General features: G+C 41.5%; 1 protein-coding gene across 1 annotated transcript; it reads right to left on the bottom strand.

Annotated features, from left to right (window-relative positions):
- Positions 1–224: 224 nt before the first annotated feature.
- On the bottom strand, positions 225–53,204 carry LOC124288031 (protein white-like). Its single transcript, XM_046724588.1, has 17 exons — positions 53,022–53,204; positions 50,139–50,210; positions 48,795–48,893; positions 47,898–48,064; positions 46,982–47,053; positions 46,533–46,635; positions 45,581–45,685; positions 26,562–26,593; positions 26,305–26,410; positions 23,974–24,105; positions 22,988–23,080; positions 18,360–18,417; positions 17,440–17,517; positions 15,111–15,216; positions 2,578–2,678; positions 2,023–2,123; positions 225–1,151 (listed from the first exon to the last, which is right to left on the bottom strand). The coding sequence occupies exons 1-17, from the start codon at positions 53,184–53,186 to the stop codon at positions 1,047–1,049; spliced, it is 1,695 nt and encodes a 564-aa protein (XP_046580544.1). The 5' UTR covers positions 53,187–53,204; the 3' UTR covers positions 225–1,046.
- Positions 53,205–54,092: the final 888 nt, after the last annotated feature.

Consider the following 54,092-nt stretch of genomic DNA (forward strand, 5'->3'; position numbering starts at 1 on the left):
ATGTGACCACTTCACGAGAGTCCTAATCATCTCGTTCAGTGAGTTTAGTTTTTCGCCGCTTTTAGAAATATTCCAGCAATATGACGGCGTGGGGCACCAGAAATGTCACTTGACGAAAATACAAAATATCTTGAATTATTTTGAAGACATAAACAGTTTGTGCTGATTGTTTTCAAATGTATCCAATGTATTAATTGGATTGATAAACATTTTGTTCACGTTAAACACAGGTTGTGCTGTGCCAAGGTCACATATCAGCTTTTGCAATGAATGATTAGTTTAATATGCCAGACCGGGCTGAAAATCGGCAAAACTGAGAGATACCCGACGGGGAGCTGGACAATCATCCGCAGGCATCGGCTATGTTTTTGACATCGGAAAGACTGTATGGAAAGACCCGTCGACACATCGCAGACAAATCGGAAGTTATATTCGTACGGCGACCGGTGGTCCACACTCCCATCGGTAACGGACCTGTGGCACATCTTCCGGCAACCCACCAGTGACCGTGCAGGCACCTGCCAGACCGCCAAGGTATCGGACGATTTTTTTCAGGTATATGTGACCAGGGCATAAATCATGTTTCTAAATCTCGCCACATAAAATGCGATAATCATCTTGCTAATCTAACAATACTACTTAGAAATGGAGTAGGCCGTTTTAAAGGGGTTATATCAGGGTGTGCTAGAAACATGATCGCACATGCGGATCCAGGGGGGTCGTGAAAACGGGTGAAAATGAAGTCTGCATCCCCGGCCCCCTCCCTTTCTCAAAAAGCTGTATCCACCCTGTGATCAGCACAACCTGCTTTCACATCGTTAAACATTCCTACTACATTGCTAAGTGCATTATATTAACGAGATAAAAGTCCATTTGTAGGTGTCTCAAAATAAAGGTGTTACAACTGGATGACATTGACACATGTATTATATCCCACACGTATGTGTCATAGTTTGAGATACACATCTTCTTTCGGGGCGGTCTCGAGGCCCTGCCATCATTCCTTCAATCTGGCGCCGAGTGTCTGGATTTTGGTTTGTGTTGCGCTACGACCTAGACCTCCTGGCCTTAAGCAGGAGGATGAGGAACGATACCAGTCGGTAGAAGACGAGGAGGGTGACAAGGAGAATCACGTCAAGCATGAGGTTGTCCTGCAATGACAAACCAGGTTTCATGTATAGGTATTGTATCCTAATTGTATATGGTGTCGTAACGTGCATATAGGTGTCATAACATTATGATACTTATGATGATATGGGAATTTGGAGAGAGGGAGATATTGTATATATAGGTGTCATTATGTATTATACACACTGGTGTCATGTATTACATGTGTATATATAGGTGCCATTATGTATTGTATATGTAGGTGTCATATATTGTTTATACAGGTGCGATTACACACACATACAAATATACACATACACACACATTGTACACACGTTATGTATTGTACTAGTATATAGGTGTCATTATGTATTGTACATGTAGGTGTCATGTATTGCATATATAGGTGCAATTATGTATTGTATATACATAGGTGTTATTATGTATTGTATACATATGTGTCATTATGTATTGTATATATTGGTGCCACTATGTATTGTATATATAGGTGCCATTATGTATTGTATATATAGGTGCCACTATGTATTGTATACATATATAGAGAGAGAGGTGTCATTATGTATTGTATATTTATATACGTGTCATTATGTATTATGTGTGTGTATATAATATATATATATATATATATATATATATATATATATATATAGGTGTCATTATGTATTGTATATAGGTGTCATTATGTATTAGTTTTCATCATGTAGTGTATATATAGATGTCATTATATGCCGTGTGTGTGTGTGTGTGTGTGTGTGTGTGTGTGTGTGTGTGTGTGTGTGTGTGTGTTGTATATATAGTGTGTGTGTGTGTGTGTATATATAGTGTGTGTGGTATGGTGTTGTATGGTGGTGTATATACGTTATAACATACAGGGGCAGTATGAACATGGCTCACCTCACTGAAGCTGAGGTAGTCTATAACATCCTTGCCATCTCTGAAACAACGTGCCTTGGGCTCCGTCGTGTTCCCCGACGTTCTGTTACCAGCCGGACACTCTGTAACAGAGGGTGGAGAATAGTTCCCTGGTCAGCTCGTTACCTGTTGGTTAACCTTAGTAACCTCAGTTCAACCTTAGTAACGGTTGTCTTGTACTGTACGGCAGCTAGGAAGATAAATGAATTCATCAGAGCTATAATCCCACTTGGTATACCCTAACTGGATGTGACGAATAGAATGCCCCACCCTTCAGAGCGAGATAAAAAGGGGATCGGATGGTTAGGCTTTGATCGCATACTGTTATACCCCGACTCTGTGAAAAGGGCGTCACCGGTAAACTCGCTGTTTCGCGCGCACCTTGTATCATCATTTGATTGTGATTCATAAAATCGTGTTTGTGAGCCGTAATCGCGCAATGGACTATGTTTTTCCCACAGATTTCCTAGGATTATGAAAACTGATTATCCCATGTTTATAATACTACTACTGTGAAGAGATCTGGCAAGCACCTACCTAGATACTGTATATTCCGCCATTGCACAACCGCCGTGATTTCAAAGGCATATTGGTACCAGGACAGGTACTTCAGCCACAGGAAGTACACAGGAGTCGATCTGAAATAACGGTTGTTTATCTTAAAGGAAGGCATCGATCGACAACGAAAGACTGACAGAACTACAGAAACACGTGACTTGATATGTCACAATGGAATTCCATACCAGTGTTAAAACTAACACCAAGACTGAAGGTATGGGAAGACTACCCAGTGATGATGGTATTGTTCTACAATGGCCGTTTTGCCAATAAGCAGCGGTTGGAGTACGCGCTCGATATCTACCTTTTGAAACTGGGCCCTTATTCTCGAAACGTTCGTAGCCCTAAGAATTCTTAACATTGATGGTAGCCAATGTGTTAAGAATGGGCTTAAGAAGTTTGTAGAGCTACGAACGTTTCGAGAATAGCTAGCCTGCTTTCTAAGATGCTTCGGTGAAAGATCAAAGGCGCCGACAATACTTTATTTAAGAAATACAGTTCGCTCTACCATCATGTATAGTGTAATAAAACACACTTTCGCCCTGAACTATTATAGTTAAAGTACGAGGACGCTTGCGTTTACGAGTCTTGGTTCGAATCTCTTGCTTCATTCTGTGGTACTTGGCGATTTCTGAGAGCACCAAACGAAACTCTTCCTCTGAGATTTTAGAGTCAGTGAGCACGGTGGAAATATGATCGTCTATCGTGTTTAGCTTCGCTTCGGCTAGAATTCTAATTTCGTCGTGTTTCAATGCTTTACGTTGCAGTCTGCGAGATACGAAGTTAAGTGTCAATCCCATCAACACTACCACTCCGGCTGTTATTTCGATGCCTAGCACCATGGGTGCGGCCACGATGGTGAACACACCTATCGTGCACAGGATCAGATCCATGAACGACGCGTGGATAAGAGTTTCAGCAGACTGTTGTACGATCAATCTAAATACGATGGGAAAAAACACGCGAGCCGACCTGCTGGAATCTCACCGGGAGGATTGCCGAGGCGTGGGAGAGACGGCCGTCCGAATCGACATGCCCGACGAAAACGACAACATCTTAAAATTCGTCAACCACAATCATCAAATGCCCGTGCCTTACGTCATCTACTTCGAAGCCCTCATCAAAACCGTCGACACCGTCGCTCCGTCCCCGGATAAAAGTTTCACACACAAAATGCAAGAGCATGAAGCCTGCGGGTTTGGGTACATGGTCGTTTGATGCGACGGACAAACGAACGCTCCCATGGTCTACTGAGGTCCCAACGCGGCCGAACGATTTCTCACGTGTTTGAGAACACAGGAAACAGTTGTACACCATCGTCCCCATGCGCATGACGTAGGACAACCGGCGAACTCATAGGAAGGCTAAGAATTGCCACGTGTGCGACGAACCCCTGAACGGGGATGTCGTGAGAGATCACTGCCACATCACCGATAAGTACAGAGGCGCCGCTCACAACGCGTGCAACTTGAAGCTAAAAATCAATCCCAAAACCATCAACATCCCCGTCGTGTTTCACAATCTTCGTGGTTACGATTCTCACCTGATCATGCAGGCCATCGCGAAGGTCGACGGCAACCTGACGGGCATTCCCAACAACATGGAAAAATACGTCTCGTTCTCCTTAGACAGTCTGAGATTTATCGACAGCCTTCAGTTCCTGCTGTCGTCTCTAGACAGTCAAGTGAACGCCAACGACCCGAACGACTTCGACATCACCAATCGATACACCAACGCCGATACTCGACCTCTGCTGCTGAGAAAGGGCGTCTACCCATACGAGTACATGGACGACTTGTCCAAGTTGGACGAGACGCGACTGCCTCCCATGGACCGCTTTTACAGCAACTTGACCGATTCGGCTATCACCCAGGACGATTACGAACACGTCTTCAATGTGTGGAACAAGCTGGATTGTAAACATTTAGGCGATTACCATGACCTGTACTTGAAAACGGACGTGCTGCTGCTGGCCGACGTGTTCAAGATATTCAGAAAAATGTGCTCGAGACAGTACGGACTGGACCCCGCATGGTATTTCTCAACCCCGGTCTCTCTTGGGACGCCTTGTTGAAAAAAACGGCGTTGAACTGAAACTACTGATGGATTACGACATGCACCTGTTCGTGGAAAAAGGTCTGTGAGGCGGGATTTCCATGACATCCAAACAGTACGCCAAAGCCAACAACAAGTACGTTCCCGGTCACAACCCGAGCAAACCGACCAAACACATCCTCGATCTCGACGCCAACAACCTATACGGCTGGGCCATGAGTCAGTATCTCCCCACCGGGGGATTCGAATGGGTCTCCCCAACCGATATCGCCGTGAATAGCATCGCACCGGATTCGAACAAAGGCTACATATTCGAAGTGGACTTGGAGTACCCCCGAGAATTACACGAATCGCACAACAGCTATCCCTTAGCTCCCGCAACGATTGACGGTGAACCCGGACTGGATGTCCGAATATCAACGAAACTTGCTGGAAAACAATAAGCCGGCTAACGTCGAAAAACTCGTACTTGATGAACAAGACAAAATACATCGTTCACTATCGCAGCTGTACTTGTCGCTGGAATGAAACTCATGAAAATACAGAGGGCGCTCCAGTTCGATCAAAGTCCTTGGATGGAACCCTACATCAGAACGAACACGGACTTAAGAAAGCTGGCCACCAGCGACTTCGAGAAAAACTTGTACAAGCTAATGAACAACTCGGTGTTCGGCAAGACGATGGAGAATTTGAGAAAACGTGTTAACGTGACGACTTGGCAGCGCTGCACATGAGCAAAAGCCACATCAAATTCAACCGAACCATTTACGTGCATCCTCGACTTATCCAAACACTTGATGTACGACTTTTACTACAACGAGTTAAAAAAGCAGTACGGCGACAAGTGCGAAGTGCTGTACACGGACACGGATTCCCTGCTGATGGAAATTCGCACTGAGGACGTGTACGAGGACATGAAGAAAAACATGCACCTGTACAACACCAGCGACTACCCTAAAGATCACCCTATGCACGACACCGCCAATAAAAAAGTGCTCGACAAGATGAAGGACGAATGCGTGGGCACGTCGATCACCGAGTACGTTGGCTTGATCTTGAAAACCCAAGATGTATTCCATTAAGAAAGCAGACGACGAAATCAGAAAGGCAAAAGGCGTGAAAAAAACATGTGGTGAAAAAACACATCAAACACGCCAGTTTCAAGGAAGCCCTGTTCAAGAATAAAACGTTCAAACACCACATGAACATGCTGAGAAGCGACGGACACAGGATATATGGACTGACAATCAACAAGACGTCGCTGTCTCCCATGGACACGAAACGATGGATCACCATCAACGGAGTCACCACTTACGCGTACGGACACACGCGTATTGAATAGTAAATCGCAAGCAATACATACATCATGGAGAAAATGTATTACAGCCCGCGCGGGTACTGGAAAGGCAAGGACGCCATCCCGAAACTCGCCAAAGCAGCTCGAGTCTCGGAAGAGAAAGCCAAAGCTTGGCTCAAAAAAAAAGCCATCTGGCAAGTCTACCTGCCGGCGCCAAGGTACATCCCGAGAAGAAAATTCGACATTTTGACGCCGAATCGCGTCCACCAAGCCGACCTCCTGTTTCTACCTCACGACAGGGTGAGGCGTAAAACTTACAAGTATGCCCTGGCAATCGTCGACGTCGCCAGTCCCTACAAGGAAGCCGAACCGTTGATGACCAAAGATTCGAACGAAGTCGCCAAAACCTTAGAACGCATATACAAACGCAGTCGCTTGACCTGGCCTGCCGTATTGCAAATCGATCCAGGATGCGAGTTCATGGGAGCCGTGTCACAACTGCTGGCCAAGCACAAAGTTCAGATGAGACGAGGCGTGGACGGAGCTCACCGAAGCCAAGCCATAGTCCAAAGATTCAATCACACCTTAGCCGAACGCCTGTTCTCACATCAGTACTCGCGGGATTTAATGGATCCCAAAAACAGAAACACGGAATGGGTCGTACGCTTGTCGCGAGTGGTGGATGCCATCAACAACGAAGTCACCAGACTCGTGGGCAAGAGACCCGTTGAAGCCATCAATATGAAATCTGTCACTACCGAATCAGCAGCAGCACGTCGCGATAAAACAGAGAAAACATTACCGGACCGAGTCAGCGTTAGGTACTTGTACCAGCCGGGAGAATACGAGGGAGACAGCAGAAAACGCGCCACTGATCCGATATGGTCCATGAAAAAGTACAACGTAGACCTTGTCAACATCAAAGATGGTGAACCGTACTTGTATTACTTGAAAGACGGGCTGCCGAGAGCATGTGTCAGAGAAGAGTTGATGATCGTACCTCACGACACGTTATTACCCCCTTATTAAAATTTGTATACTCCATAGCTGACTTTGATTAACCCCATCCATAAAGTCATCGCTCAATATCACGGCTGCATTTTAAAAAATGTGAGATAAAACTAGTATTAAAAAAAGTTTAAATGAAAAAATAGTAAAATGCCCCTGTGGCCACAACCCACGGAGGGAGAAATATTGTTTGTTTGTTGTTGTTGGTGTGCTGGTGTTCTCCCATGGAGTTGTGTCGACTACGCCCTCATCGAGAGCTCCTGATTGTACCAAAGTGTTTCAATGGTGAACGGCAGGCTTCGAACCTCAGTACAGAGCTGCGCAACTCTGCACCTTGATCGTACCCCACCAGTCATCCGACTGAGCCACAGAGGACTTGAAAACCAAGTGCTCGGTTTAACGGGTCTATCCTGATATTGCATCATCTTCTTAAGCTGGGCTCCGTCTATAGTAGCACAAAGAGAGTCTAGAACCAGTTTTTTATAAGCTGAGCTCCATATATACTAGCACAAATCAGTCAGTCAGCTTCTGCTTCTCGCTTCGAAAACGTTGGGAGTCTTTTTGCCTTGAATAAAGGTCTCATAAATAACAAACACGATGCATATAGAGGAGTCAATGGACGCTGAAAAACATTTGAGAAGCCACAATTTATTTTCAAAATCGGATTGCATCACCCTGAACTATTATAACGTTAAAGCACTCGGACGCAAGCGTCCTCGTGCTTTAACTATAATAGTTCAGGGCGAAAGTGTGCTTTATTACACAATACATGGTGGTAGAGCGAACTGTATTTCTTAAGCAATAATACAAAGAACGGGTATACAGATTGTATGATCGTGTGTCTGTCTGTGGGTAATTGGGCGTGGTCTAACAGCTTTCTTCCCATGTAATGCCCAATGCTTCCCCAATAAACATAATATTTCTGGTGTCCCCCGCTGTGATATTGCTAGAATATTGCTAAAAGCGGCATGAAACAAAACTCACTCACTCTATTTCACAAGTACTTTCCCTGCATATGGCTTTTAACTTATACACGAGTCTATCTCTTTAATACCCTACTGTACTCATTTATTATAATCTGATACAGATATGTCCACTGATATAACTGATATTTATTTTACCCTTTTAATATCAGCTCTACCTTTTCATCTCGCTTTTTAATTAGTGATTCTGAGTTGTTTTCCCTGTACAAAAGCAAGTGATCGAATTGATCCAAAAGATCTATTTGCACAATCGGTTGAAATGTTGTGAAAATATTGTGAAATATTGCTACAACATACACTCTTATTGTACACACTAAGACTAATTTGGATCGGGTGGTGTTGCTTATGCGTCACTGGTTCAGAAATAAGCACAATTTTGAGGCTGGCGTTTTTGAAGCACCCCACTCTCAGTCCCCAGTAGATTTCGAAAACATGTCTATCAAATACAGAGACAATTTGCACCGTTTGCGTAAATTTGAAGTGCAGTATGTGCCGGCTTTTAAAAAACTGTGACAGTGTCAGGAAATATTGTCATAGGGCTGGGTCAGCATTATATACCAAGGGAGATAATCCACTAACACCTTTCGTTATGGACATATAACTTCTTTGTTATTCTCATTGATTCTTATGAGCGACGTTCCGGTGTAGCTACTAACACCGTTATCAAGCAACGTAATGTTTCCACCAGTGATGTTAGCTGCGTGAAGCAAATGCAAACCGAGGAACGGGATGCAACGGAGTAGTTTATTGTAGGAGGCTGTACGAGGCGATGACAACTGACATGCATCGTGACGTCGCTTACATTGTGACGTAATGCAAAAATTGTTCGATTACGAGGGGGCAGACTAGAATGGCGCAGTGACGCCAATACATTGTGATGTAATGCAGAAAGTGCATATTATCGTCTGAAAAGTATTGTCGGCGCCTTTGATCTTTCACCGAAGCATCTAAGAAATATCCGGAGTTCGGTCTTGACTGCCGTTGAGTGCGGACGTCTTTTGCTTGTCAGCAAATTGAATAGTAACAAGGCATACTTGATTGTTTATGGTTGTTCCTTTTTGGTTGTGTTCTGCTTTTCTCATCTGTTGGAGTGTATTGAAACTTTTACTTTTATTATTTTTCGTGGGTTAGTCAGTCAGTTGTTGGGGATTTTCCTCGGCAATGTCTGACAACAGAATGGACTGTGAGGATGGTTTTAAAGTGGTGTCTTCAGGGAGGAAGCGAATCGGTCGCATACCGGATGGTTCTTCTAAGAAAGCTTGTGTTGTTAAGCAACCACCTACTACCTTCATGCGTGGTCAGATCTCACCTTTGTTTATGATGAGCCAGTTCAGATGAAGTCAACCACTGTCATCATTAAGGCAGATGTTGATGATGATAATTCTCCAACCCTTTGTCAACTGATGACGCAGCGGGCTTTGGCTAGAGCTCTGGCTAAGGTTACAACTGAGATAGATAGTGTTAAGCGGATGGCCAGGGGTGATGTTTGTGTAACAACTAAATCCGTTGAGGCAGCCCATAAGCTTATGCAAATCACGGAACTTGCTGAACATTATGTTACACCGTATGAGCCTGAGTCACTAATGAGATCTCGAGGAGTTATTTATGGTGTCGACCTTGATGTTGAGATGAGTGAAATTGAGGAAGAAATAAAACCTGCTTTGCCTCTACTATACTCTGCGGTGCGTCTGTCTCGTGGACCTGATAAAATCCTACTAAATCTGTTTTGCTCACGTTTGTTGGTCAGTCTTTACCAGATCATGTTGTCCTTTTCTTTCAGAGATTTCCAATCCGGATCTATGTTCCCCTGCACTGCGCTGCTTTTAAAATGTCAGTCCTTTGGCCCACGTCTCTGCTAAGTGTAGGAGCACTCACCACCATGTTGCGCTAAATGTGGAGGGAAGCACAACATGAGGAATGCAATGAGAGTTCTCTTAAATGTAAAAACTGTGGTGGAGCTCACTCTGCTGCATACAGAGGTTGTCTTAAATATCAAGAAGCGGTCCAAATCCAGAAAGTTAGAGTTGAGGGGAAACTTTCTTATTCTCAGGTTGTTCGAAAGGTGCGCGGAGAATCAGATGTTGTTAAGGTTCCAATGGTTCAAAAACCACCTTCCGTTGCTCAACCACAGTCTCCGGTTGTTCCCATTCCTGCTGTGGTATCTCGTCCTGTCATGGTGACAGCAAGTACGCAGACTGACACCCAAGAGGTTGAATGTCAGACTGACTCTCTTACTGATCTTATGCATGAACCTTCTTGTACACCTCTGTTCAACAATGTCTCTCCAGTTGATTTTCTCAATTTTGTTATTTGCCTGGTTGCCAACCTTGGAACGAATCGTGCCTTCAAGTCTGATGGTCTACAGACGATAGCATCAGCTGCACATTTCTGCTGGGGTTAAAGTTGTCCTCTGAGGATCTGACGAGCATGGTTAAGGGTCAACAATGGAAGTCATAATCCTTATTATGGCTCTCTTAATCCTTCAGTGGAATGCTAGGTCTATTAATGCTAATGGTCCAGGGTTTAAAGTTTTTGTCAACAATCTTGATCCCATTCCAGATGTTATATGTCTTCAGGAGACGTTTTTGAATCCTTATCAGCGATTCCGTTGGGAAGGATATGTCTGTCTACGTAAAGACCGTCCGATCGGGTCAAGAGGTGGTTGTGCTATACTCATAAAGGATTCGTTATCATTTAGTGAACTTAGGTTGCCACAGTCCAAAACAGAAGCGAATGCAGTTACTATTCATTTGAAGGATATGAGATCGGTCTCGATTTTTAATATCTACAATAAAGCTCATGCTTCCAGCGATGATTACATTTCTCTTTTTGAATGTGTCAGATAATCTTAAAGTATTATGTGGTGATTTTAGTCATCATCCGTTGTGGAGGAGCTGTTAAGTTGGATGTTGGAGGTAAGGCCATTGAGACACTCCTTGATGAACAGAATCTTTTCCTTCTGAATGATGGCTCTATGACCCGGTATGACTTGGCTTCTGCTTCATTTTCAGCCCTGGATTTGACCATTGTCAGTCCACAACTAGCTCCACACTGTGATTGGGAAGTCTATTTTCGGGATTCTTTTGGCAGTGATCATTATCCTGTGTTTACCAGCTTTCAACTTGACCCGATAATGGAATTAAGAGTAACACCTCAGCGATGGACTTTCTCTAAAGCTGACTGGTCTGCATTTACTGCTTTGTGCTCTGACACTGTCACGCCAGCTATAAATTCGCTTGACCTTGAACACTTTCATACCTGCTTTGTTTCTAACATTATTAATGCTGCTACTAGAACCATGGGCAGAAGTTCAGGTAAACGTCCTCTTAAACCGCCAGTATGTTGGTGGACGGATGCGTGTCAATCAGCACACGATGCTAGGAGGGCAAAAACTGGTTGAAAAATCAGCTTTACCATCTGATTTGATGGAGTTTCGGCGTGCTTCCACTTTCCTCAAACGAACTGTTACTGAAGCTAAACGTTGGTCTTGGTCTAAGTACACAAGTTCAATAAACAAAAATACACCTCTTTCTCAGGTATGGAGAAAAGTGAAAATTCTTTCTGGTAGTTCCTGTTCTAACCGTGCTATTCCATCTATTGGTAAAGACACACCAGCAACAACAAATATTGACAAGAGTAATGCACTGGCAAAGTCCTTTCAAAATTATCTAGTACAGATAACTTTAATTCAGACTTCGGCTCATTAAAAGTCACTTGAATCAGAGTATTCTGATATCTTACACTGTCCCACACATCATATCGCAGACTACAACTCTTTATTTAGTTTGCAGGAATTAAGAATGCCATCTCTGGACGAAAAATACCTCTCCAGGTGACGATTTATTGTGTGATGATATGTTCAAACATCTGCCAATTATCAGCCTTGACACTATGCTTTTACTTTTTAATCACATTTGGTTTGAAAGCAAACTTCCCATTTCTTGGAAAAAGGCAATTGTAGTTCCTATTCCAAAGCCTGGTAAAGATCCTACTCAAGCCACATCCTACAGGCCTATTGCTCTTACCTCCAACATGTGCAAAATAATGGAGAGAATGGTAAATAACCGTCTGGTTTACTTCATGGAGAAGAACAATCTCTTTTCAGGTGTCCAGTCAGACTTTCGAAAAAACAGATCTTGTGCTGATCATTTAGTGCGACTTGAAACCGAAATTAAAAAGGCACTAGGTAGCACTGAATATCTACTGGCTGTTTTCATGGACATTGAGAAAGCCTATGACATGTTATGGACGGACGGTTTAGTAATAAAACTGTATAAGCTTGGAGTTAGTGGCCGCATGCTTGACTGGATAAAAGATTTCTTGAGGGATAGAACTATACAAGTTCGCATTGGAACTTCTCTGTCGGATGTATACATGTTAGAGAATGGAACACCTCAAGGTAGTGTCATCAGCCCAACCTTATTTAATGTTATGATTAATGACCTGTTTGGGAATATCAGTGAAATGGTCGAAACATCACAGTTTGCAGATGATGGAGCGTTGTGGAAAAGGTCCAGTAATTTTGACACTGTCTTTAACGGCATTCAACAATCTCTTCATCTTGTACAGACTTGGTGTGTCCATTGGGGTTTTAAGATTTCAGCTTCTAAATCGTCTGCAATCATTTTTACTCGGAAGCATTCTCTTCCCACAGAGGTTACTTGTCATATCTTCCTACGTAACCTCTGTTCTAATACGGCCATATTTCCGGGTTCTCGTAAAATCACCTAGCGGCAAAAGATCGCAACACGAATTATCTCCCTTCTTTCTATCCAATCAGAACACGTGTTACATCGACTTAGATTCAACTTGACTAACACAAGCAAATGTGAGGCCACAAATATCCCCCATCTGGCGGGGACTTGTGTTGATGTTACACACAAGACGTTTAACGGCTAGCTTGTCCGTTGTCAACGAGGGCGATGGAGACGCCACTGATCCACCATAACATGACTGAGTTCTGTCTAGAAGAAACGTTTGCGCATCGCGCAGGGGAATAGGTTTAGTTTTCTCGAAGTATACGGAAATTACCGAGGCCTTACGAATGATCACTTTTGAAACAACGTCGCTGATTGCACAACTAAATCTGATTACCTCCAATCACGAGTCTTGAACGCTCACACCATGAAAGGGCCGTATTAGAACAGAGGTTACGTAGGAAGATATGACAGGAGTAACCTCTGTGGGAAGAGAATGACTCGGAAGAAGATTCCACATAATTCAAAATTGGTTTTGTGCGGTTCTCCTTTGGAGTTTGTGGATAAAGTCAAGTTTTTGGGACTCTGGTTTGATAAGAGGCTTACTTGGAAACCTCATATAGACTATTTGATTCAGAAATGCACTAAAGTCCTGAACCTTCTGAGAAGTATTTCCAGTACCAAATGGGGTGCAGACAGGACGTGTTTGTTACTGTTGTATCGTGCCCTCATTAGATCACGACTTGATTTCGGCTGTCAAGCCTATGGATCTGCATGTGCTACACAAAAGGCAAGACTAGCTGTTGTTCAGTCAAAAGCCCTACGAATATGCCTTGGAGCATTTAGAACTACCCCTGTTGAGGCTCTCCATGTTGAATCTGGTGAACTGCCTTAAGATCTCAGACGTGAACTGTTAGAAGTTCGGTACATGCTTAAATTGAAATCTTTTGGAATGAAACACCCTACTTCAGCTGTATTGGGAGATTGTGTTGAGTATTTCCTAGATCCTTGGAAAGACGGTATGGGGCCTTATGGGATGCGTTCTCAGAGAACTGCTTTCCATCATAATGTCCGTGATGTTGCCATAGCTGATGTTAGTGTTCTGCCAAAGAAGCCACCATGGTTGCTTGACCTTCCATCAGTTTATCTTGACGTTCTGGAACAAGCAAATAAATCTGATCCGGCGCCTCTTGTTAAAGCTCTTGCCGAGGAACATATCCGAAGTTTACAGTGGATCAATGCAATGCAGATTTACACTGATGGATCTAAGTGCTCAGTGTCCGGTCGTGTTGGTGCAGGTATCTTCATAGCCACTGATAAAAGAGAAATATCTCTACGATTAGCTGATCACTTATCTGTATTCTCTGCTGAACTTGCAGCAATCATTGAAGCTTTGCGGTGGATTCATTTTTTGAGACCTGTATCAGCGGTCATTTTCAGTGATTCTGTCAGTTCTTTACAAGCAATCCAGACAGGTGCCTCCTCAGCAAGACAAGACTTGATCAATATTATCCTTGATCTTTCTAATGAATTAAGTAAAGACCTGTTAGATGTTGAGTTTTCATGGATACCAGCTCATGTTGGAATCTTTGGAAATGAAAAAGCTGATCATTTGGCAAAAGCTGCATTAGATTTTGATGTCTCAGAACAGGATGAGACAATATTGCCCTCTCCTGCAGAATTATGCACAGTCAGTAAGACCCATGCGCAAGCGAAATGGCAACAGAGATGGACCTCATCCTTAAAAGGACGCCATCTTTATGGCATTGAGCCTTATATAGCTAAAGCAAAATTATATAGAAACAATCGTAGGGAAGAGGTTCTTTTATCCAGACTTCGTCTTGGGCATTGTGGTCTTGGTGCATATCTAAACATTATTAATAATGATATTCCTGCAAATTGCACAGTGTGTAATCAGCTAGATGATGTTGCTCATTTTTTTACTGCATTGTCAAAAATATGTAACTCATCATAAGGCGATGGTGGGATCTTTGACAGCGCTTAATATTGACCTCTCCTTGACTGGATTGTTGTGTAATATCACTCGCAATGATGTTAAGAATGTCATTCTTGCTTACATTAAAGCTTGTGGCAGCTTTACTACTTTGTAAACATGTATAAACGAAGCAAACCTTTATGATGGGCAAGGTGTAAATGGGCCCAGTTGCCCGAACACCTATCAAACTTTCAATTATCCTCCTCCTAAGAAATATCCGCTCGCCTCGTTGTTTAAAACACCAACTTCTAAATGCCACTCAAAGAAGTTAGCATGCTCCAGTTCCATAGCGGTAAACAATTTAAACTAATATTACAGGTAATATTTTATAGCTTGTTGTCTTGTTTTGTTTTCTTGTTTGGTTTGGGGTTTTCCATAAAAAATAGTCGAACAAAATATATAGTAAACAATGTTAAAATTCATAACAAAACAATGAAACAATAAAACAATTGTTTTCATGCGCCTACAAATCTTACGCGTTGTTTAGAAACATCCCACCGAACAACACCATCGGCATGAGGGAAGGGGCAACAATCGCTAGTGCTATCTCCGCCGACGGGGACGCCGTGGATATCATGTACCCTGCAACAGACAAGCCAAGGGCGATCTGAGAATTGTCAGGAAGTCCAATCAATCGATCAATCTTTATTTACTCAAAATGAGCAAAACACAAAATAAATATATTACAGATAATACATGCGTCTTTATTTATGAATTTAGACAGGCATTTCAGTTCTTTTGTGCATTTAGGTGTCAAAAGTTTACAAAGGTTATATGCATTTGAGTATTGATAATATAGTTTTGGAATATACAATAATCTGGTTGGGAGAAGAGCTTCACATCTAAAGATGTAATGAACCTTATCTCCCTTTCAGGGGTGGAAATAACTTTAAAATTGCTAGTGGACTCCGGTACAGTGGCATATGTAAAATCACTTGCCCTGATAATTTTTCCACTATACCGGCCGTTTTCTTGTTGATTTTTGAAATAAACAACATAATTAACATTGGAATATCAACTGGACACTGGTACAGTGTGATATACAAATTTGCTTGCCCGACAGAAAAAAACACTGGACTCGGGCGTCGGGCAATGGGTTATTTCTACCCCTGCCTTTACATTCTGGTTGCATAGTTTACATAAACGATCTTCCCTCGCAGCGCCCTGCCACCGGCCAGTCTCTATGGGTAAGTTATGATTTGAAGTGCGGAATCTTAGAATAGGGATAGAGACAGAATTAGGTAATAGTAAGTTTTGTTCAAATTGTATTGATTGTTTAAAATGTTTATATAGAATGCCCTTAGAGCTAGATTCAATGTTTTCAATGTTCAAGGTTAATTGGAAAAGCAACGATTACACTTTGCGATATACACAGGAGAGACATACACTGATATACTGATGAAGCCTGAAGAGATACAAACAAGATTTGGAATGGGGAATATTCCTCAGTTATCTCCCTTTACCGCTTCGCCAATAGCTCCAAGCAGGCAAGGGCACGCAACTCCAGGAATGTTCCCCCATTGTGAGTAGGAAGGTGTTGTGTTTCAAAACAAGAAATGGTGTATACTGGTGACGTATTTGATACGGTTAACATAGTGTTTTTGATGCAGTGTTTTGGCGCCTGTTTTCAGCCTAGCAACGATTCGATAACGTTTTTAATTCTATTTGCAAGCGTATACATTCTTTTACATGGCAATTTGCATTACAATTTTTCATTAATGATTGCATTTTTTGCATCTTATTTCTATTTAAATCAAACACTGTGCCATTCATAATGCGTTAGATTCGCTAGTGATTCGCATCGTGGATGCCAAGGCTTTAGACTTCTCCCAACTAGCTAATAATGGCGTTGCCAGATGAATGTCCAGTTAGGTAGTCATAGCATAAATGATACATCCCTTCTACTTTATATGTTTTGAATAACGTCAACAACATACTGATTAAACAAGAATACATATATATTTTATATAATCTCATACTGACGTTCATTTTAGGAGCAGGCTTTAAATGGGAGTTACGCTGCACGGTAAGGTGCCATTGAACGAAACAAACTCACAGTTACATGTAAGCAGGGAGACTATATAAGTTGTAGAGTACCCCTGATGTAAGTGAGTTTACGCCGCTTTAAGCAATATTCCAGCAATATCACGGCGGGGGACACCAGAAATTGGCTTCACACATTGTGCCCATCACAGCTACGACTTTCTAAGTCTATGACAGACATGAGCGTTACGATAGTGCTAACATCGTTTCGTACAGCACACTGGCCCCGATTTTTAGCCTTCAGTTCCTTGGTGGCATTGAGTAATTGATTGTGTTATTTAGGGTTATCATTAACTATCCTACGTCATGAATGCTGGGGGCGGTAGAGTAGCCTAATAGTTAAAGCGTTCGCTCGTCACGCTGAAGACCCGGGTTCGATTCTCCACATGTATACAATGTGTAAAGCCCATTTCTGGTGTCCCCTGTCGTGACATTGATCGAATATTGCTAAAAGGGACGTAAAACCGTACTCACTCATGAATTTTGGGGAATCCCTTGTGTCGAACGTACGGTTGTGTCGAAGTAAAAGTATAGTTTTGTCCCTTCGTAATCCTTCTTTAGTGATCATTTGCGGTTGGGTCGAACAGATAACTCGAAGTATTACTAATACTTCGACAAAGTGGTGCTTGACTGTACTTAAGGGTCGAGAATATAACTTGCTGGGTCTGCTAATTTTCTGAGTTTAGTGCCCCTTTAACACATTGAGCAACGTCTCCATTGTTTCACGACGTTCTGGATTCACTAATCTCACCAATCACTCACCAAAGGATAGCGCAACATTGGAGCAAAGTATGAATGTCCCGGCACAGATCAGAAACGCCATTCCGTCGCTATATAATCCTGAAAAAGGAAGTGATTCCAGGTGAGAAATCTATATTTGTTGTTTAACGTCCCACGCAATATTCCAGCTATAGGTCGGCAGTCTGTAAATAATCGAGTCTGGACAAGACAATCCAGTAATCAACAGCATGAGCACCGATTTACGCATACATAGAGAACATGTGTCAACCAAGTCAGCGTGCCTGACCACCCGATCTGTCGCCTCTTATGACAAGCATGGGTTGTTGAAGACAAATTCTAACCCGGGTATTCACGTGTCTTGTAATCTATGCGTGTAGCAATAGGCGCCGCCTTGGATCGGGCGGTCAGGTTTGGTGACTTGGTTAATGGCCTGTTTACGTGGAACGCTGCTTCCATTATCAATCACCGGTTTGTTTGGTCGCCGTGATATATCTGTAATTGCTGTTCGTGCTTTCAAAACACCGAAAAAGCACGTAACATGCAGTGTGTATATGTATAATGCACACACTGAAACACACAACTATGCTGAAAGGGTGTCGGCCCGATACCGCGAAAATCTCAAATTACAGAGAACCGAAACCTCGAGAAAAAGATTGCAACCTATCCTGACTGTGAGCAAGAGTCACATTGCATTCTCATCTTACGGGGTACCCATTCACTGCTGGGTTAACGGCACATGTCAAACATAGTAACCCGCTGAAGAGACACCACATAGCATATGCTTGTGGGGGCTGGACCGATGAGGAAGCCGGAGTAAGCTGCTTAACGCCGTCACCCATCCACCTACTCTCCGCCACCATCACCTGATTTGTGATCTGTTCGATGTACACAGGGCAACGCGTCATCAGTTTTAATGAATTATGGTAAGTACAATAACTTACCTATCATCCAATAAAGGATTGCTACAAAGATCAACGGCACGGCGCAAAAGGTTGGAAGCTGAAAACAAATTTAATCGGCTGTCAATTGATGGTAAAGGTGTTCTCTTCGTTTCATACATCACGCAAAACGAATTATAGATTTAAGGGATTTAACAAACATGGGAGTAAGGTCTAATCTGGGAGAGGGTTTTTAGAAAGGTAGGAGTAAGGTCTAATCTGGGAGAGAGTTTTAGAAAGGTAGCAGTAAAGTCTCACCTCGGCGAGGGTTCTAGAAAGGTAGCATTGAGGTCTCACCTTGGCAAGGGTTTTAGAAAGGTAGCATTAAGGTCTCACCTCGGCGAGGGTTTAAGAAAGGTGGGAGTAAGGTCTCACCTTGGCGAGGGTTTTAGAAAGGTAGCATTAAGGTCTCACCTCGGCGAGGGTTTAAGAAAGGTAGCATTAAGGTCTCACCTTGGCAAGGGTTTTAGAAAGGTAGCATTAAGGTCTCACCTCGGCGAGGGTTTAAGAAAGGTGGGAGTAAGGTCTCACCTTGGCGAGGGTTTTAGAAAGGTAGCATTAAGATCTCACCTCGGCGAGGGTTTTAGAAAGGTAGCATTAACGTCTCACCTCGGCGAGGGTTTAAGAAAGGTAGCATTAAGGTCTCACCTCGGCGAGGGTTTTAGAAAGGTAGCAGTAAGGTCTCACCTCATGCGGGTTTAGAAAGGTAGCACCTTAAGGGTTCAGGAAGAGAAAGGTCCACCTCGGCGAGGGTTTTAAGAAAGGTAGGAATAAGGTCTCACCTCGGCGAGGGTTTAAGAAAGGTAGCATTAAGGTCTCACCTCGGCGAGGGTTTAAGAAAGGTGGGAATAAGGTCTCACCTCGTCGAGGGTTTTAGAAAGGTAGCATTAAGGTCTCACCTCGGCGAGGGTTTTAGAAAGGTAGCATTAAGGTCTCACCTCGGCGAGGGTTTTAGAAAGGTAGCATTAAGGTCTCACCTTGGCGAGGGTTTTAGAAAGGTAGCAGTAAGGTCTCACTTCGGCGAGGGCTCTAGAAATAGGAATAAGGTCTCACCCTCATGAGGGTTTTAGAAAGGTAGGGTCTCACCCCCATGAGGCCTAAAGGTAGGAGTAGGTCTCATCTCATCTCGGCGAGGGTTTTGAAAGGTAGGAATAAGGTCTCACCTCGGCGAGGGTTTTGGAAATAGAAGGTAGCAGTGTCTCACTTCGGCGAGGGTTTTAGAAAGGTAGGAATAAGGTCTCACCTCGGCGAGGGTTTTAGAAAGGTAGCATTAAGGTCTCACCTCGGCGGTTTTAGAAAGGTAGGAGTTTCACCTCGAAAGGTTTTAGCGAGGTAGGTAAGGTCTCACCTCGGCGAGGGTTTTAGAAAGGTAGGAGTAAGGTCTCATCTCGGCGAGGGTTTTAGAAAGGTAGGAATAAGGTCTCACCTCGGCGAGAGGTTTTTAGAAAGGTAGGAATAAGGTCTCATCTCGGCGAGGGTTTTAGAAAGGTAGGATAAAGGTCTCACCTTTTAGAAAGGCGAGGGTCTTTAGGGTTTTGCTAGAAGGTAGGAATAAGGTCTCATCTCAAGGGTTTTAGAAAAGGTAGGAATAAGGTCTCACCTCGGCGAGGGTTTTAGAAAGGTAGGAATAAGGTCTCACCTCGGCGAGGGTTTTAGAAAGGTAGGAAGAAGGTCTCATCTCGGCGAGGGTTTTAGAAAGGTAGGCCCGAGTAAGGTCTCACCTCGGCGAGGGTTTTTAGAAAGGTAGGAGTAAGGTCTCACCTCGGCGAGGGTTTTAGAAAGGTAGGAGTAAGGTCTCATCTCATCGGCGAGGGTTTAGAAAGGTAGGAAGAAGGTCTCACCTCGGCGAGGGTTTTAGAAAGGTAGCAGTAAGGTCTCACCTCGGCGAGGGTTTTAGAAAGGTAGGAATAAGGTCTCATCCTCGGCGAGGGTTTTAGAAAGCTGTAGGAATAAGGTCTCATCTCGGCGAGGGTTTTAGAAAGGTAGGGAATAAGGTCTCATCCTCGGCGAGGGTTTTAGAAAGGTAGGAATAAGGTCTCACCTCGGCGAGGGTTTTAGAAAGGTAGAGGGTTTTAGTAAGGTCTCACCTCGGCGAGGGTTTTAGAAAGGTAGGAATAAGGTCTCATCCCCGCAAGGAGTCGGCGAGGGTTTTAGAAAGGTAGCAATAAGGTCTCACCTCAAGCGGCCTTTTAGGGTTTTAGAAAAGGTCTCAGGAAGGGCTTTTTAGAAAGCGTAAGGTCTCACCTCGGCGAGGGTTTTAGAAAGGTAGGAATAAGGTCTCATCTCGGCGAGGGTTTTAGAAAGGTAGGAAGAAGGTCTCACCTCGGCGAGGGTTTTAGAAAGGTAGGAGTAAGGTCTCATCTCGGCGAGGGTTTTAGAAAGGTAGGAATAAGGTCTCATCTCGGCGAAAGGTAGTTTTAGAAAGGGTAGGAATAAGGTCTCATCTCGGCGAGGGTTTTAGAAAGGTAGGAATAAGGTCTCATCTCACCTCGGCGAGGGTTTTAGAAAGGTAGGAATAAGGTCTCACCTCGGCGAGGGTTTTAGAAAGGTAGGAATAAGGTCTCATCCTTCGGCGGAGGGTTTCACCTCAAGGCGAGGGTTTAAAGGTAGGAGACAAGGTCTCATCTCGGCGAGGGTTTTAGAAAGGTAGGAAATAAGGTCTCACCTCGGCGAGGTTTTAGAAAGGCGTAGGGTTTAGAAGGTCTCACCTCGGTTTTAGAAAGGTAGGGTAGGTCTCCTCGGCGAGGGTTTTAGAAAGGTAGGAATAAGGTCTCACCTCGGCGAGGGTTTTAGAAAGGTAGTGGTCTCACCTCGAGGGTTTTAGAAAGGTAAAGGTCTCATCTCTCGGCGAGGGTTTTAGAAAGGTAGGAATAAAGGTCTCATCTCGGCGTAGGGTTTAGAAAGGTAGGAAGGTCTCATCTCGGCGAGGGTCTCACCTCTCATCTCTCATGTAGGGGTTTAGAAAGGTAGGAATAAGGTCTCATCTCATCTCGGCGAGGGTTTTAGAAAGGTAGGAATAAGGTCTCACCTCGGCGAGGGTTTTAGAAAGGTAGGAATAAGGTCTCACCTCGGCGAGGGTTTTAGAAAGGTAGGAATAAGGTCTCATCTCGGCGAGGGTTTTGGAAGGTAGGAATAAAGGTCTCACCTCTCACGTAGGGTTTTAGAAAGGTAGGAGTAAGGTCTCACCTCGGCGAGGGTTTTAGAAAGGTAGGAGTAAGGTCTCATCTCGGCGAGGGTTTAGAAAGGTAGGAAGAAGGTCTCATCTCGGCGAGGGTTTTAGAAAGGTAGGAAGAAGGTCTCACCTCGGTGGGGGTTTTAGAAAAGGTAGGATAAGGTCTCATCTCGGCGAGGGTTTTAGAAAGGTAAGAGTAAGGTCTCATCTCGGTGAGGGTTTTAGGAAAGGTAGGATAAGGTCTCACCTCTGGCTGAGGGTTTAGAAAGGTAGGGTTTTAGAAAGGTAGGAGTAAGGTCTCATCTCGGCGAGGGTTTTAGAAAGGTAGGAGTAAGGTCTCACCTCGGCGAGGGTTTTAGAAAGAGTAGGAATAAGGTCTCATCTCGGCAGGGTTTTAGAAAGGTAGGAATAAGGTCTCACCTCATTGGGTTTTAGAAAGGTAGGAGTAAAGGTCTCATCTCGGCGAGGGTTTAGGGTAGGGGAAGGATCAGTCTTGGTAGAAATGGAAGGGGGTCTCATCTCAAAGCAGGGTTTTAGAAAAGGTAGGAATAAGGTCTCATCTCGGCAGGGTTTTAGAAAGGTAGGAGTAAGGTCTCACCTCTTGAAGGGTTTTAGAAAGGTAGGGAATAAAGGTCTCATCTCGGCTAGGGTCTTTGGAAAGGTAGGAGTAAAGGTCTCATCTCGGCGAGGGTTTTAGAAAGGTAGGAATAAAGGTCTCATCTCCAGGGAGGGTTTAGAAAGGTAGGAATAAGGTCTCACCTCAAGCAAGGTTTTAGAAAGGTAAGGAATAAGGTCTCATCTCGGCGAGGGTTTTAGAAAGGTAAGAGTAAGGTCTCACCTCGGCGAGGGTTTTAGAAAGGTAGGAATAAGGTCTCACCTCGGCGAGGGTTTTAGAAAAGGTAGGAATAAGGTCTCACCTCGGCGAGGGTTTTAGAAAGGTAAGAATAAGGTCTCACCTCGGGCGAGGGTTTTAGAAAAGGTAGGATCTAAGGTCTCATCTCGGCGAGGGTTTTAGAAAGGTAGGAATAAGGTCTCATCTCGGCGAGGGTTTTAGAAAGGTAGGAATAAAGGTCTCACCTCGGCGAGGGTTTTAGAATAAGGTCTCATCTCGGAGGGTTTTACTAAGTAAGGTCTCATCTCGGCGAGGGTTTTAGAAAGGTAGGAGTAAGGTCTCATCTCGGCGAGGGTTTTAGGTTTTTGTGCTCTCATCTCACCTCGAGGTTTTAGAAAGGTAAATAAGGTCTCATCTCGGCGAGGGTTTTAGAAAGGTAGGACCTCGGCGAGGGTCTAGAAAAGGTAGCACCTCGGCGAGGGTTTTAGAAAGGTAGCAGTAAGGTCTCATCTCGGCGAGGGTTTTAGAAAGGTAGGAGTAGGGTCTCACCTCGGCGAGGGTTTTAGAAAGGTAGCAGTAAGGTCTCACCTCGGCGAGGGTTTTAGAAAGGTAGGAGTAGGGTCTCACCTCGGCGAGGGTTTTGGAAAGATAGTACACATCGGTGCGGTACATCCCGCTCCCATACTCCCTCAAGAACACCGACACCTCCTCTGTGAAAGTCTGAAATACGTCATACTTCTTTCAGTGACCGTTATATGTGATATTATTGGGTGTTTACACTGACAGAACCATGTCGTTTGTGTCCCTTAACTGTGACAGGATCCACTAAACGATATCCATACTACATTGTTTCATTTAACCGATAAACATTTTGACCTAGGCCGCCACGTGTCAACGTTTTATGTTTTGGTACTTTTTCTTGAGCTGCGATACTAACATAAATAACAATCTTTTTTATTTCACTGCCAGTTTAGAAAAAGACATAATGAAATTGTACTTTTAACATCTACAATAATGTCGTATTATAACCAACCATGACTGTACTGTATACTGTAACATTGGCAACCGTGAAACATATCATTATAGACAAATTATGATGTTTGTTTAGTAACTGTGAACGAACAGTCGAGTTTGATATCAAGGTTCAAGCAGAGATGGCCTACACACATGTTGAAGAATCGAACCGGAGTCTTCAGCGTGACGAATTATCTCTTTAACCGCAAGCTAGCCTACACTGTCGTCCTTGGGGTATTAAAACATATGATCTAAAACACGCGATCTATCTTGCCACTGAATGACGACGGAGAACGAGCCAACACTTGGTCCCTATAATGATACGGTAATAATTTATTCATATGTATTGTTGTTGATTTACTTGAGATAATGGACTAACGCTAATATAATTTTGATAGAAACAAAGAATCCACCAATTAAGTGGGTTTTTTAACCTATGGGAAACCTAGACTTGCTTGATGATTGTAATATCTCGGCGTTATGAATAATAATATAATTCGGGGATACTGACATAGACAAATTAGGTTCCTAAATTATGGAATGGCCTTATCTTTAGTCCTAAGTGTGAAACTGTAAAATGACCCCTGACGGCGACTTACAGTGACAACAGCGATCAGGCATGTGACGGAGTTCATCATGATGGAGATATACAGGGCACCGTTGATGTTCATCACACCTTTTTGGTCGTATTTCTGGTTGAGATAGACTAGTCCCAGCAACAATGATACCGCCTGCAACATCACCACCAACATGTAGCGCAACAGCAACAACATCAACGACACTGTTCCCAAAACACGGACCACTGTCTTGGATGACACAAGTACTCACCACTGTCTATGTGACACAGGTACTCACCACTGTCTGTATCACACAGGTACTCACCACTGTCTGTATCACACAGGTACCCACCACTGTCTGTATAACACGGGTACTCACCACTGTCTGTATCACACAGGTACTCACTACTGTCTGTATCACACGGGTACTCACCACTGTCTGTATCACACAGGCACTCACCACTGTCTGTATCACACAGGTACTCACCACTGTCTGTATCACACAGGTACTCACCACTGTCTGTATCACACACGTATTCACCACTGTCTGTATCACACAGGTACTCACCACTGTCTGTATCACACAGGTACTCACCATTGTATGTATGACACAGGTACTCACAACTGTCTGCACCACACAGGTACTCACCACTGTCTGCATCACACAGGTATTCACCACTGTCTGTATCACACAGGTACTCACCACTGTCTGTATCACACAGGCACTCACCACTGTCTGTATAACACAGGTACTCACCACTGTCTGCATCACACAAGCACTCACCACTGTCTGTATCACACAGGTATTCACCACTGTCTGTATCACACAGGTACTCACCACTGTCTGTATCACACAGGTACTCACCACTGTCTGTATAACACAGGTACTCACCACTGTCTGCATCACACAAGCACTCACCACTGTCTGTATCACACAGGTACTCACCACTGTCTGTATAACCCAGGTAGTCACCACTGTCTGTATCACACAGGTACTCACCACTGTCTGCATCACACAAGCATCCACCACTGTCTGTATCACACAGGTACTCACCACTGTCTGTATCACACAGGTACTCACCACTGTCTGTATAACACAGGTACTCACCACTGTCTGTATCACACACGTACTCACCACTGTCTGTATAACACAGGTACTCACCACTGTCTGCATCACACAGGTATTCACCACTGTCTGTATCACACAGGTACTCACCACTGTCTGTATAACACAGGTACTCACCACTGTCTGCATCACACAAGCACTCACCACTGTCTGTATCACACAGGTATTCACCACTGTCTGTATCACACAGGTACTCACCACTGTCTGTATAACACAGGTACTCACCACTGTCTGCATCACACAAGCACTAACCACTGTCTGTATCACACAGGTAGTCGACACTGTCTGTATCACACAGGTACTCACCACTGTCTGCATCACACAAGCATCCACCACTGTCTGTATAACACAGGTATTCACCACTGTCTGTATCAGACAGGTACTCACCACTGTATCACACAGGTACTCACCACTGTCTGTATCACACAGGTACTCACCACTGTCTGTATCACACAGGTACTCACCACTGTCTGTATCATACAGGTACTCACATCCGTCGGTATCACACAGGTACTCACCACTGTCTGTATCACACAGGTACTCACCACTGTCTCTATCACACAGGTACTCACCACTGTCTCTATCACACAGGTACTCACCACTGTCTGTATAACACAGGTACTCACCACTGTCTGCATCACACAGGTACTCACATCTGTCTGTATCACACAGGTACTCACCACTGTCTGCATCACACAAGCATCCACCACTGTCTGTATCACACAGGTACTCACCACTGTCTGTATCACACAGGTACTCACCACTGTCTGTATCACACAGGTACTCACCACTGTCTGCATCACACAAGCATCCACCACTGTCTGTATCACACAGGTACTCACCACTGTCTGTATCACACAGGTACTCACCACTGTCTGTATCACACAGGTACTCACCACTGTCTGTATCACACAGGTACTCACCACTGTCTGTATCACACGGGTACTCACCACTGTCTGTATCACACAGGTACTCACCACTGTCTGTATAACCCAGGTAGTCACATCTGTCTGTATCACACAGGTACTCACCACTGTCTGTATAACACAGGTACTCACCACTGTCTGTATCACACAGGTACTCACCACTGTCTGTATCACACAGGTACTCACCAGTGTCTGTATAACACAGGTACTCACCACTGTCTGTATAACCCAGGTAGTCACCACTGTCTGTATCACACAGGTACTCACCACTGTCTGTATCACACAGGTACTCACCACTGTCTGTATCACACAGGTACTTACCACTGTCTGGATGATCCGAGCACTGAATAACGATGCATTTCTGTACACACAGATCCAACTTCTCCACAGTAGAATGGAGAGCTGTCTGATCCAAGTCGTCTGGTACCTGAAGTTGAAGAAAGGCGTAACGCTGAACGCTTCATAAAGCATGGTCCGTCATCAGAGAGTGTTGCAATCGTTACATACATCCCATTTACGGCAATGTCGTACATATGAGCTCACATGATGGATAACAGAGTTAGGAGACGTATACAAACCTATACCGTCCGTTTCCACATGTATCTTCTATCTGTAAACAAAGAATAGTGAGAAAGTGAGAATGTGTTTGTATCGACTTTTGCCAATATGGCAGCAATACCTCACAAGAAACCTTCCAATTGGTTTAATTCCATAACACCAATGTCGATCCTAGATCAGATCTTTCCCAACGACATTATTTTCCCTTCAGTCTTGCATTCTAAGGCACCAGTGAATATCCAGGTTAGAATTGATCTTCAGTAACCCATACAGAGACGAGCCTCCGTGGGGGCATTGGAAAACACAATTTACCAGCCTTACGTTGCAAAATGACGAGAACACTCCCATCACAGGAAGAGCTACAGTGAAGGAGTGGATCCTATATACCTGTCGTGGGAAAATGTTAATGTTTATGTGAAATCTGAGAGATGGAAGTGCTGTGGCGGAAGCTCAAAGGCTGTGAAACAGAAACAGATATTACGAAATGGTAAGTAAATTTTACCAAAATTATTTATGAAAGTCAGTGTGACGTTGTAATGATCATATTTGGTTTAACGCTGCACTCAGCAATATTCCGACTGGACAATCCAGTGATCAGCATCATGAGCATCAATTTACGCAGTAGGGATACGATGACGCGTCAACCAAGCGAGCCTGTTACGACGTAAATTGTAATAAAAACGCAAATTGTAATACTTGCAGCAAATTGTAATACTTGCAGCAAATTGTAATAAACTTGACTTAAATTGTAATAAAAACGTAAATTGTAATAAAAATTGACGTAAATTGTAATACGCAAATTGTAATAAAAATTGACGTCAATTGTAATAATTTTCGTTGCGGTAAAATGTAATAAATGTTTACGTAAATTGTAATAACAGTTTTAATCACTCGTAAATACGCGGGTGTTTGATTTTCGTTGCATTTCATACATCAAATAAGCTTATTAGGGCGATAACTCAAGAAAGAATTGATGGATTTTGTTCAAATTTGGTACCAAGGTATATTGGCGAGATTCACCGACCGAGTGAAATGGAGTGACCTTGAGATAATTTTCAAGGTCACAGCAAAAATCTGAGGGTTTTGCCAATGTAAAGAAAGACTTGACAAATCTTAGCTAAATGACGAAAATGATATTCGTCCTGATATATAATCGATATAAACTGTCCTCTGTATCATGTCTTTTCGCAAATATCTTTTGAGGTTTTGATATGTATACATATAAAGTGGGGATGGGGTAGGAGGTGGGTTTCTAACGGGTATATCTAACACACTTGCATGCATGTAGAGTCGGAGAGGTGGGTGGGTGTTCTAACGGGTATAACTACGAGGGACGTTCAAATAGTAGTCAGCCTCACCTAGAATATGATACAAATGCAGCTGTTTTTATGGGGGTTTTTTCTACATATTATCTGTCAGCCTCAAGCAAATTGGTTTTGCTATGTTGCAGCCTCACGATCCCCATTTTGTGAGACTTTGTATCTTGGCTTGGTACTCCCACAAAAGGTAAAATCTTAAACTTCAGGAAACAAAATATGCTCTGTTTGAGATTGGTAGAAGTCGGCTAGAATTAAACTTAGATATTAAACTGCACAAAAAAGCAATTTCAAAACTACAATCGCTTGTTCAAATGACTCCCCATTCTGTTTACTAAAAGAACTCGAGAAAGAAATGATGGATTTTGTTCAAATTTGGTACCAAGGTTTATTGACTGGAGATTGGAGATTTACCGACACCACTTGAATTTTGTGACCTTGAGGTCATTTTAAAGGTCACAGCGAAGGTGTAACAGTTTTGCACATGCCAAGCTTGGTAGCCGCGAACTCAGGAAAGTATTAATAGATTTTGATCCAATTTTATATCAAGGTGTATTGGCGGGATTCCCCCAACACCAATTGATTGGGAAACTTGTGCTCATTTTAAGTTCACAGTGAAAAGTGTTTTGCTCATGTCTAACTTTTTAGTGCGAAAATACAAGACAGAATTAATATGTTTTGCTTAAAGGTAGTACCAAGATGCGTTGGGAGCATTGTCTAACGCCAGTCGAATTCAGTGACCTTCGGATTATTTTCAAGGTCACAGCGAGTATTCTTGCGATATCTCCAAACCTAATGGATGGAATTTGTTCGCATTTTGTATCAAGGCATCAGATGACAGTTTCGGTAACGTTTACATAATTTTCAGGGTCAGACAGAGGAGAATTGCGACATTCAGATATCGACATGTGGCGGGGGTAATTGAGGGGTAGATTACCTCAATTCATATCTCGGTTTTTAAATAACAGACAATTTCAAGTTCGGGTGGGTTCCACACTGTCTCACTATTTCCACCAAGATCAGGGCGTCCCCCAAGGCAGCATCCTGTCTGTCACACTTTTTAGCATCAAAATTAACAGCCTCACTTACGTCCTGAACAGTTGCGTTGATGGGTCCCTTTTCGTGGATGACTTCAATATCTCATGTCGTGGTAAGAACATGCATGCAATAGAAAGGCAGCTACAACTCTGCCTTAACAAAATCCAAAAATGGGCCAATGAAAATGGTTTCAAGTTTTCAAAATCCAAAACAAATTGTATTCACTTTTGTCGTAAATACAAACCACACAAGGATCCAGACCTAACTTTAGATGGTACTCCCATCAAGGTAGTAGAAGAGGCCAAATTCCTTGGACTCATATTCGACCGCCACCTGACATTCTTACCACACATAAAATATTTGAAAACAAAGTGCTTGAAGGCTCTAGACTTTGCTAAAAGTAGTTTCAAATACAGAGTGGGGAGGATCAGACCACCCTCCTTCACTTGTACAGATCATTAGTTCGCAGTAAACTAGATTATGGCTCCATTGTCTACGGTGGAGCCTGCAAAAGCAATTTAGAAAAATTAGACTCTATCCACCACCAAGGACTGAGGCTCTGCCTGGGAGCTTTTAGGACCTCTCCGGTAGACAGTCTATATGCAGAGGCCAATGAACCTTCCCTTGAACAACGCCGCATTAAACTCTCACTGCGGTATATCACTAATTTACGTTCAAAATGAGTCCAATCCAGCATACAATTGTGTTTTCAACCCGCTCTATGAAAACTTATTTCCTAAACTGCCAAGCCTGGTTCCACCACTTGGAATCAGGATCAAACCACACATAACTGCAGCTAAAATTGATCTCGACATCATTGCACCATACCGACTTCTATCCTCACCACCATGGCAAATGGTGAAACCACAGGTCGATCTCACCCTCACCAAACTCAAAAAGTCTGAAACAAATCCCTTGGTGTTCCAACAGGAATACAACCAATTACGTTCTAAGTATAACACTCACAGATCCATTTTCACAGACGGATCCAAGGACGATGGCCAAGTTGCCAGCGCTACAGTCATTGGAGCCAAGACTGTCTCCTCTAGGATCCCCGACAACAGTTCCATTTTCACCGCTGAAGCCAAAACATCTTCTCAGCTTTGACCTACATTCAACAGCAAAATCAGTCCAAAAACTTCATCGTATTTACAGATTCATTATCCTGCCTTCAAGCACTTCTAAATGTGACTTCAAGTCACCCAATCATCCTGGACATATTAGAACTGTACAACGACCTTTCTACTGGCCAATATGACATCATCCTCTGCTGGTTGCCGGGTCACGTCGGCATAGCAGGTAACACTAAGGCCGATGCTGCAGCAAAAGCAGCTCTTGAAAAGCCCCTATCTCCACTGCTAATCCCATACAGTGACTTCAAACCCACTATCAAAAGCTATACTCGGGACCTGATGCAAAAAAGATGGGACACTCAAGTAGGAAGAAACAAACTCCATGAATTGAAGCCAACAATCGGTTATACCTACTTGGGTTGTCAGTCAAGACGCGATGAGGTAATTTTACGACGATGTCGTATTGGCCACAGATCGATTTACACATGACTATCTGCTGAAAACGGATGGGGTGTTCACCGTCAAGCATATTCTGCTTGAATGCGTGGACTTATCGCCTGCAAGGGACTCACATTATGATGCAACAAACCTAAAAGATCTGTTCTCACGCGTGAGCGCCCATCTGATACTGAACTACCTGAGGGAAGTTGATCTGTATCATAAATTGTAACTGTGAAATGTAACAACCATAAATTGTAACTATGAAATGTAACAAACCGCCTGCCTTTATATTTGATGCTATGACTTTTTCTGCTTTTGAATGACAATGTAATCAATAAATGTCTTTGAAATAAAACTCATTCCGAGTATGTACTTACAATATTTACTAATGCAAACTTGTTCTCGTCACTATATGGCTGGAAAAATGCCGATGTGACGTAAAGCTCAACTCAACTCAACTCAACTCAACTCAACTAATTTTCAAATTTTTGTTAGCATATGGTTTCTATAATTTCATGTTAATTCTACCAGCTGTGAAATTATTCGTGACACGTCTTAAAAAAGCCAGAGATTATTTGTGTATGTTTCGAAAATTAAAGTTAATTGTTTTTCATTATGGAGTTATTTTCGATGTTGACGCAAGGACATATTTTACGAGCAATAGCTTTCAATAATTTAATGTTATTTCTATTACATTTTGAAGTTCTTCATAGCATATCCCAAAATAACAGGATATTGTTTGTTTACGCTTTGAAATGTACGTTTCTTCTTCTTCATTTTCGAATTATTTTCAATGTTGACGCAAGGATATATTTGAAGTCAATTTTATGTTTTGATCATATGTGATTTATTCTGATTTATATGTTTCGATCATACATTCATATATTGCGTTGTCATAGTTTAACCTGGTTCGTATTATTTTCTTCATCATATTACTACATATTATTGTATTTTATGAGAGGGAATTTTAAGTTACATTTGCTAAGGATATCATAAATCGCTGGCGCCTGGTTATTCCTTGCCACATAGCAGTCAATCTGTCTACTCATTTGTTGTATTTGATTGATGCATTTAAAATAAAATGTAGAAATGATATTGAATTGCATCATTTGCTTCAAGGAATCGATCAGATGTGCTCGTTATCAAAGTAAAGTCAAAACTTCTTTCTGTAAGGTATACAGTGGAAGTTGACACCTTAATTGTTATGGGTAGACCAAAGAAATCATTTATTTAGTTTCACCGCTCAAAATACAACAAAAAATTCAACGGGTGGCATTAACCTCAAAGAATGATAATAACAATGCTTATAACATACGAGGGCAAACATATCGGGAATAATTTGTTTTCATGCGATATGCACATGGGTAAAATATCACTTTGTCATGGTGACATGACATCATGAACAATGTTATGACGTCACGTTGCTTCTAAGAAGCCGCCTTCTAAATACAACGATGACGGGGAGCCTGTCTCTGTTAGGAAGTAGATTATCGCGTAATTTCCGCAATTAAAGACTTCGGTAATAAATAGAAAATTATATTCGTGACCATAATATGCTAGGTTAACGACCTAAATATCGGCATATCCCTTCTCTGGTTCCTAAAATACCAAGATTTAGGCAGTTGTGTTGTAAACTGATATTTATCTTCTATAAAGTCGGCTATATTCAAACCATGAGAAATGTCGTCAAATAATGTCTGATGACAATTACCAACGTCCCAATAGTGTCCATATATTTTAGAAATCTATAACAATAAAGCACAACCTCACTACTTTTTTTGATAAATGACAAAGGATTAATCAACCATATTAAAAGGTTTTCAGGCTTGAAGGACGAAGCTCATTAAAATCTAACATCGGCCAACATTATTGTGATATTTTGTAAATTTCCAGGTAAATCATTGATATATACAAGGAACACAAATTAACCAAGGGCAGATCCTTGAGGAACCCCTGCAGTAACGTTTAGTTTTTCATAATGTTCCATTAACAGAGACACACTGTCGTCTATCAGGGCCCGGTTGTTCAAAACTCGGTTATCTTTTAACCAGCCGTTAAGTACATTTAACCGACTGTTACCTAATAACAGAGGGTTATCTTGTTGTTCAAAACTCTGTTAACGTTTAACAGGCTGTTAACGTGACGTTAAGTTAACACACCTAAGGACCGCCGCTAACTTTTTAACAGTGTGGTTAACTCGCAAATGGCGTTCATGGCTAACACTGCTTTCATGATGCCAGTTCAGCAAAGAAAGGATAGGGTGTATCGTGGACTGGACTTCGATATTGGAAATTATTCTGACGAAGAGTTACATACGAAACTGTATCTATGCACATCATAGGAACTAAAATACATGTTGTACAAGTACATGATGCCTACGTTTCATCTTTTAACACTTGTGGAAAGGTTTATATATGCTTTACTACACTAAATGTGTGAATTTCTTCTGTAAATATTATTCAACAAACACTTTCAAAGAACATAACACGTACACCCTATACCCACGTATGATATGATATTGAACAAGGCTACATGTAGATAATTAAATTAGTTTCATGAAAAAATATCCGAACGATTACATTATGATACTGAAAGTGTAATCGGCAGGATATGGTGATTGTGTATACTCTTATTCTACCGACCGTCACCTCAGAGAAATTGCCAAATACACTCCCATTTTAAGAAAGAGAAGAAGCCAGAAATGCCGATTATTACCGTTGTCGTTCTGCGTGATTTTGCGTCAGTCATGGCGTCACGCAGCACAGAAACTGTTTCGTGTAAACACATCACATTCCTGTATTGTATCTATATTTAATTTCCTATTTCTTGCTACTATGCTCTTTCCATGCAAATGGGTGTCTGAAAATTTGAGAAAATGCTACACAGTGTAAAGTCTGAAATTTTCTTTGTTTACATTTCAAACAGGTGTTGTCTTTCGAGCACAGCAGTTGTTTCCACCCCCAATATCTTTCGTTTCACTTTATCTAGACACTTGGTATTGGTGCCAAAAAGACCAGTTGTAATTAGATGCTAAAATGTATGAGGAATTCAGTAGGGCTGGGACGAGTAGGAAACAATGGAATCGAGTACCCGCATGTACGTACCCGAATCGGAATCGAGTACCCGGAAATGTAAGAAATACATTCGGGTCAACTTTCTGAATATTCAATCACGATTTGACAGAGATTATTGTAGAAAACTTGAACAGTTGGTACTAAGACATTAAAACTGAGCTTAAGCTATTTAATTTACGTCTGTGTAACCAATATAGAGAGTAACACCTTTACTTACATTCCTCGTTATAACAACGAACGTTTTGTTCCTGCTGCTACTGTAACTTAACTACTCACTGCTCATGCACAGATAAATTACAGTCATTAAAACTATGCTCCATTGATCGGACAATACCAATGATGTAAAAACCCGTGAAGGTCCGGGTTAGAATATGGATCTTCAGTAACCCATGCTTGTCGTAAGAGGCGACTAACGGGATCGGGTGGTCAGACTCGCTGACTTGGTTGACATATGTCATCGGTTCCCAATTGCGCACATCGATGCTCATGTTGTTGATCACCGGATTGTCTGGTCCAGACTCGATTATTTACAGACCGCCGCCATATAGCTGGAATATTGCTGAGTGCGGCGTAAAACTAAACTCACTCACTCACTCACTCAATGATGTAAATGTGTGTTACGTCAAAAATGAAAAAGACAAGCTATTGTCTGCCCTTGTCATTACAGAGCTCTCTCCCTCCGGATGCTCGATTCCTAGAAATAGGACTCGATTCCAGCTGTACCTGACCCGGATTCGAGTACCCGAGTACCCGTCCCAACCTTAGAATGCAGTGATTCATTTGTCGTCGCTGAATATGAAATACAAGTGATGTAATTGGCGTTTCAATACCGGCCTTCGCGAAACGTGATTTTGTAAACACTATCCAATAGGGCGCAAAGTGCACTTGGGCGTTCGTGTGAGTGTATTTATGAAAACATCTGAACACGATTCCAGGTTTATCGGCAACGTTTCAGAATTATTAGTGATTTTATTAAAAAACTGATATCATTGTTAATTAATATGCTATTTTTGAAAGTCTATACTCCAAGTAATTATCCGATTTTGTTTTGATATGTCCGTCTGGCATCCCTTCCCATAGATGGATTTTAATTATATTTTTACTAATCATTTCAGCAATAGGCCTAATTTCTTTTTCATTCTTCGAATGTTTTAATTGAAGCAAATCATCTTTTAAAAATGCTGTATTAATTGATGAAAACTTAGTTAGCATAAACATTGCTCTCGCAACTGATGTGTAGGAAAATAAACATAACATTATTATGTATCTATTTCTGTTGTGAGTGATATGCAGGCCTACTTCGTAGTCACTTTGATTAAATGTTATATTTGAATATCGAAACCTTTTTGTCACAGCGAACACAACACTATCTCTTGTCATATTACACGATAATATTTGGAATTTTTAACTTATTTTATAACAATATCTGAATGCTAATGTTATACACTGATAGGTTCATATAAGGAATACTATGGCACAATAGTATTTCTCTGCCGAATCGTAGCAGCGTTCTATAATACACTTATGAAATATAATACATGTTTTCCGTCCTTGAAGACATTGAAAAGAACTATCTATGCATTAAATGGAGGTTCACCTGATTAATGAGTATCGAGGAAATTATGTTTATCTACTACAGCGTTCTATAATACACTTATGAAATATAATACTGTAAACGTATTATATTTCGCGCAGGTTTTATTTATTATTATTTATTTATGTTTTGCGACCGTGAAGTCATTAACAAGAATTATGCATTTTCTGCAGTCACTTGTGAATTGAACTAAATGAAGGTTCATCTGATTAATGAGTATCGAGGAAATTATGTTCATCTATAAATTAGACGCAGCTTCATGTTTTTCAAGACATCTTTCCGGAATATGCGTCTGTGAAGGCGTTCAGATAATGACGATATTGCACAGTATTATTCATGAGATTCTTGTCAAAAGTAAGGTCGGATAATAGATCGATTTTATTCAGCAGTGTTGGCCCTGGGGCCTATAGTACGATTACAGTTTGATTACTTGCACGTGGTGCTAGTAACATATTAAGTTTCTATTGGTATTGAATGCATATTTCAGATAAAAGCTATGGTATTAATTACACAACATCTATATTGTTTGATGTTAAAAGATTTGGCAATGTGTGTTCATACATTACAATTTTTGACAGACTTGGCAAATAAATAATAAATGATATTGATAGCATCTTCACGACTTGGCCATACAGTCATGACAATTTAAGGAGTGAAAAGTGAGCGATAGGTCTTGTGGGAATTCAAAGATTCATTAAGACTGTAGCCGTCTGAGCGTAGCTCTGTGTGTAATATTTATATATTTTCTATCCACGGACAACATGCTTCTAATATTAATATTATTTTCATGGATTTATCATATTTTATCTATAGCTGTGCTATAGTTTTTCATTAAAATGTCTTTTCTGTTGCTGGAATTGAAGTAAGTCCCACACAGAGCTGGGATCATATGTCTTTGAAATATAAATTATGCAAACGGCTGGAACCTTGTGTTCCAATACAAAACGTTCGTAACGCTACGACATTCGCATGCCTATGATAAACTATAGAGTTGGCCTCAACCATTGACTGGATTACATTCTCTTCGTCAGCAGAGAAATTTCGACTTCTCTTTTACCTTCGGGTGCAGGCGACATTTTGCGTTTCCATTATTGGTAAACCGGAAGTAAACAGAAAACGGAACTATGGGATATATGGAAGCTAACCAGTGACGTTAACCACACTGTTAAACTTTGACGGCGACGTTAGCTAACGGCATGACTAACCATGTTTTGAACAACGCATATTTAACGTTCGGTTACCTAACGGCCGGTTAAGGATTTAACCGGCCGTTAGGAGTTAACCGGCGGTTAAGATAACCGAGTATTGAACAACCGGGCCCAGATAGATAGTTAGTTAACCAACTAAGTACGTTTCCACGAACACCATCATTTTCTAATTTGTGCAATATATCTTTATGCCCTGCCCTGTAAAAGCTTTTGAAATATCCCAAAAGAGCATACAGTAAAGGTGGTGATTATCTAGGACTGAGCATATATTATGATAAATGTCTATGTTGAGATGTAGTAGAATGACTAGCAGTAAATCCTGACTGGAATTTACTTAAAATGTTATGTTCATGGAAATGGTCGTGCACATGCTTTACCATTATTCTTTCAAGGATTTTCCAAAGGATAGGTATTAAACTAATAGGTCTGTAATTAGTTGGGAGGGATGCATTTCCTTCTTTCAAAATAGGAGTAACATTACCCGTTTTCCACAATGTAGGAAATACAGTAATAGTCACTCAGTGATATATTATACAACAAACAAAGAGGTTCAGCTATAGATGTACAAATTCGTTTTAACACTCTCATGTTAATGCCATCAGGTCCACTAGATTTGTTTGCTGGTAAGGTCTTATCAGATACCTCCTTTTTTGTTGTCGCATACTTTTGGGTTATTGAAACAAATGTGGACAACTTAAAGCTGATGTATGGCGTTATTACAGCAAAGGCTGAGCGGAAGGAGAAATAACATGGTTCCGGCACTGTGAGACTATTAAGGAAGGTCACATGCAGCGCAATAATATTCCAATTATGTACTGCCAAAAAATAATTTACAGTAGTGAGCTGAATAGACTTAAGAATTACGAGTTGGTACGTGTGGCATATTTGGCTGTGCTCTAAGATAGACATCCTCGATAATCTCCAGGGTATACGTTACGATAACTCTCCACTATACCCTGGATGCATCCACGGCTTAGGGCGATGATTTTATTACCTCCCTTGGCTGGATCCGCATTCTCACAGTAGCCAATCAGCTAAGCCGCCGTTACAACCGAGCTTGCCAGTGTCAACAAGGATAGCGGTCGCAGTCGCGAAGGTTTGTTCGCAGTGCCACTCAGATTTTTCGGGAAATAATAAAGACAAATTGACAGATCTGAAACTTTAAAATATATATGACAGAACTCCTTCTACTTCTTTCAGAGTACCTCTGCATCAATTGTGTTGCCAAGTTTTAACGGTTAGATAATTTAAGAAGCGAAAGTGAGTTGTGATTGGTACGCTCAACTTCCCAGCGTAGGCACCTGATTGGATAAAAAGCCAGCCAATTGAGGTAATAAAATCATCGCCCTAAGCCGTGGATGCATCCAGGGCATAGTGGAGAGTGATCGTAACGTATACCCTGGAGATTATCGAGGATGTAAGAGAGATAAAGTGCTATTCTATTGGGACAGCTAGGGACACTTGTGCGGACAAAGAGGCACCTCATCGCCCTTTGTTCACCACTGAACCTTTTAATCCCTCGAAACAAGCACCTCACAAGATCTGCTAGACTAAGGCTTAGTCTCTGAATATATATAATTTTGATAGTAACAAACAAGCCCATTTATATTGAAAAGGAGCCCTAGGGAGACCAGACTATTTTCTAGACTTGCTTTATTTAGGGCTTTAGCACTGCAGAGAGGGCTTGGCAGTAGGGAAATTAATGTGGTTCAGGGACTGTGAGACAGACTAAAGATCTGCCAACACCGCAGACAAGACGTAACTGATACTGGTAGCAAGAGCGAGTGCAGCTTAATAAGGCGTGTTAGCTTGCGTAATACTGCTTTCTTTGTCAGGCTCTTTTGGTGATAAGAATAATGAGTTCACGTGGACGTGCAGCACATTGAATACTCGGATGATATACTCCAGTAGAAAAATCATATCTGCGGATATATATATATATATGTCTGCGGATCTAAGTCGACCATATCAGATTAATGTCTATTAATATATCGCTCATCTCCTACGTATATACGAGATATTAAGTACTACGTAGGGGATAATTTGTCCTACGTAGCAGAAAATATGCCTTACGTAGGAGATATTAAGTCCTACGTAGGAGATAGTGAGACCAAACATTTTTTTCACCGTGGCCCTACTACGCTTCCGTAGTACTAAACCCTAACTTGAAACTCTACATATTACTGTAAGAGACAGTTATCATGAACATAGAACCGTTCATAGAGAACCGTTCTCTGTCAAGTTTGTACAGGAGGTGGTGCGCGTGTAAACGTATGAAGTAATATCCGTTACATGTTCAACACGAATGGCGTTATGAATTAGCTTCACAATATCATCTGCGACTGAATATCTTCGATATTCATTGCGCGATCAAAGGTAACAAGAGTTTTTAAAACTCCCAGCGTTGTTGAGTGAGTGACTCAACATGGATTTATGCATAAACACCATACAGGGCATTGATTAGATTCATGTTCCCAAAGGAAAGACCAGCACGAACAAACACAGGCGTTCACTACACGCTCTCGCTTTATGAGATATTCGACGACAGATGGTTGTTGTCACAACATGTACTCAGTGAGTGTTCAATAGCAAAAAACATTCAGTAGTTTACAAACTAAATTAAAAAAGCAAGGTTTCTTTTTATCCACTATTATGTATCATTTAGCATGTGTTAAGTTGTAGAAACGCTACACTTCAAAGAGTAAATAAGCACAAGAACTTCCATTTGTTTTCCGTTGTCAGATCACATAATGCCAATGTCATCGCTGGGCGTGGGACGGGCTGTGACTGAAAAATGTCATCGCTGCAAATCAGCTCGGAATACTTTCTGTGTTTCAAAGACAGCTATTTAACATTATTGGCTGGTGTAAATCACATAATGCCAATGTCATCGCTGGGCGTGGGACGGGAAGTGACTGAAAAGCAAATCAGCTCGGAATAGAAGCTGTGTTTCAAAGACAGGTATTTAACATGAAAGACTAGTGTAAATTTTGCAGTAATGACTTTTTAATAACGATCGAAATGGGTTGACCAATATGAATAATCTCTCCATATATGCCTATGAGTATGAAGTCAAGTACATGTAATGCCTTGCAAATGGTATTATTGATAAATATAACTTGACAAACGTTCAGCCATTATTTGGGCTGTGGGGTAGCCAAGTGGTTAAAGCGTTCACTCGTCACGCCGAAGACCCGGGTTCGATTCCCCAAATGGTTACTATGTGTGAAGCCCATTTTAGGTGTCCCCCGCCGGGATATTGCCGGAATATTGCTAAAAGCGGGTAAACCTAAACTCACCCACTCACTTCATTATAACCGACACTGTCCATGTATTCCATGCAGCCCCGACTATTTTGCCGTCGCCCATGTCCGTGTATGAACCATACAGAGACACATACAAATGGCATGTTACAATAATGTCAGTAAAAGCTGATATCATCTAAATGCGTTTTCATCCAAGATTAAAGAGTTACAATGCCTTTAAGGAGATATGCAAATAAACGATAAGAAGGAATCTCGTAGCATGCTGTTACTCTGTAATGAACGAGTGAGCGAGTGAGTGTGGTTTGCGCCGCTTTTTGTAATATTCCAGCAATATCTCGGGGGTGGCCTCACACATTATGCAAATATGGGAAATTGAACCCGGATCCACGAGCGAACGCCTTAACCACTAGCCAAGCAAACCGACCCTCCATGATCAACGAGGACACGTGACCAGAACATAATTTGTTAAACATCAAGCACATTCCTATGGTTGTTTTCATATATGGACACAGCAGATAATTTCATATATGCTTTCATTCGGAAAGTGAAGTATGTGTATATAAAACATTTTATTTTCTAGCATTGCCATTGAAAAACATAGTTTTATTACTTCCTTTTTAAAACTGTTTCTGAAGAGAGAATACAATGCAACCATTCTGAATAACACATATAAGATTCAGATTTAAGATTCACAAATCGTAATCGAGACGGGAAGCTATATGAGGACCTTAGGAGAACGCATAACTTGTCAGTTGACACGATTTATCATCAATGAAGATCTTACCGGACCCGAGCAGCGCAAGCTCGAAGGGCCCGCCAACTGGTCTTGTATAAGAAAGTTGAGGCGTCATGGGTGACCAGCGGGGTCATGCATCCTCATTAAGATGGGGGACGGGCCGGCGAGAAAGGTGGCCAACAGCACTTCGATGAAGTGTGCGAGTCTACTAAACTCAAGGTGGTGATTAATCTGAGTCAAGACAAATGAATACTATTACAGTCATGAGATAACTTGTTTGAAATACCCATAATGCCCTTGCACGATCTCATGAACAGTTACTGTCGATAGTCATCATGACTCCATGCTTTACATATGTTAACATCAGTATAACTGTGCATAAAACTGTGTTGTTTACAGTAACATTGCGCTTTTGCAGAGATTCACATGTGATGTAAATGAACAATTTATATGATTTAGATAAATATGATAATATGCGCTCATGAAGTTGTCAATGCCTCCCTTCACGTCTTCAGTCAGTGACACGCACCGCCAGATGTTAACGGTGAACGCGCTGCGAATGTTGTGAAGCACGTGCACGTGAGTGTGTGGGATGCACGAGCAGTGTATCCGTGCTCTACATGCTATGTAACGGTTCTGTCTACTACAGACAGACAACACGTACTTATAATAGATCGTCCATACAAGTAAACTGTGAGCTTCCGCCGATGATAACGAGTCCCAGTGTACCAACTTGATTTTTATGCATACTATGATTTTGCTTGCTTGGTTCCTCATTTCATTAAAATGCACATACGAATACACATTTGTTTGCATCTCTAACCAGGTGTAATCTTGAATACGAGTGGACGTTGCTTAGCATAGCATTGACTACGTGCATAATGAGTTGTGTAGTATATGTGCAACATATACAGTATTGCAGTATACATATTACAGTAAGGGCTGGACAGAAGGGCAAATAATATCGGTCTGTGACTGTGATACAGACTGGGACAAGGTATGGAAACCATACGACTGTTACAATTGTTCGGAGAATTTGATGGTCAAATGTTCAAAACGTCTTAACCTATTCCCTACTATTCTATAACATGCACATTGTACCTAAAATGGGTAGAGCTTACGTTTATCGGGGAATATTTTCTTTCACTATTTTTCATTTCATGTCTCACAGAATATATAATTTGATGGGCGAGAGTTTTTCACTCACTCAAAAGTATGACAGCACGAGTATCCATTTTGTCTTTTGTCTTCTAATATCGTTCTAGCTAAGGCGAATTAAGTCAAAATGAGCTGAAATTTGTGTCATGATGCTTATAAACATACACTCATTCATTTACAACCTCCAAACCATGAATTCTGAGCGAAATTAAACATTCTCGCCCATGGGCCAACATATTTTTCGCCCATTGGCGAGATTTTTTAATATCGCCCTAAGTTAGTCGAATTAAGTCAAAATGAGTTGAATTTTGTGTCATGATGCTTATAAACATACACTCATTCATTTACAACCTCCAAAACATGAATTCTGAGCAAAATTAAACATTCTCGCCCATGGACGAGCGAGTTTATATCTAAAGTTTTCGCAAATTTTTTTTCATTTTTCATCCTTGGCATATATTCAAAACAACTGCATGTTTAATTTGGTCAAATCACTTGTCAGAAAGTACCCACAGTGCGGAGAGTTTCTGGACTTTTATGAGTCCAGAATTAAATTGTGACGTGTTAATGACATTTGTTATACTGTTAACACAGCGATGGCTAACAGGTGGCAAAGTCTTCCCGCCATCAGTAACATTTGAAACAGATACAAAATATTCATTTAATGTTTGAGCTTTATCCAAATCTGTAAAAACTGAAGGTATCCCAGAATCATCAGTGACAAGAAGGGGAATGGGTCCCTATGAAGTACTATCCACCTGATTGAGTAGACTGAGGTGATAAATAGTTATCAAAATTAGAATAAAAGTTTCCCTTGGCTATTCTTTTCAGATTATTTACTTTATTCCTTTGCTTTTTGTATTTAAATAGCTCAGAAGTATTCAGAGATCGAAATGCTTTTTTCCTTAGACGTTCTCATTTCTTTTAAGTATGTTACGAGGGGCGTTGAAAAAGTAGTCAAACTAACTATAATCTCGATGTCCAATGTTTGAATAGAAGCTTCCATTTTATTTTGAAGGAATCATTAGCAAAGTCATATCAAAAATTTCATGTGGGTAATGTGGTTAACGAGATATTAGTCATCACATCATTGGGGTATTATGTTTCTTGCAAATTTGCAGAAAATGGAAAACGATCTCCCATTTGGTATCTAGTAATAGTAATAGTCCGCTTATATGGCGCTCACATCCAGGCACATTGCCTGCTCACGGCGCTACGTACATTACTATCCCCGATCATAGGACACTATCGTAGTTTCCGATACTTTTTCAACTCCCTGGGACTGTACAGCCATGCTGCCTGTTAGGCGCAATGAACTAAACACTCACATTGCCAGCACATACTCACGGGTACCCATTTTACAGCTGGGTGAACTGAGACAGTGTAGATCTAAGTATCTTGTCCAAGGATACTACGCAAAGGTGCCCATCTCGGGAACCGAACCTCGGTGCCTCCTCGAAACAGGGCCTTCAGCGTGATAGGCAGACGCCTTACAACTGCACTATTGCGCTATCTCTTGGATAATGGTATACCCTCAGATAGTATCATATAAAATATGTTCAGCATAGTATTGGATGACTTCCCGTCATCATCAACATTCAAAGATTTGGATTGCTTGATTTACATTTAGACGGGGACTGTTTTTTTTAGGACACCCTCATTTTAAATTTTCAAAAACATTGTGTCCAGATATACAACATATTGAGAGCTTACACTTGTGTGACCATTCAGTATTTAGTTTGAACCCTTGACACAATGTTTGAATAAGTGAAAACTTTAGGATGAGTTATATCCTTATGATGACGTCAACTGAAAGGGGGTGGGTAGTGTCTCCAAAACAAGCCCTTTCAGTAAACATGAAGGGGGAGTCACTTGAACAAGCGATTATAGCTTAAAATTTCTTTTTTGTGCAGTTTAATATCTAAGTTTGACTTTTACCAATATACATGTTTTTTGCATATTTTGTTTCAATTGGTGTAGGGGGATTCCCGCCAATACACCTTGTTATAAAATTGGATCAAAATCTATTAATTCTTTCCTAAGTTCGCGGCTACCAAGCTTGGCATGTGCAAAACTGTTACACCTTCGCTGTGACTTTTAAAATGACCTCAAGGTCACTAAATTCAAGTGGTGTCGGTAAATCACGTCAATAAACCTTGGTACCAAATTTGAACAAAATCCATCATTTCTTTCTCGAGTTCTTTCAGTAAACCGAATGGGGAGTCATTTGAACAAGCGATTGTAGTTTCAAATTGCCTTTTTGTGCAGTTTAATATCTAAGTTTGATTCTAGCCGACCTCTACCAATCTCAAACATACAAAATGTTTCTTGCATATTTTGTTTCCTGAAGTTTAATTTGTGATGCATTTCATTGCTAGTCAGCTAGGCTATTCCATTTGTCCGAACCACAACATACGGAGACAGATCATTTAGCAGACCGGGTGCTGTACTCTGGAATTGATTACCTGAAAATGTCAGAAAATCGGAAAATATCAACAGTTTCCGATCTTGTCGCAAAACCATCCTCTTCAAACGAGCATTCGACTAAGCACACATGAGCAGGACTCTGGATATGTAGCGCTATACAAATGTCTAATTTGATTTGATTTGATTTGATATACCCGTTAGAAACCCACCCCCCACCCCACCCCACTTTATATTTATACATATCAAAACCTCAAAAGATATTTGCGAAAAGACATGATACAGAGGACAGTCAGAGATTTTATATCGATTATATATCAGGACGAATATCATTTTCGTCATTTGGCTAACATTTGTCAATTCTTTCTTGGGTTATCGCGCTAACAATTTTTATATTGGCAAAACCCTCAGATTTTTGCTGTGACCTTGAAAATTATCTCAAGGTCACTCCATTTCACTTGTGTCGGTGAATCTCGCCAATATACCTTGGTACCAAGTTTGAACAAAATCCATCAATTCTTTCTTGAGTTATCGCCCTAACAAGCTTATTTGATGTATGAAATGCAACGAAAAACAAACACCCGCGTATTTACGAGTGATTAAAACTGTTATTACAATTTACGTAAATATTTATTACATTTTACCGCAACGAAAATTATTACAATTTACGTCAATTTTTATTACAATTTGCGTATTACAATTTACGTCAATTTTTATTACAATTTACGTTTTTATTACAATTTACGTCAAGTTTATTACAATTTGCTGCAAGTATTACAATTTGCGTTTTATTACAAGATGCTCATGATGTTGATCACTGGATTGTCTGGTCCAGACTCGATTATTTACAGACCGCAGCCTTATAGCTGGAATAACTAAACTCACTCACTCATTACATTCTAAGGATACCTTCGTTCTCGCCTCACCTTCCCTCCTATCTTATATTCCTTATGTTCTCTTATAGCTTCCCTCTGGTCTTCCATCCCATCTGGTGATTCCCTGGTCTCAGCGATTTCCCATCTTACCATACCAGACATCTACCCTACGCCAAGATCTTGATTCAGGCATGACTCAAGTACATGTATGCTGTGTGAAACGGGCCCGGGAAGATAAAGCCATTGTTGAAGTAATGCAACCTACCCTCTTCCCTGCCACCATGACCTCCCGAAGACCAGACAAACCCGATCCACGAATTAACAGTGGAATAGGGGTAGTGTTGTGCATCTGAACCAAAATTAGTTACCATGGAGAAGTCGTATATACCGTATTTCCTCTAATAAGCGCCACCGGCGCTTATTTTGTCAAAGGACCTCCAGACCCGGCGCTTATTAGAGGCCCGGCGCTTATTAAATACCCTGTATTTTTAAAAGCGGGGATGAGTACATGAAGTTATGATCTAAGGGACCATTCCTTAATATATTTATTTTTAGACCAAGGGAGATTACATTTGCGAAAAAATGCAAAGGTCTATACCCTCTTAATAGAGGAAATACGGTATGTCCGATCTGTACAGGTCTCCCCAAGTGTAAACATATATAAACAGGAAGGCCCGGGTTCGATTCCCCATATGGGTACAATGTGCGAAGCCAATTTCTGGTTTTACCCGCCATGATAATGCTGGAATATTAAATCCCAACTCACTCACACACTCACTTGCACTCACTCACTCACTCACTCAATCAGATAAATATGTACCAAGTTCTCTACTCACGATGATTGACAGCGCCCTGTTCTCTGGTGTATCTTTACATATGTCGTTAATACTGTCTTTCATGTGATGACATGTGTCACTTTCACGGAATGCATTGCACAGCTTCTGGAAACAAACGAATAAGATGCTATGATCATATGCTATTTCACCATTATGCATAAAAATAACTAAATTAACTGTGAAGCCGCAGCAGTCTGCTGTACCGAGTAGCGTCCCTTGTTGGTGGAAGGATCCAGTGATTGTGGGTTATAGCTTAGCTTATGATTCGTGATTTGCCAGCGTCAATTCTGTTCGTTTGGGTTCTGTCCGTGACTTCAATCTTTCCACCCTTGTACTGTGTGTAAAGTATGTCCGGCAAAATAATGAAAAAACAGTCATTAACTAAAAACATCTATCTATCCATTCAGGTAGTATGAGTGAGTTGGTGTTTGTGTCAATTCGATTTCGCACATGAAACAACTTGCATTGTATGATGTCCGAAACTCAGTCTAAGTAAACTTAGGCTCTGTATTATTCCTTACACTGCAGCCTAAATTTACTTAGACTGGCCTGAAACAGCATTTAATGGCATGAAGCGTCCGTAAAATCATCAGCTTGTAAGCCGACACAAGTTTGATATTTGAATCTTGCGAGTGATCTCTAAAAATAAAATATTTTAAGTCGTGGGTGTATTCGATATCCTAATTTGTTATCTATAAAATATAGCATGCAGTGCGTTGTCTCTTTTCCAAATTTACTGGGCGGTGGGGTAGTCTCGTGGTTAAAGCGTTCGCTCCTCACGCCGAAGACCCAGGTTCAATTCCTGACATGGGTACAATGTGTGAAGCCCATTTCTGGTGTCCCCGCCGTGATATTGCAGGAATATGGCTAAAAGCGGCGTAAAACTAAACTCAATCACTCACCCAGTCACTCCACATTGACTACATCAATATGTACAGTGATGTAGAGTTACCTCCACTTTTTCACGACATTGCTCCTCCTCGCCAATTTGCACGGCCAACACGTGGATATAGAAGTCTGCCGGGTTGAAGTTCCGGGGACAGGAGTAACACTGGCTAATGAGAGAAAAGTAAACAGAGCATTACCTTAAACAATCAGGATTCTATTGAACACTCACAAAGTGTTTTTGGTCTTCAGGCGGAGCAACATTTCAGGAGAATAATACATGCCTACCACATCTATTTTTATTATATCGTTTTTGAAAGTTTTTTTAGACAAATTGCCATTTTCCAATATATAAGTGAGAGAAAAACATGAGTTTGTTACAGTTTTGGTGGGGATGCTTTTAGTAAATTGCAAAGGTATTTTCATGACATATTGCCAAAAATACCAGTGCAAAGGCGATGCTTGTCAGCAGAACTGTGATGAAATTATTCCAGTTTTGGAATGGTTTGGTTTTACCTTTTAAAGAACTTCAATGCATCCGACGATGAACCCATAAATGCCACCCGTCCTTCAGAGAGCAGTAATAACCTTCAACGAAAAAGTGTTTCATTGATACAAATCTATCAATAACTGCGTATTTTGTAGTCAATGCTCACGCCAACGTCCTGTGTGTGAGTGAGCAATATTCCAATAATATCACGACCTGAAGGCTACTTACGAGCTTCACACATTGTACATGCGAGGAATCGAACCCGTATCTTCTTAACAAAACACCTTTCATCCGACCAATGCTAGCGTCGCATACCAAATAATAATAATAATAATCATAATAATGTCCATTTGTATGGCGCCGTTTCCACACACTAGTGTATGCTCATGGCGCCCCGTGTGTACAGCCTAAAAAACTGCAGCAATTGTACAAGCCATTCGTAATATTTCCTGAAAAGATGGGTCTTCAATGAAGATTTGAATAAGTCAAGAGATTTTGCTGTTTTGATGGTTATGGGAAGACTGTTCCACAGTGAAGGAGCAGCATAGCTGAATGATCTGTGACTATAGTTCTTGAGATGGACAGGGGGTGTTGTTAGGAGGAACTGTTGGTGTGATCTCAGCTGTCGTGGTGGTGTGTACACTGAGGTGAGTTCAGAGATCGGCAAGGTATCTCGAAAACGCTACACTACATTTCAATCAAAAATAAACTAGCCAAAGCATTTAATCATACATATTTGTTTTATAAATTGTCGTTAGTCTTTCCAGATTCATGAAAGATCAGTGGCGTAAACAACATGTTCTGTGAATCATATAGTTTACACTTATTGGCACTTGTTGGTATATGTCCATGACTGACGCTATACCAATATAGGTGTCCCATTATGACGCCGAGTATATACGCTCTAATCAACTGTATGTTTGTTTGATGTCTCGAACTTACTGGTCGAACATGGCGAAGAGCTCTGACGACGGCTGGTGAATGGTACACAAGATTGTTCTGCCTTTGGACGCCATGTTCTGGAGGGTCTGCACAATGTTCTGGGCCATGAACGAATCCAGGCTTGACGTCGGCTCGTCACAGAACATCAGTGGTGGGTTGGTCAGAACCTGCGGAAACAAACCTCAATATCAAGTAGGGGTGGGTATTGCAGAGAATTTTCATATTGCGATATATTGCGATGCGAAAGCATATATTGCGATATGTATTGCAATATATTGCAAGAAGTTTTTTCAACAACAAAAACTACTTATAATCGAGTTAATGCTTGATTTATAAAGCAAAAACAAAACAAAATCATCATGTTTGATTAAGCTCTAATAAAAACTTTTAATCCTGACAAAATAAATATGTAAATAATATTTGGCATGAATGAAACAAGACAATATCCGAAGATTTCCGAGTGTTACGAAGTTTTCCGAATGCATGTGAAGATACCGGTTTTCGATCAGCGTATCGCAATACGTATCGTTTTCATGTCTGAACCGGTAAATACCGATAAACCGGTTATATTGCGCAGCCCTAATATCAAGTGGATTCAGTTTCTTCTGTTGGCTCAGTATTGCTAATGTATCCACTCCTGGAATTCACAATCTGAACATCCTTTCTCGTATGATATCTGAACCCGAGTCATATGATGTCTGAACCTCTTGTGTCATCAGATATCGGGACCGACGGTGTCATCACAGATCAGAAGATACAGTGTCGAAAGATATCGGAACCAACTGTTTCACAGATAGATCTGAACCATATGTGTCATGTCCTTTTGTGTCAGCAGGCTTCTTAATTTGTGTCACGAGTATTCGGACTACAGATCAATTCACTGACTACAATTCTCACCTCAGAAGCGAAGGACAGCCTCTTCATCTCGCCACCAGAGATGCCCTTGGTCCGTCCTGGGGTCCCGATCTGTGTCTCAGCACACTTGCTGAGTCCCATCTGTCAGAAACAAACGCGGAGTAAAAAAATGAATTTCATTTTCTATTTGAATGTAAAGTTTATCATGATTTGCGCTGTAAATATTTTAAAGCATTACCAAATTACATAGATCGACAATACTTTCTGAACACATTATCCTGTACCAAGTTTTCAACACTAACATATTGTTCTTCTTACATTAACGAAGCATTGTCATTGCGTTCTTTATACATATGAATCTGATTGTCAAATGCCACTATCTTATAATTACACATGTTTATTTGTATTGTACGTGGGCCTAAGGCCTTGTTACGAAATAAACTTGAAACTTGAAACTTGAAACTTGAAACAAAACGCGGAGTATCACGCTCAATGACAGGGTCTTATATCTGAATCAAATGTTCATTATATCTGCAATCAACTCACTAGCTTCACTCACTGGAGGGGCGGTGGGTTAGCCTAGTGGTTAAAGCGTTCGCTCGTCACGCCGAAGACCCGGGTTCGATTCACCACATGGGTACAATGTGTGAAGCCCATTTCTGGTGTCCCCCGCCGTGATATTGCTGGAATATTGCTAAAGCGGCGTAAATCCATACTCACTCACTCACTCACTCACTCACTCACTCACTCACTCACTCGAGTGTATAATTATACCCCACTTCAGCAACTCAGTCCAACAACATCAGGACAAGGGAATAGTCCAACTCAGGACAAGGGACACTCGAAATGAGCTTCGTATGTTGGGACTCGAACCGGGGTTTTGGCATGACTGGCTTAAGAAAGACTCTCCAACGTCCCACTACTTAGAATGTACAATCATGATTTGCATTAAAGCATCCGGTGCGACTTTCAGGAATCAGATCTGTTTATCCTGTTTTTGTTTCTACAAGGTCATCGTTGCAAACGTTCCAGACATTATTTTGATCAGTGTTCTCCTAAACCCTACAAAAGAGGTTTATCTTTCGTGGTTACCAACACAAAAAATAATTGGTTAACTTGTATTTTAAGTCAAACTAAACTGAGTGACTCCTTTAATGACTACTGGACAGTTGCTGACCGTTGTTGCTGACCATCTGAATCCACCTTCACAGGATCCTGATCCAATTAAAGGACGTCACTCAGGTCAATGCCAACTGAGATGCGTTAGAGGACTGGAGCCACAGCTTAGCTACAGAAACTGTGGTCTTACCAGTGTCTGGTTGAACGCTGAATCTACGTTGAAGATCATTTCTATACTGAATTCAACAAGACCCGAGGACTACATACCTCTAAGATGACCTCTTCGACTCTTAGGAGACGATCGGACTTTGATAGTGTTTGGTCCATTCTCAGCATGGCCTATGGGGGAATCATACAATAAGGCATGGTCTCATACAGAGGCAGGGTGATATATATATACTGAGTCAAAAAAGAAACTTCACAAAATGTAATTTGAAAAATAATGAATAATTTTTCTCTGATGATACATCTATGTTTCCGAAATGGGATCCCTATCTTTCGACTCTAGAAAAACGTCAGCAAAACCCACTCAAACCCATCCATTCGTCGTGCAAATGACGTTAGTGCCAAATCAGGTTTTGCACGTGCAGACGATCACGTGATCTTCGCATCGAAGTTTTCATCATATGCACGTGTTTGCATTGGCCTCAAGAATTGAAAAAACACTTTTAAACCACAGTTCTAACGGTACTTGAAATGCTACGATTGTCAAATGTGCAACGTGAACGTGCCGTTGGCATGTTGCAAGCGGGAAGATCAGTTATTGACGTCGCAAGAGCAATGGGATGCAGCCGTCGTACTGTGTATGACTTGCGAGGTCGTCTACAACAAACTGGCACCACTTCTGATCGCCCAAGGTCGGGTCGTCCACGTGTGACGTCACGAGCAGAAAACCGTCAAATCGTCCTACGTCACCTACGTGACAGATTTCTGCCGTCTACACAAACCAGGGCTGAGATGTTTAGAGGTTGACTGTCCTCACAGACCATTCGAAATCGGTTGCGGGCTGCCAATCTCCATTCTCGACGTCCATATCGTGGGCCAATATTGACGCCGTTTCATTAACGTCAACGTCTGCTGTGGGCCGAACGTCACCTCCAATGGACCCAGAGAGACTGGAACCGAGTCGTCTTTAGCGATGAATCCAGGTTTAACCTCAGATTCGCGGACGGCAGGCATAGAGTCTGGAGACGACGTCGTGAACGGTATGCCCAAATGTTGTGTACAGGAAGTCAACAGATTCGGGGGTGGAAGTTGCATGGTGTGGGGTGCTTTCTGTGGGAACAACCGTTCCCGACTTCTGGTCATCCGTGGAAACCTCACAGCTGCTTACCGCACCCAGGTGCTCACCCCTGAACTCGTTCCTTTCATGGCGGCTCATGGCCCAGGTCTACAGTTCCAGCATGATAATGCTCGGCCGCATACCGCAATGTTGACACGAAATTTCCTTCAAAACGCTGGAATCAACGTCATGGACTGGCCATCGAGGTCCCCTGACCTTAATCCAATAGAGCACGTTTGGGATGCACTTGGGAGAAGGCTTCGTGGTCTTAGGAACCAACCTCAGAATTTGCAGGAACTTGGCGCTGCCTTGCAAGAGCAATGGCGCAGAATCCCCAACCACGTGTTCACTAGCATCAGGCAGTCGATGAGGAGACGGTGTTTGGCAGTGGTGAATGCGCGGGGCGGCCATACACGATATTGAACTGAGAAATTTCGCACTTTTATTCTTGTGACTTGACGTTCTGTATACCCATGTTTTGGAACGGCGGTGTAGCCTAATGGAACTGATTATGGCACTGTCAGTGTATCGAGTACATCACACAGATCTCAGCAATGAAATAATAACAATTTAACCATCTTACCATCTCTTGTTCTTTTATAGTGCCCTGAAGAAAGAATGTGAAGTTTCTTTTTTGACTCAGTATATATAACACGATGTTATAGGAATAGAGCTGATCGTGACTTTTATTGTGTATTTAGTCACGTATTACGTATTTACAGCTTTGTTGTTTGGTTGTTTTTGTTGTTTTTGTTGTTTATGTTTGTTTTGTTTTGGTTTTTGTAAAATCTGCCATTTCAAGGGAAGGAGAAATGATATTTACCAATTTCAGACTAAACAGACATACAAAAGTAAGTACACGCCTAAGGCTATGGGATTATTTTTTAATACATCAACGTCAATATTTTGAAACGTAAGTGTTGTAAGTCACAATCTAAACAATTGGTTTTATTTCAGATAATACATAAAATATGGACACATATATTTTATTGACAGGACCCATTCTTGAGTAACTTGGTAAAGTTTCTATTTATTATTATTTATTTAACTATTGATCATTCTAAGAAATACATATGTAATTATATTTTAAAATCAAAATATCAAACTTTGTGTTTTTAAACTGAGAAATTGGACTTTTTTCTAATTAACTCGATTTTTGGGGACCGTCCAAAAGTTAATGAAACATTCCGTAACGATGGTATTAAGAAATAGTAATGAAACACTTCTCTACAACATGTGAGTACAGTTTATTTCCAACAAAAAGGTTATTACCGCTTTTTACTCTGAAATATATAGTGGATCTCACCGTCACATAAGGTCTCTGATTGGCATTCAGAAATTGAGTGCATAAATACGTTCATAGTTTTACTCTGCAGTGAACACCACCACTTTTGTCGGTACAACGATATGAAATACATGAGGTCACATGCATACAAAATACGTTTTGGATTCACAATTTTCACTAACGACTCCACATATTATCATGTATATAACAAGCTCATTATTACTGAATTTGAGCGCCGCGGACAGCTGCAAAATTTCTGATGCAACCAGGGGCGTAGCTACCGTTATAACAAAAACCCGGGCTTGCGTATGATTGTTGCTAAAACGGTTGGACAAGCCCTCGGTACTATCTAAATATAAAGCTTTGCAACCTATCGGGCTTACACGAAAAACTTGGCGTACTACCCGCCTGGCGACATGAAGGTATATTCAGTCAGTCATTGAACTTGAACTAATTCCGAAAACAAAGTGATTCATGAGTGAGTAAATGTTGCTTTTATTCCAATCAGCAATTTTGCAGCTATTAGCGGCAATAGGGATTCATGTGTTTTGTTTATGCCATAAGACGTCAACATCAAACCAACCCTGAATGTAAGATGCTCTCTGACTGTGAGTGTGCCGATGAAGAGCTCATCCTGCTGCACGTAGGCGGAGATGTTCTTGATGCCGTGGCCAACGTCCACGCCGTTGACCTTCACTGTGCCCTGTGTGACGTACTGTGCTGTGTTCCTGCACGTCAGGACATTCATCAGAGTCGATTTGCCAGAGCCGCTGTGAATTGAACAAAGACACATTCGATCATAGTTTGTATGATTTATTTGCTTTCTTGTTTAACGCCGCATTCAGCAATGTTAAAGCTATATAGCTATATGACGGCGGTCTGTAAATGATCGAGTCTGGGCCAAACAATCCTAGGTTGAGCATCGATCTCAAGTCAAAACATTGATTACACAACAGTCTCGTTTCCTGTTGACTGGGTTCCGTTCTATTGCGCAATTTAGTACAATAACCAGTCCAGAATTTTGAGACCAATTCATTTAACTGGATACATAAATATTAATCAATATTATTTGATACATCTAAGCACTTGTATATTGCAACACTACGCTCCTTCTAATCCTTGCAAACATGTCGTGCAATATGCTCTGTCGTACAGCGAGCACTGACAAACAGAAACCTGGAAATCGTGGAAATCTCAAAACGAGGCTCTGTTGCTAGAAAGGTTTGGCGGTCTGGTACGGACTTGATATTATATCAATCACATTGTGCGTTACAGAACTACACTGAATAAGCGCAAAAAACACATAACAGGTGTAACCAGTGAGCCAGATGGATTGTGAATCATTTTACGACCTCATCAAACTGGGGCAGTCTGTGACGTCTTTGTTAAGGTCATGCTGCCTACACCTCGCCATAAAAAATAGAAATACGATGTTATTAAAGGTTCTTTTATAGTGCCCTGAAGAAAGAATGTGAAGTTTCTTTTGACTCAGTATATATAACACGATGTTATAGGAATAGAGCTGATCGTGACTTTTATTGTGTATTTAGTCACGTATTACGTATTTACAGCTTTGTTGTTGGTTGTTTGGGGTTGTTGTTTTTTGTTGTTTTTTTGTTTGTTTTGTTTTTGTTTTTGTAAAATCTGCCATTTC

The sequence above is a fragment of the Haliotis rubra genome, unplaced genomic scaffold (assembly GCF_003918875.1).
Source record: "Haliotis rubra isolate DU_JTF1 unplaced genomic scaffold, ASM391887v1 Scf41, whole genome shotgun sequence".
NCBI lineage: Eukaryota > Metazoa > Mollusca > Gastropoda > Lepetellida > Haliotidae > Haliotis > Haliotis rubra.

Excerpts from the sequence above, each read along its gene's own strand:
- LOC124288031 (XM_046724588.1), bottom strand. The coding sequence starts at position 53,186 with ATGAATGTCCTGACGTGCAGGAACACAGCACAGTACGTCACACAGGGC. Across the intron at positions 24,106-26,304 it reads CTCGGATCATCCAGACAGTG|GCGGTATCATTGTTGCTGGG; the intron begins GTAAGTACCTGT and ends GTGATGTTGCAG. Across the intron at positions 2,124-2,577 it reads GCGGAATATACAGTATCTAG|AGTGTCCGGCTGGTAACAGA; the intron begins GTAGGTGCTTGC and ends CCTCTGTTACAG.